The sequence below is a fragment of the Pipistrellus hanaki genome (assembly GCF_964339955.1).
Source record: "Pipistrellus hanaki genome assembly, contig: scaffold_23, whole genome shotgun sequence".
Classification (NCBI taxonomy): Eukaryota; Metazoa; Chordata; class Mammalia; order Chiroptera; family Vespertilionidae; genus Pipistrellus; species Pipistrellus hanaki.
The window spans coordinates 2,320,838-2,390,045 of record NW_028182304.1 but is presented as its reverse complement, the minus strand read 5'-3'; positions in this window follow the sequence as shown (position 1 = coordinate 2,390,045).

Below are 69,208 nucleotides of genomic sequence, written 5' to 3'. Positions count from 1 at the left end.
GGCTGTTCTCCTGGCCCCGCCCCCGTGATCCCGTGACCGCCTCCAGCTGCTCACCTGGCCCCGCCCCCTCCTTGACTTGACCTGGCTCAGCTGTGGGCCTGGGCCCGCCTCCTGGTTCCAGAAACCACGCCCCTGGTCCATTCGACCAATAAGCGATCAGCACCAGCCAGCCTGCCCTGCTCCCAAACACAGAGGAATAGCCCCACCACTGGGATGTAAAGGCACATAGCCCTCTGCTCACAGGGTGCCTCCCAGGTCCCCAAGCGTGGGCAGACCAGCCAGCCATCCCTTCAGGACACCCCGGGGCCTCCATGAGCCTCGGGGCCGGCCCTCTAACCCCCCCGCCCCGGCCCCCATCGCTCCCACCAAAGGGCAGCTCAGAGCAGAGTGTCCTGGGACGCCCAGAGCCCTGCCTATGGGCTTTGAAAACCGGGAGAGAGCTGTGTCAAGTCCGAAAAATCATCACTTTCCACTCTAGGGGCACCTCCCCGGCACCTCCGGAGGTTCTGACTGGTCTGGTGGCCCGGCCCCCGGGGGCCTGCTTTCCGCCCCATTCGCCTGGAACGCCCTGCCCTGAGGACAAGGGTCCCTCTTGCTGGCATCCAGTCTGAAGCTCAGGCAGGTGAGGCTTTTGTGGGCACTTGAGACAATCGTCCAGGTTTCACAGGGCCCCAGGGCCTTAGCCACTGGTGAGGGTTAGGTTGAGGTATAGGCTTAGTTTTAGGTTTAGGGTGAGCCTTTGACAACGGGGAGAGAGCTGTGTCAAAAACGAGAAAATCACTTTGCGCTCCTGGGGCACCTTCACCGGGCCCCAGGGCCTTCCCCACTGGACCTCCTCCAGCTTTTGACACCGGCCCCAACCCACTCTTCCCTTGACCGCTTCCCGCAGGTCAGCTAAGGGGCCGGCCAAGCCGCCGGGCCCCCTCTTTAGGTCCCTGCCGCCGGCAGACCCGCCTGATGCTCACCCGTGTCCCTGCCCGCGACCCTCTCTTCTGCTTACCTAACCACTTCAGGCTGTTCACCTGGCCCTGCCCCCTTGATCCCGTGACCGCCTCCAGCTGCTCACCTGGCCCCGCCCCCGCCTTGACTTGACCTGGCTCAGCTGTGGGCCTGGGCCCGCCTCCTGGTTCCGGAAACCACGCCCCTGGTCCATTCGACCAATGAGCGAGCAGCACCAGCCAGTCTGCCCTGCTCCCAAACACAAAGGAATAGCCCCCACCACTTGGAGGTAAAGGCACATAGCCCTCTGCTCACAGGGTGCCTCCCAGGTCCCCAAGCGTGGGCAGACCAGCCAGCCCTCCCTTCAGGACACCCAGGGGCCTCCATGAGCCTCGGGGCCGGCCCTCTATCCCCCCTGCCCCGGCCCCCATCGCTCCCACCAAAGGGCAGCTCAGAGCAGAGTGTCCCGGGACACGCAGAGCCCTGCCTATGGGCTTTGAAAACCGGGAGAGAGCTGTGTCAAGTCCGAGAAATCATCACTTTCCACTCTAGGGGCACCTCCCCGGCACCTCCGGAGGTTCTGAGTGGTCTGGTGGCCCGGCCCCGGGGGCCTGCTTTCTGCCCCATTCGCCTGGAACGCCCTGCCCTGAGGACAAGGGTCCCTCTTGCTGGCATCCAGTCTGAAGCTCAGGCAGGTGAGGCTTTTGTGGGCACTTGAGACCCTCGTCCAGGTTTCACAGGGCCCCAGGGCCTTAGACACTGGTGAGGGTTAGGTTGAGGGATAGGCTTAGTTTTAGGGTTAGTGTTAGCCTTTGACAACGGGGAGAGAGCTGTGTCAAGTCCGAGAAAATCACTTTGCGCTCCTGGGGCACCTTCACTGGGCCCCAGGGCCTTCCCCACTGTACCACCTCCAGCTTTTGACACCGGCCCCAACCCACTCTTCCCTTGACCGCTTCCCTCAGGTCAGCTAAGGGGCCGTCCAAGCCTCTGGGCCCCCTCTTTAGGTACATGCTGCTGGCAGACCCGCCTGCTGGTCACCCGTGTCCCTGCCCGCGACCCTCTCTAATGCTTACCTCACCACTTCAGGCTGTTCACCTGGCCCCGCCCCCGTGATCCCGTGACCGCCTCCAGCTGCTCACCTGGAACCGCCCCGCCTTGACTTGACCTGGCTCAGCTGTGGGCCTGGGCCCGCCTCCTGGTTCCGGAAACCACGCCCCTGGTCCATTCGACCAATGAGCGAGCAGCACCAGCCAGTCTGCCCTGCTCCCAAACACAGAGGTATAGCCCCCACCACTGGGATGTAAAGGCACATAGCCCTCTGCTCACAGGGTGCCTCCCAGGTCCCCAAGCATGGGCAGACCAGCCAGCCCTCCCTTCAGGACACCCAGGGGCCTCCATGAGCCTCGGGGTCGGCCCTCTAACCCCCCGGCCCCGGCCCCCATCGCTCCCACCAAAGGGCAGCTCAGAGCAGAGTGTCCTGGGACGCCCAGAGGCCTGCCTATGGGCTTTGACAACCAGGAGAGAGCTGTGTCAAGTCCGAGAAATTATCATTTTCCACTCTGGGGGCACCTCCCCGGCCCCTCCGGAGGTTCTGACTGGTCTGGTGGCCCGGCCCCGGGGGCCTGCTTTCCGCCCCATTCCCCTGGAACGCCCTGCCTGAGGACAAGGGTCCCTCTTGCTGGCATCCAGTCTGAAGCTCAGGCAGGTGAGGCTTTTGTGGGTACTTGAGACCCTCGTCCAGGTTTCACAGGGCCCCAGGGCCTTAGCCACTGGTGAGGGTTAGGTTGAGTGATAGGATTAGTTTTAGGGTTAGGTTTAGCCTTTGACAACGGGGAGAGAGCTGTGTCAAGTCCGAGGATATCACTTTGCGCTCCTGGAGCACCTTCACCGGGCCCCAGGGCCTTCACCACTGGACCACCTCCAGCTTTTGACACCGGCCCCAACCCACTCTTCCCTTGACCGCTTCCCACAGGTCAGCTAAGTGGCCGGCCAAGCCGCCGGGCCCCCTCTTTAGGTCCCTGCCGCTGGCAGACCCGCCTGCTGGTCACCCGTGTCCCTGCCCGCGACCCTCTCTCCTGCTTACCTCACCACTTCAGGCTGTTCTCCTGGCCCCGCCCCCGTGATCCCGTGACCGCCTCCAGCTGCTCACCTGGCCCCGCCCCCTCCTTGACTTGACCTGGCTCAGCTGTGGGCCTGGGCCCGCCTCCTGGTTCCAGAAACCACGCCCCTGGTCCATTCGACCAATAAGCGTACAGCACCAGCCAGCCTGCCCTGCTCCCAAACACAGAGGAATAGCCCCACCACTGGGATGTAAAGGCACATAGCCCTCTGCTCACAGGGTGCCTCCCAGGTCCCCAAGCGTGGGCAGACCAGCCAGCCATCCCTTCAGGACACCCCGGGGCCTCCATGAGCCTCGGGGCCGGCCCTCTAACCCCCCCGCCCCGGCCCCCATCGCTCCCACCAAAGGGCAGCTCAGAGCAGAGTGTCCTGGGACGCCCAGAGCCCTGCCTATGGGCTTTGAAAACCGGGAGAGAGCTGTGTCAAGTCCGAAAAATCATCACTTTCCACTCTAGGGGCACCTCCCCGGCACCTCCGGAGGTTCTGACTGGTCTGGTGGCCCGGCCCCCGGGGGCCTGCTTTCCGCCCCATTCGCCTGGAACGCCCTGCCCTGAGGACAAGGGTCCCTCTTGCTGGCATCCAGTCTGAAACTCAGGCAGGTGAGGCTTTTGTGGGCACTTGAGACAATCGTCCAGGTTTCACAGGGCCCCAGGGCCTTAGCCACTGGTGAGGGTTAGGTTGAGGTATAGGCTTAGTTTTAGGTTTAGTTTGAGCCTTTGACAACGGGGAGAGAGCTGTGTCAAGTCCGAGAAAATCACTTTGCGCTCCTGGGGCACCTTCACCGGGCCCCAGGGCCTTCCCCACTGGACCTCCTCCAGCTTTTGACACCGGCCCCAACCCACTCTTCCCTTGACCGCTTCCCGCAGGTCAGCTAAGGGGCCGGCCAAGCCGCCGGGCCCCCTCTTTAGGTCCCTGCCCCCGGCAGACCCGCCTGCTGCTCACCCGTGTCCCTGCCCGCGACCCTCTCTTCTGCTTACCTAACCACTTCAGGCTGTTCACCTGGCCCTACCCCTTGATCCCGTGACCGCCTCCAGCTGCTCACCTGGCCCCGCCCCCGCCTTGACTTGACCTGGCTCAGCTGTGGGCCTGGGCCCGCCTCCTGGTTCCGGAAACCACGCCCCTGGTCCATTCGACCAATGAGCGAGCAGCACCAGCCAGTCTGCCCTGCTCCCAAACACAAAGGAATAGCCCCCACCACTGGGAGGTAAAGGCACATAGCCCTCTGCTCACAGGGTGCCTCCCAGGTCCCCAAGCGTGGGCAGACCAGCCAGCCCTCCCTTCAGGACACCCAGGGGCCTCCATGAGCCTCGGGGCCGGCCCTCTATCCCCCTGCCCCGGCCCCCATCGCTCCCACCAAAGGGCAGCTCAGAGCAGAGTGTCCCGGGACGCCCAGAGCCCTGCCTATGGGCTTTGAAAACCGGGAGAGAGCTGTGTCAAGTCCGAGAAATCATCACTTTCCACTCTAGGGGCACCTCCCCGGCACCTCCGGAGGTTCTGAGTGGTCTGGTGGCCCGGCCCCGGGGGCCTGCTTTCTGCCCCATTCGCCTGGAACGCCCTGCCCTGAGGACAAGGGTCCCTCTTGCTGGCATCCAGTCTGAAGCTCAGGCAGGTGAGGCTTTTGTGGGCACTTGAGACCCTCGTCCAGGTTTCACAGGGCCCCAGGGCCTTAGCCACTGGTGAGGGTTAGGTTGAGGGATAGGCTTAGTTTTAGGGTTAGGGTTAGCCTTTGACAACGGGGAGAGAGCTGTGTCAAGTCCGAGAAAATCACTTTGCGCTCCTGGGGCACCTTCACCGGGCCCCAGGGCCTTCCCCACTGTACCACCTCCAGCTTTTGACACCGGCCCCAACCCACTCTTCCCTTGACCGCTTCCCGCAGGTCAGCTAAGGGGCCGGCCAAGCCGCCGGGCCCCCTCTTTAGGTCCCTGCCCCCGGCAGACCCGCCTGCTGCTCACCCGTGTCCCTGCCCGCGACCCTCTCTTCTGCTTACCTAACCACTTCAGGCTGTTCACCTGGCCCTGCCCCCTTGATCCCGTGACCGCCTCCAGCTGCTCACCTGGCCCCGCCCCCGCCTTGACTTGACCTGGCTCAGCTGTGGGCCTGGGCCCGCCTCCTGGTTCCGGAAACCACGCCCCTGGTCCATTCGACCAATGAGCGAGCAGCACCAGCCAGTCTGCCCTGCTTCCAAACACAGAGGAATAGCCCCCACCACTGGGATGTACAGGCACATAGCCCTCTGCTCACAGGGTGCCTCCCAGGTCCCCAAGCGTGGGCAGACCAGCCAGCCCTCCCTTCAGGACACCCAGGGGCCTCCAGGAGCCTCGGGGCCGGCCCTCTAACCCCCCCGCCCCGGCCCCCATCGCCCCCAACAAAGGGAAGCTCAGAGCAGAGTGTCCTGGGACGCCCAGAGCCCTGCCTATGGGCTTTGACAACCGGGAGAGAGCTGTGTCAAGTCCGAGAAATCATCACTTTCCACTCTGGGGGCACCTCCCCGGCCCCTCCGGAGGTTCTGACTGGTCTGGTGGCCCGGCCCCGGGGTCCTGCTTTCCGCCCCATTCGCCTGGAACGCCCTGCCCTGAGGACAAGGGTTCCTCTTGCTGGCATCCAGTGTGAAGCTCAGGCAGGTGAGGCTTTTGTGGGCACTTCAGACCCAAGTCCAGGTTTCACAGGGCCCCAGGGTCTTAGCCACTGGTGAGGGTTAGGTTGAGTGATAGGATTAGTTTTAGGGTTAGGTTTAGCCTTTGACAACGGGGAGAGAGCTGTGTCAAGTCCGAGGATATCACTTTGCGCTCCTGGAGCACCTTCACCGGGCCCCAGGGCCTTCACCACTGGACCACCTCCAGCTTTTGACACCGGCCCCAACCCACTCTTCCCTTGACCGCTTCCCACAGGTCAGCTAAGTGGCCGGCCAAGCCGCCGGGCCCCCTCTTTAGGTCCCTGCCGCTGGCAGACCCGCCTGCTGGTCACCCGTGTCCCTGCCCGCGACCCTCTCTCCTGCTTACCTCACCACTTCAGGCTGTTCTCCTGGCCCCGCCCCCGTGATCCCGTGACCGCCTCCAGCTGCTCACCTGGCCCCGCCCCCTCCTTAACTTGACCTGGCTCAGCTGTGGGCCTGGGCCCGCCTCCTGGTTCCAGAAACCACGCCCCTGGTCCATTCGACCAATAAGCGTACAGCACCAGCCAGCCTGCCCTGCTCCCAAACACAGAGGAATAGCCCCACCACTGGGATGTAAAGGCACATAGCCCTCTGCTCACAGGGTGCCTCCCAGGTCCCCAAGCGTGGGCAGACCAGCCAGCCATCCCTTCAGGACACCCCGGGGCCTCCATGAGCCTCGGGGCCGGCCCTCTAACCCCCCCGCCCCGGCCCCCATCGCTCCCACCAAAGGGCAGCTCAGAGCAGAGTGTCCTGGGACGCCCAGAGCCCTGCCTATGGGCTTTGAAAACCGGGAGAGAGCTGTGTCAAGTCCGAAAAATCATCACTTTCCACTCTAGGGGCACCTCCCCGGCACCTCCGGAGGTTCTGACTGGTCTGGTGGCCCGGCCCCCGGGGGCCTGCTTTCCGCCCCATTCGCCTGGAACGCCCTGCCCTGAGGACAAGGGTCCCTCTTGCTGGCATCCAGTCTGAAGCTCAGGCAGGTGAGGCTTTTGTGGGCACTTGAGACAATCGTCCAGGTTTCACAGGGCCCCAGGGCCTTAGCCACTGGTGAGGGTTAGGTTGAGGGATAGGCTTAGTTTTAGGTTTAGTTTGAGCCTTTGACAACGGGGAGAGAGCTGTGTCAAGTCCGAGAAAATCAATTTGCGCTCCTGGGGCACCTTCACCGGGCCCCAGGGCCTTCCCCACTGGACCTCCTCCAGCTTTTGACACCGGCCCCAACCCACTCTTCCCTTGACCGCTTCCCGCAGGTCAGCTAAGGGGCCGGCCAAGCCGCCGGGCCCCCTCTTTAGGTCCCTGCCGCCGGCAGACCCGCCTGCTGCTCACCCGTGTCCCTGCCCGCGACCCTCTCTTCTGCTTACCTAACCACTTCAGGCTGTTCACCTGGCCCTACCCCTTGATCCCGTGACCGCCTCCAGCTGCTCACCTGGCCCCGCCCCCGCCTTGACTTGACCTGGCTCAGCTGTGGGCCTGGGCCCGCCTCCTGGTTCCGGAAACCACGCCCCTGGTCCATTCGACCAATGAGCGAGCAGCACCAGCCAGTCTGCCCTGCTCCCAAACACAAAGGAATAGCCCCCACCACTGGGAGGTAAAGGCACATAGCCCTCTGCTCACAGGGTGCCTCCCAGGTCCCCAAGCGTGGGCAGACCAGCCAGCCCTCCCTTCAGGACACCCAGGGGCCTCCAGGAGCCTCGGGGCCGGCCCTCTAACCCCCCCGCCCCGGCTCCCATCGCCCCCAACAAAGGGAAGCTCAGAGCAGAGTGTCCTGGGACGCCCAGAGCCCTGCCTATGGGCTTTGACAACCGGGAGAGAGCTGTGTCAAGTCCGAGAAATCATCACTTTCCACTCTGGGGGCACCTCCCCGGCCCCTCCGGAGGTTCTGACTGGTCTGGTGGCCCGGCCCCGGGGTCCTGCTTTCCGCCCCATTCGCCTGGAACGCCCTGCCCTGAGGACAAGGGTTCCTCTTGCTGGCATCCAGTGTGAAGCTCAGGCAGGTGAGGCTTTTGTGGGCACTTCAGACCCAAGTCCAGGTTTCACAGGGCCCCAGGGTCTTAGCCACTGGTGAGGGTTAGGTTGAGTGATAGGATTAGTTTTAGGGTTAGGTTTAGCCTTTGACAACGGGGAGAGAGCTGTGTCAAGTCCGAGGATATCACTTTGCGCTCCTGGAGCACCTTCACCGGGCCCCAGGGCCTTCACCACTGGACCACCTCCAGCTTTTGACACCGGCCCCAACCCACTCTTCCCTTGACCGCTTCCCACAGGTCAGCTAAGTGGCCGGCCAAGCCGCCGGGCCCCCTCTTTAGGTCCCTGCCGCTGGCAGACCCGCCTGCTGGTCACCCGTGTCCCTGCCCGCGACCCTCTCTCCTGCTTACCTCACCACTTCAGGCTGTTCTCCTGGCCCCGCCCCCGTGATCCCGTGACCGCCTCCAGCTGCTCACCTGGCCCCGCCCCCTCCTTAACTTGACCTGGCTCAGCTGTGGGCCTGGGCCCGCCTCCTGGTTCCAGAAACCACGCCCCTGGTCCATTCGACCAATAAGCGTACAGCACCAGCCAGCCTGCCCTGCTCCCAAACACAGAGGAATAGCCCCACCACTGGGATGTAAAGGCACATAGCCCTCTGCTCACAGGGTGCCTCCCAGGTCCCCAAGCGTGGGCAGACCAGCCAGCCATCCCTTCAGGACACCCCGGGGCCTCCATGAGCCTCGGGGCCGGCCCTCTAACCCCCCCGCCCCGGCCCCCATCGCTCCCACCAAAGGGCAGCTCAGAGCAGAGTGTCCTGGGACGCCCAGAGCCCTGCCTATGGGCTTTGAAAACCGGGAGAGAGCTGTGTCAAGTCCGAAAAATCATCACTTTCCACTCTAGGGGCACCTCCCCGGCACCTCCGGAGGTTCTGACTGGTCTGGTGGCCCGGCCCCCGGGGGCCTGCTTTCCGCCCCATTCGCCTGGAACGCCCTGCCCTGAGGACAAGGGTCCCTCTTGCTGGCATCCAGTCTGAAGCTCAGGCAGGTGAGGCTTTTGTGGGCACTTGAGACAATCGTCCAGGTTTCACAGGGCCCCAGGGCCTTAGCCACTGGTGAGGGTTAGGTTGAGGTATAGGCTTAGTTTTAGGTTTAGTTTGAGCCTTTGACAACGGGGAGAGAGCTGTGTCAAGTCCGAGAAAATCAATTTGCGCTCCTGGGGCACCTTCACCGGGCCCCAGGGCCTTCCCCACTGGACCTCCTCCAGCTTTTGACACCGGCCCCAACCCACTCTTCCCTTGACCGCTTCCCGCAGGTCAGCTAAGGGGCCGGCCAAGCCGCCGGGCCCCCTCTTTAGGTCCCTGCCGCCGGCAGACCCGCCTGCTGCTCACCCGTGTCCCTGCCCGCGACCCTCTCTTCTGCTTACCTAACCACTTCAGGCTGTTCACCTGGCCCTACCCCTTGATCCCGTGACCGCCTCCAGCTGCTCACCTGGCCCCGCCCCCGCCTTGACTTGACCTGGCTCAGCTGTGGGCCTGGGCCCGCCTCCTGGTTCCGGAAACCACGCCCCTGGTCCATTCGACCAATGAGCGAGCAGCACCAGCCAGTCTGCCCTGCTCCCAAACACAAAGGAATAGCCCCCACCACTGGGAGGTAAAGGCACATAGCCCTCTGCTCACAGGGTGCCTCCCAGGTCCCCAAGCGTGGGCAGACCAGCCAGCCCTCCCTTCAGGACACCCAGGGGCCTCCATGAGCCTCGGGGCCGGCCCTCTATCCCCCCTGCCCCGGCCCCCATCGCTCCCACCAAAGGGCAGCTCAGAGCAGAGTGTCCCGGGACGCCCAGAGCCCTGCCTATGGGCTTTGAAAACCGGGAGAGAGCTGTGTCAAGTCCGAGAAATCATCACTTTCCACTCTAGGGGCACCTCCCCGGCACCTCCGGAGGTTCTGAGTGGTCTGGTGGCCCAGCCCCGGGGGCCTGCTTTCCGCCCCATTCGCCTGGAACGCCCTGCCCTGAGGACAAGGGTCCCTCTTGCTGGCATCCAGTCTGAAGCTCAGGCAGGTGAGGCTTTTGTGGGCACTTGAGACCCTCGTCCAGGTTTCACAGGGCCCCAGGGCCTTAGCCACTGGTGAGGGTTAGGTTGAGGGATAGGCTTAGTTTTAGGGTTAGGGTTAGCCTTTGACAACGGGGAGAGAGCTGTGTCAAGTCCGAGAAAATCACTTTGCGCTCCTGGGGCACCTTCACCGGGCCCCAGGGCCTTCCCCACTGTACCACCTCCAGCTTTTGACACCGGCCCCAACCCACTCTTCCCTTGACCGCTTCCCGCAGGTCAGCTAAGGGGCCGGCCAAGCCGCCGGGCCCCCTCTTTAGGTCCATGCCGCCGGCAGACCCGCCTGCTGCTCACCCGTGTCCCTGCCCGCGACCCTCTCTTCTGCTTACCTAACCACTTCAGGCTGTTCACCTGGCCCTGCCCCCTTGATCCCGTGACCGCCTCCAGCTGCTCACCTGGCCCCGCCCCCGCCTTGACTTGACCTGGCTCAGCTGTGGGCCTGGGCCCGCCTCCTGGTTCCGGAAACCACGCCCCTGGTCCATTCGACCAATGAGCGAGCAGCACCAGCCAGTCTGCCCTGCTTCCAAACACAGAGGAATAGCCCCCACCACTGGGATGTACAGGCACATAGCCCTCTGCTCACAGGGTGCCTCCCAGGTCCCCAAGCGTGGGCAGACCAGCCAGCCCTCCCTTCAGGACACCCAGGGGCCTCCAGGAGCCTCGGGGCCGGCCCTCTAACCCCCCCGCCCCGGCCCCCAACGCCCCCAACAAAGGGAAGCTCAGAGCAGAGTGTCCCGGGACGCCCAGAGCCCTGCCTATGGGCTTTGACAACCGGGAGAGAGCTGTGTCAAGTCCGAGAAATCATCACTTTCCACTCTGGGGGCACCTCCCCGGCCCCTCCGGAGGTTCTGACTGGTCTGGTGGCCCGGCCCCGGGGTCCTGCTTTCCGCCCCATTCGCCTGGAACGCCCTGCCCGGAGGACAAGGGTTCCTCTTGCTGGCATCCAGTGTGAAGCTCAGGCAGGTGAGGCTTTTGTGGGCACTTGAGACCCAAGTCCAGGTTTCACAGGGCCCCAGGGCCTTAGCCACTGGTGAGGGTTAGGTTGAGTGATAGGATTAGTTTTAGGGTTAGGTTTAGCCTTTGACAACGGGGAGAGAGCTGTGTCAAGTCCGAGGATATCACTTTGCGCTCCTGGAGCACCTTCCTGGGGCCCCAGGGCCTTCACCACTGGACCTCCTCCAGCTTTTGACACCGGCCCCAACCCACTCTTCCCTTGACCGCTTCCCACAGGTCAGCTAAGTGGCCGGCCAAGCCGCCGGGCCCCCTCTTTAGGTCCCTGCCGCTGGTAGACCCGCCTGCTGGTCACCCGTGTCCCTGCCCGCGACCCTCTCTCCTGCTTACCTCACCACTTCAGGCTGTTCTCCTGGCCCCGCCCCCGTGATCCCGTGACCGCCTCCAGCTGCTCACCTGGCCCCGCCCCCTCCTTGACTTGACCTGGCTCAGCTGTGGGCCTGGGCCCGCCTCCTGGTTCCAGAAACCACGCCCCTGGTCCATTCGACCAATAAGCGATCAGCACCAGCCAGCCTGCCCTGCTCCCAAACACAGAGGAATAGCCCCACCACTGGGATGTAAAGGCACATAGCCCTCTGCTCACAGGGTGCCTCCCAGGTCCCCAAGCGTGGGCAGACCAGCCAGCCATCCCTTCAGGACACCCCGGGGCCTCCATGAGCCTCGGGGCCGGCCCTCTAACCCCCCCGCCCCGGCCCCCATCGCTCCCACCAAAGGGCAGCTCAGAGCAGAGTGTCCTGGGACGCCCAGAGCCCTGCCTATGGGCTTTGAAAACCGGGAGAGAGCTGTGTCAAGTCCGAGAAATCATCACTTTCCACTCTAGGGGCACCTCCCCGGCACCTCCGGAGGTTCTGAGTGGTCTGGTGGCCCGTCCCCGGGGGCCTGCTTTCTGCCCCATTCGCCTGGAACGCCCTGCCCTGAGGACAAGGGTCCCTCTTGCTGGCATCCAGTCTGAAGCTCAGGCAGGTGAGGCTTTTGTGGGCACTTGAGACCCTCGTCCAGGTTTCACAGGGCCCCAGGGCCTTAGCAACTGGTGAGGGTTAGGTTGAGGGATAGGCTTAGTTTTAGGGTTAGTGTTAGCCTTTGACAACGGGGAGAGAGCTGTGTCAAGTCCGAGAAAATCACTTTGCGCTCCTGGGGCACCTTCACTGGGCCCCAGGGCCTTCCCCACTGTACCACCTCCAGCTTTTGACACCGGCCCCAACACACTCTTCCCTTGACCGCTTCCCGCAGGTCAGCTAAGGGGCCGTCCAAGCCGCCGGGCCCCCTCTTTAGGTACATGCTGCCGGCAGACCCGCCTGCTGGTCACCCGTGTCCCTGCCCGCGACCCTCTCTAATGCTTACCTCACCACTTCAGGCTGTTCACCTGGCCCCGCCCCCGTGATCCCGTGACCGCCTCCAGCTGCTCACCTGGAACCGCCCCGCCTTGACTTGACCTGGCTCAGCTGTGGGCCTGGGCCCGCCTCCTGGTTCCGGAAACCACGCCCCTGGTCCATTCGACCAATGAGCGAGCAGCACCAGCCAGTCTGCCCTACTCCCAAACACAGAGGAATAGCCCCACCACTGGGATGTAAAGGCACATAGCCCTCTGCTCACAGGGTGCCTCCCAGGTCCCCAAGCGTGGGCAGACCAGCCAGCCCTCCCTTCAGGACACCCAGGGGCCTCCAAGAGCCTCGGGGCCGGCCCTCTAACCCCCCCGGCCCGGCCCCCATCGCTCCCACCAAAGGGCAGCTCAGAGCAGAGTGTCCTGGGACGCCCAGAGCCCTGCCTATGGGCTTTGACAACCGGGAGAGAGCTGTGTCAAGTCCGAGAAATTATCACTTTCCACTCTTGGGGCACCTCCCCGGCCCCTCCGGAGGTTCTGACTGGTCTAGTGGCCCGGCCGCGGGGGCCTGCTTTCCGCCCCATTCGCCTGGAACGCCCTGCCCTGAGGACAAGGGTCCCTCTTGCTGGAATCCAGTCTGAAGCTCAGGCAGGTGAGGCTTTTGTGGGCACTTGAGACAATCGTCCAGGTTTCACAGGGCCCCAGGGCCTTAGCCACTGGTGAGGGTTAGGTTGAGGGATAGGCTTAGTTTTAGGGTAAGGGATAGCCTTGGACAACGGGGAGAGAGCTGTGTCAAGTCCGAGAAAATCACTTTGCGCTCCTGGGGCACCTTCACCGGGCCCCAGGGCCTTCCCCACTGGACCACCTCCAGCTTTTGACACCAGCACCAACCCACTCTTCCCTTGACCGCTTCCCGCAGGTCAGCTAAGGGGCCGGCCAAGCCGCCGGGCCCCCTCTTTAGGTCCCTGCCCCCGGCAGACCCGCCTGCTGCTCACCCGTGTCCCTGCCCGCGACCCTCTCTTCTGCTTACCTAACCACTTCAGGCTGTTCACCTGGCCCTGCCCCCTTGATCCCGTGACCGCCTCCAGCTGCTCACCTGGCCCCGCCCCCGCCTTGACTTGACCTGGCTCAGCTGTGGGCCTGGGCCCGCCTCCTGGTTCCGGAAACCACGCCCCTGGTCCATTCGACCAATGAGCGAGCAGCACCAGCCAGTCTGCCCTGCTTCCAAACACAGAGGAATAGCCCCCACCACTGGGATGTACAGGCACATAGCCCTCTGCTCACAGGGTGCCTCCCAGGTCCCCAAGCGTGGGCAGACCAGCCAGCCCTCCCTTCAGGACACCCAGGGGCCTCCAGGAGCCTCGGGGCCGGCCCTCTAACCCCCCCGCCCCGGCCCCCATCGCCCCCAACAAAGGGAAGCTCAGAGCAGAGTGTCCTGGGACGCCCAGAGCCCTGCCTATGGGCTTTGACAACCGGGAGAGAGCTGTGTCAAGTCCGAGAAATCATCACTTTCCACTCTGGGGGCACCTCCCCGGCCCCTCCGGAGGTTCTGACTGGTCTGGTGGCCCGGCCCCGGGGTCCTGCTTTCCGCCCCATTCGCCTGGAACGCCCTGCCCTGAGGACAAGGGTTCCTCTTGCTGGCATCCAGTGTGAAGCTCAGGCAGGTGAGGCTTTTGTGGGCACTTCAGACCCAAGTCCAGGTTTCACAGGGCCCCAGGGTCTTAGCCACTGGTGAGGGTTAGGTTGAGTGATAGGATTAGTTTTAGGGTTAGGTTTAGCCTTTGACAACGGGGAGAGAGCTGTGTCAAGTCCGAGGATATCACTTTGCGCTCCTGGAGCACCTTCACCGGGCCCCAGGGCCTTCACCACTGGACCACCTCCAGCTTTTGACACCGGCCCCAACCCACTCTTCCCTTGACCGCTTCCCACAGGTCAGCTAAGTGGCCGGCCAAGCCGCCGGGCCCCCTCTTTAGGTCCCTGCCGCTGGCAGACCCGCCTGCTGGTCACCCGTGTCCCTGCCCGCGACCCTCTCTCCTGCTTACCTCACCACTTCAGGCTGTTCTCCTGGCCCCGCCCCCGTGATCCCGTGACCGCCTCCAGCTGCTCACCTGGCCCCGCCCCCTCCTTAACTTGACCTGGCTCAGCTGTGGGCCTGGGCCCGCCTCCTGGTTCCAGAAACCACGCCCCTGGTCCATTCGACCAATAAGCGTACAGCACCAGCCAGCCTGCCCTGCTCCCAAACACAGAGGAATAGCCCCACCACTGGGATGTAAAGGCACATAGCCCTCTGCTCACAGGGTGCCTCCCAGGTCCCCAAGCGTGGGCAGACCAGCCAGCCATCCCTTCAGGACACCCCGGGGCCTCCATGAGCCTCGGGGCCGGCCCTCTAACCCCCCCGCCCCGGCCCCCATCGCTCCCACCAAAGGGCAGCTCAGAGCAGAGTGTCCTGGGACGCCCAGAGCCCTGCCTATGGGCTTTGAAAACCGGGAGAGAGCTGTGTCAAGTCCGAAAAATCATCACTTTCCACTCTAGGGGCACCTCCCCGGCACCTCCGGAGGTTCTGACTGGTCTGGTGGCCCGGCCCCCGGGGGCCTGCTTTCCGCCCCATTCGCCTGGAACGCCCTGCCCTGAGGACAAGGGTCCCTCTTGCTGGCATCCAGTCTGAAGCTCAGGCAGGTGAGGCTTTTGTGGGCACTTGAGACAATCGTCCAGGTTTCACAGGGCCCCAGGGCCTTAGCCACTGGTGAGGGTTAGGTTGAGGTATAGGCTTAGTTTTAGGTTTAGTTTGAGCCTTTGACAACGGGGAGAGAGCTGTGTCAAGTCCGAGAAAATCAATTTGCGCTCCTGGGGCACCTTCACCGGGCCCCAGGGCCTTCCCCACTGGACCTCCTCCAGCTTTTGACACCGGCCCCAACCCACTCTTCCCTTGACCGCTTCCCGCAGGTCAGCTAAGGGGCCGGCCAAGCCGCCGGGCCCCCTCTTTAGGTCCCTGCCGCCGGCAGACCCGCCTGCTGCTCACCCGTGTCCCTGCCCGCGACCCTCTCTTCTGCTTACCTAACCACTTCAGGCTGTTCACCTGGCCCTACCCCTTGATCCCGTGACCGCCTCCAGCTGCTCACCTGGCCCCGCCCCCGCCTTGACTTGACCTGGCTCAGCTGTGGGCCTGGGCCCGCCTCCTGGTTCCGGAAACCACGCCCCTGGTCCATTCGACCAATGAGCGAGCAGCACCAGCCAGTCTGCCCTGCTCCCAAACACAAAGGAATAGCCCCCACCACTGGGAGGTAAAGGCACATAGCCCTCTGCTCACAGGGTGCCTCCCAGGTCCCCAAGCGTGGGCAGACCAGCCAGCCCTCCCTTCAGGACACCCAGGGGCCTCCAGGAGCCTCGGGGCCGGCCCTCTAACCCCCCCGCCCCGGCTCCCATCGCCCCCAACAAAGGGAAGCTCAGAGCAGAGTGTCCTGGGACGCCCAGAGCCCTGCCTATGGGCTTTGACAACCGGGAGAGAGCTGTGTCAAGTCCGAGAAATCATCACTTTCCACTCTGGGGGCACCTCCCCGGCCCCTCCGGAGGTTCTGACTGGTCTGGTGGCCCGGCCCCGGGGTCCTGCTTTCCGCCCCATTCGCCTGGAACGCCCTGCCCTGAGGACAAGGGTTCCTCTTGCTGGCATCCAGTGTGAAGCTCAGGCAGGTGAGGCTTTTGTGGGCACTTCAGACCCAAGTCCAGGTTTCACAGGGCCCCAGGGTCTTAGCCACTGGTGAGGGTTAGGTTGAGTGATAGGATTAGTTTTAGGGTTAGGTTTAGCCTTTGACAACGGGGAGAGAGCTGTGTCAAGTCCGAGGATATCACTTTGCGCTCCTGGAGCACCTTCACCGGGCCCCAGGGCCTTCACCACTGGACCACCTCCAGCTTTTGACACCGGCCCCAACCCACTCTTCCCTTGACCGCTTCCCACAGGTCAGCTAAGTGGCCGGCCAAGCCGCCGGGCCCCCTCTTTAGGTCCCTGCCGCTGGCAGACCCGCCTGCTGGTCACCCGTGTCCCTGCCCGCGACCCTCTCTCCTGCTTACCTCACCACTTCAGGCTGTTCTCCTGGCCCCGCCCCCGTGATCCCGTGACCGCCTCCAGCTGCTCACCTGGCCCCGCCCCCTCCTTAACTTGACCTGGCTCAGCTGTGGGCCTGGGCCCGCCTCCTGGTTCCAGAAACCACGCCCCTGGTCCATTCGACCAATAAGCGTACAGCACCAGCCAGCCTGCCCTGCTCCCAAACACAGAGGAATAGCCCCACCACTGGGATGTAAAGGCACATAGCCCTCTGCTCACAGGGTGCCTCCCAGGTCCCCAAGCGTGGGCAGACCAGCCAGCCATCCCTTCAGGACACCCCGGGGCCTCCATGAGCCTCGGGGCCGGCCCTCTAACCCCCCCGCCCCGGCCCCCATCGCTCCCACCAAAGGGCAGCTCAGAGCAGAGTGTCCTGGGACGCCCAGAGCCCTGCCTATGGGCTTTGAAAACCGGGAGAGAGCTGTGTCAAGTCCGAAAAATCATCACTTTCCACTCTAGGGGCACCTCCCCGGCACCTCCGGAGGTTCTGACTGGTCTGGTGGCCCGGCCCCCGGGGGCCTGCTTTCCGCCCCATTCGCCTGGAACGCCCTGCCCTGAGGACAAGGGTCCCTCTTGCTGGCATCCAGTCTGAAGCTCAGGCAGGTGAGGCTTTTGTGGGCACTTGAGACAATCGTCCAGGTTTCACAGGGCCCCAGGGCCTTAGCCACTGGTGAGGGTTAGGTTGAGGTATAGGCTTAGTTTTAGGTTTAGTTTGAGCCTTTGACAACGGGGAGAGAGCTGTGTCAAGTCCGAGAAAATCAATTTGCGCTCCTGGGGCACCTTCACCGGGCCCCAGGGCCTTCCCCACTGGACCTCCTCCAGCTTTTGACACCGGCCCCAACCCACTCTTCCCTTGACCGCTTCCCGCAGGTCAGCTAAGGGGCCGGCCAAGCCGCCGGGCCCCCTCTTTAGGTCCCTGCCGCCGGCAGACCCGCCTGCTGCTCACCCGTGTCCCTGCCCGCGACCCTCTCTTCTGCTTACCTAACCACTTCAGGCTGTTCACCTGGCCCTACCCCTTGATCCCGTGACCGCCTCCAGCTGCTCACCTGGCCCCGCCCCCGCCTTGACTTGACCTGGCTCAGCTGTGGGCCTGGGCCCGCCTCCTGGTTCCGGAAACCACGCCCCTGGTCCATTCGACCAATGAGCGAGCAGCACCAGCCAGTCTGCCCTGCTCCCAAACACAAAGGAATAGCCCCCACCACTGGGAGGTAAAGGCACATAGCCCTCTGCTCACAGGGTGCCTCCCAGGTCCCCAAGCGTGGGCAGACCAGCCAGCCCTCCCTTCAGGACACCCAGGGGCCTCCATGAGCCTCGGGGCCGGCCCTCTATCCCCCCTGCCCCGGCCCCCATCGCTCCCACCAAAGGGCAGCTCAGAGCAGAGTGTCCCGGGACGCCCAGAGCCCTGCCTATGGGCTTTGAAAACCGGGAGAGAGCTGTGTCAAGTCCGAGAAATCATCACTTTCCACTCTAGGGGCACCTCCCCGGCACCTCCGGAGGTTCTGAGTGGTCTGGTGGCCCAGCCCCGGGGGCCTGCTTTCCGCCCCATTCGCCTGGAACGCCCTGCCCTGAGGACAAGGGTCCCTCTTGCTGGCATCCAGTCTGAAGCTCAGGCAGGTGAGGCTTTTGTGGGCACTTGAGACCCTCGTCCAGGTTTCACAGGGCCCCAGGGCCTTAGCCACTGGTGAGGGTTAGGTTGAGGGATAGGCTTAGTTTTAGGGTTAGGGTTAGCCTTTGACAACGGGGAGAGAGCTGTGTCAAGTCCGAGAAAATCACTTTGCGCTCCTGGGGCACCTTCACCGGGCCCCAGGGCCTTCCCCACTGTACCACCTCCAGCTTTTGACACCGGCCCCAACCCACTCTTCCCTTGACCGCTTCCCGCAGGTCAGCTAAGGGGCCGGCCAAGCCGCCGGGCCCCCTCTTTAGGTCCATGCCGCCGGCAGACCCGCCTGCTGCTCACCCGTGTCCCTGCCCGCGACCCTCTCTTCTGCTTACCTAACCACTTCAGGCTGTTCACCTGGCCCTGCCCCCTTGATCCCGTGACCGCCTCCAGCTGCTCACCTGGCCCCGCCCCCGCCTTGACTTGACCTGGCTCAGCTGTGGGCCTGGGCCCGCCTCCTGGTTCCGGAAACCACGCCCCTGGTCCATTCGACCAATGAGCGAGCAGCACCAGCCAGTCTGCCCTGCTTCCAAACACAGAGGAATAGCCCCCACCACTGGGATGTACAGGCACATAGCCCTCTGCTCACAGGGTGCCTCCCAGGTCCCCAAGCGTGGGCAGACCAGCCAGCCCTCCCTTCAGGACACCCAGGGGCCTCCAGGAGCCTCGGGGCCGGCCCTCTAACCCCCCCGCCCCGGCCCCCAACGCCCCCAACAAAGGGAAGCTCAGAGCAGAGTGTCCCGGGACGCCCAGAGCCCTGCCTATGGGCTTTGACAACCGGGAGAGAGCTGTGTCAAGTCCGAGAAATCATCACTTTCCACTCTGGGGGCACCTCCCCGGCCCCTCCGGAGGTTCTGACTGGTCTGGTGGCCCGGCCCCGGGGTCCTGCTTTCCGCCCCATTCGCCTGGAACGCCCTGCCCGGAGGACAAGGGTTCCTCTTGCTGGCATCCAGTGTGAAGCTCAGGCAGGTGAGGCTTTTGTGGGCACTTGAGACCCAAGTCCAGGTTTCACAGGGCCCCAGGGCCTTAGCCACTGGTGAGGGTTAGGTTGAGTGATAGGATTAGTTTTAGGGTTAGGTTTAGCCTTTGACAACGGGGAGAGAGCTGTGTCAAGTCCGAGGATATCACTTTGCGCTCCTGGAGCACCTTCCTGGGGCCCCAGGGCCTTCACCACTGGACCTCCTCCAGCTTTTGACACCGGCCCCAACCCACTCTTCCCTTGACCGCTTCCCACAGGTCAGCTAAGTGGCCGGCCAAGCCGCCGGGCCCCCTCTTTAGGTCCCTGCCGCTGGTAGACCCGCCTGCTGGTCACCCGTGTCCCTGCCCGCGACCCTCTCTCCTGCTTACCTCACCACTTCAGGCTGTTCTCCTGGCCCCGCCCCCGTGATCCCGTGACCGCCTCCAGCTGCTCACCTGGCCCCGCCCCCTCCTTGACTTGACCTGGCTCAGCTGTGGGCCTGGGCCCGCCTCCTGGTTCCAGAAACCACGCCCCTGGTCCATTCGACCAATAAGCGATCAGCACCAGCCAGCCTGCCCTGCTCCCAAACACAGAGGAATAGCCCCACCACTGGGATGTAAAGGCACATAGCCCTCTGCTCACAGGGTGCCTCCCAGGTCCCCAAGCGTGGGCAGACCAGCCAGCCATCCCTTCAGGACACCCCGGGGCCTCCATGAGCCTCGGGGCCGGCCCTCTAACCCCCCCGCCCCGGCCCCCATCGCTCCCACCAAAGGGCAGCTCAGAGCAGAGTGTCCTGGGACGCCCAGAGCCCTGCCTATGGGCTTTGAAAACCGGGAGAGAGCTGTGTCAAGTCCGAGAAATCATCACTTTCCACTCTAGGGGCACCTCCCCGGCACCTCCGGAGGTTCTGAGTGGTCTGGTGGCCCGTCCCCGGGGGCCTGCTTTCTGCCCCATTCGCCTGGAACGCCCTGCCCTGAGGACAAGGGTCCCTCTTGCTGGCATCCAGTCTGAAGCTCAGGCAGGTGAGGCTTTTGTGGGCACTTGAGACCCTCGTCCAGGTTTCACAGGGCCCCAGGGCCTTAGCAACTGGTGAGGGTTAGGTTGAGGGATAGGCTTAGTTTTAGGGTTAGTGTTAGCCTTTGACAACGGGGAGAGAGCTGTGTCAAGTCCGAGAAAATCACTTTGCGCTCCTGGGGCACCTTCACTGGGCCCCAGGGCCTTCCCCACTGTACCACCTCCAGCTTTTGACACCGGCCCCAACACACTCTTCCCTTGACCGCTTCCCGCAGGTCAGCTAAGGGGCCGTCCAAGCCGCCGGGCCCCCTCTTTAGGTACATGCTGCCGGCAGACCCGCCTGCTGGTCACCCGTGTCCCTGCCCGCGACCCTCTCTAATGCTTACCTCACCACTTCAGGCTGTTCACCTGGCCCCGCCCCCGTGATCCCGTGACCGCCTCCAGCTGCTCACCTGGAACCGCCCCGCCTTGACTTGACCTGGCTCAGCTGTGGGCCTGGGCCCGCCTCCTGGTTCCGGAAACCACGCCCCTGGTCCATTCGACCAATGAGCGAGCAGCACCAGCCAGTCTGCCCTACTCCCAAACACAGAGGAATAGCCCCACCACTGGGATGTAAAGGCACATAGCCCTCTGCTCACAGGGTGCCTCCCAGGTCCCCAAGCGTGGGCAGACCAGCCAGCCCTCCCTTCAGGACACCCAGGGGCCTCCAAGAGCCTCGGGGCCGGCCCTCTAACCCCCCCGGCCCGGCCCCCATCGCTCCCACCAAAGGGCAGCTCAGAGCAGAGTGTCCTGGGACGCCCAGAGCCCTGCCTATGGGCTTTGACAACCGGGAGAGAGCTGTGTCAAGTCCGAGAAATTATCACTTTCCACTCTTGGGGCACCTCCCCGGCCCCTCCGGAGGTTCTGACTGGTCTAGTGGCCCGGCCGCGGGGGCCTGCTTTCCGCCCCATTCGCCTGGAACGCCCTGCCCTGAGGACAAGGGTCCCTCTTGCTGGAATCCAGTCTGAAGCTCAGGCAGGTGAGGCTTTTGTGGGCACTTGAGACAATCGTCCAGGTTTCACAGGGCCCCAGGGCCTTAGCCACTGGTGAGGGTTAGGTTGAGGGATAGGCTTAGTTTTAGGGTAAGGGATAGCCTTGGACAACGGGGAGAGAGCTGTGTCAAGTCCGAGAAAATCACTTTGCGCTCCTGGGGCACCTTCACCGGGCCCCAGGGCCTTCCCCACTGGACCACCTCCAGCTTTTGACACCAGCACCAACCCACTCTTCCCTTGACCGCTTCCCGCAGGTCAGCTAAGGGGCCGGCCAAGCCGCCGGGCCCCCTCTTTAGGTCCCTGCCGCCGGCAGACCCGCCTGCTGGTCACCCGTGTCCCTGCCCGAGACCCTCTCTCCTGCTTACCTCACAACTTCAGGCTGTTCACCTGGCCCCGCCCCCTTGATCCCGTGACCGTCTCCAGCTGCTCACCTGGCCCCGCCCCCGCCTTGACTTGACCTGGCTCAGCTGTGGGCCTTGGCCCGCCTCCTGGTTCCGGAAACCACGCCCCTGGTCCATTCGACCAATGAGCGAGCAGCACCAGCCAGTCTGCCCTGCTCCCAAACACAGAGGAATAGCCCCCACCACTGGGATGTAAAGGCACATATCCCTTGGCTCACAGGGTGCCTCCCAGGTCCCCAAGCGTGGGCAGACCAGCCAGCCCTCCCTTCAGGATACGCAGGGGCCTCCATGAGCCTCGGGGCCGGCCCTCTAACCCCCCCGCCCCGGCCCACATCACTCCCACCAAAGGGCAGCTCAGAGCCGAATGTCCTGGGACGCCCAGAGCCCTGCCTATGGGCTTTGACAACCGGGAGAGAGCTGTGTCAAGTCCGAGAAATTATCACTTTCCACTCTGGGTGCACCTCCCCGGCCCCTCCGGAGTTCTGACTGGTCTGGTGGAACGGCCCCGGGGGCCTGCTTTCCGCCCCATTCGCCTCGAACGCCCTGCCCTGAGGACAAGGGTCCCTCTTGCTGGCATCCAGTCTGAAGCTCAGGCAGGTGAGGCTTTTGTGGGCACTTGAGACCCTCATCCAGGTTTCACAGGGCCCCAGGGCCTTAGCCACTGGTGAGGGTTAGGTTGAGGGATAGGCTTAGTTTTAGGGTTAGGGTTAGCCTTTGACAACGGGGAGAGAGCTGTATCAAGTCCGAGAAAATCACTTTGCACTCCTGGGGCACCTTCACCGGGCCCCAGGGCCTTCCCCACTGGACCACCTCCAGCTTTTGACACCGTCCCCAACCCACTCTTCCCTTGACCGCTTCCCGCAGGTCAGCTAAGGTGCCGGCCAAGCCGCCGGGCCCCCTCTTGAGGTCCCTGCCGCCAGCAGACCTGCCTGCTGGTCACCCGTGTCCCTGCCCGCGACCCTCTCTCCTGCTTACCTCACCACTTCAGGCTGTTCACCTGGCCCCGCCCCCTTGATCCAGTGACCGCCTCCAGCTGCTCACCTGGCCCCGCCCCCGCCTTGACTTGACCTGGCTCAGCTGTGGGCCTGGGCCCGCCTCCTGGTTCCGGAAACCACGCCCCTGGTCCATTCGACCAATGAGCGAGCAGCACCAGCCAGTCTGCCCTACTCCCAAACACAGAGGAATAGCCCCACCACTGGGATGTAAAGGCACATAGCCCTCTGCTCACAGGGTGCCTCCCAGGTCCCCAAGCGTGGGCAGACCAGCCAGCCCTCCCTTCAGGACACCCAGGGGCCTCCAAGAGCCTCGGGGCCGGCCCTCTAACCCCCCCGGCCCGGCCCCCATCGCTCCCACCAAAGGGCAGCTCAGAGCAGAGTGTCCTGGGACGCCCAGAGCCCTGCCTATGGGCTTTGACAACCGGGAGAGAGCTGTGTCAAGTCCGAGAAATTATCACTTTCCACTCTTGGGGCACCTCCCCGGCCCCTCCGGAGGTTCTGACTGGTCTAGTGGCCCGGCCGCGGGGGCCTGCTTTCCGCCCCATTCGCCTGGAACGCCCTGCCCTGAGGACAAGGGTCCCTCTTGCTGGAATCCAGTCTGAAGCTCAGGCAGGTGAGGCTTTTGTGGGCACTTGAGACAATCGTCCAGGTTTCACAGGGCCCCAGGGCCTTAGCCACTGGTGAGGGTTAGGTTGAGGGATAGGCTTAGTTTTAGGGTAAGGGATAGCCTTGGACAACGGGGAGAGAGCTGTGTCAAGTCCGAGAAAATCACTTTGCGCTCCTGGGGCACCTTCACCGGGCCCCAGGGCCTTCCCCACTGGACCACCTCCAGCTTTTGACACCAGCACCAACCCACTCTTCCCTTGACCGCTTCCCGCAGGTCAGCTAAGGGGCCGGCCAAGCCGCCGGGCCCCCTCTTTAGGTCCCTGCCGCCGGCAGACCCGCCTGCTGGTCACCCGTGTCCCTGCCCGAGACCCTCTCTCCTGCTTACCTCACAACTTCAGGCTGTTCACCTGGCCCCGCCCCCTTGATCCCGTGACCCTCTCCAGCTGCTCACCTGGCCCCGCCCCCGCCTTGACTTGACCTGGCTCAGCTGTGGGCCTTGGCCCGCCTCCTGGTTCCGGAAACCACGCCCCTGGTCCATTCGACCAATGAGCGAGCAGCACCAGCCAGTCTGCCCTGCTCCCAAACACAGAGGAATAGCCCCCACCACTGGGATGTAAAGGCACATATCCCTTGGCTCACAGGGTGCCTCCCAGGTCCCCAAGCGTGGGCAGACCAGCCAGCCCTCCCTTCAGGATACGCAGGGGCCTCCATGAGCCTCGGGGCCGGCCCTCTAACCCCCCCGCCCCGGCCCACATCACTCCCACCAAAGGGCAGCTCAGAGCCGAATGTCCTGGGACGCCCAGAGCCCTGCCTATGGGCTTTGACAACCGGGAGAGAGCTGTGTCAAGTCCGAGAAATTATCACTTTCCACTCTGGGTGCACCTCCCCGGCCCCTCCGGAGGTTCTGACTGGTCTGGTGGAACGGCCCCGGGGGCCTGCTTTCCGCCCCATTCGCCTCGAACGCCCTGCCCTGAGGACAAGGGTCCCTCTTGCTGGCATCCAGTCTGAAGCTCAGGCAGGTGAGGCTTTTGTGGGCACTTGAGACCCTCATCCAGGTTTCACAGGGCCCCAGGGCCTTAGCCACTGGTGAGGGTTAGGTTGAGGGATAGGCTTAGTTTTAGGGTTAGGGTTAGCCTTTGACAACGGGGAGAGAGCTGTATCAAGTCCGAGAAAATCACTTTGCACTCCTGGGGCACCTTCACCGGGCCCCAGGGCCTTCCCCACTGGACCACCTCCAGCTTTTGACACCGTCCCCAACCCACTCTTCCCTTGACCGCTTCCCGCAGGTCAGCTAAGGTGCCGGCCAAGCCGCCGGGCCCCCTCTTGAGGTCCCTGCCGCCAGCAGACCTGCCTGCTGGTCACCCGTGTCCCTGCCCGCGACCCTCTCTCCTGCTTACCTCACCACTTCAGGCTGTTCACCTGGCCCCGCCCCCTTGATCCAGTGACCGCCTCCAGCTGCTCACCTGGCCCCGCCCCCGCCTTGACTTGACCTGGCTCAGCTGTGGGCCTGGGCCCGCCTCCTGGTTCCGGAAACCACGCCCCTGGTCCATTCGACCAATGAGCGAGCAGCACCAGCCAGTCTGCCCTGCTCCCAAACACAGAGGAATAGCCCCCACCACTGGGATGTAAAGGCACATAGCCCTCTGCTCACAGGGTGCCTCCCAGGTCCCCAAGCATGGGCAGACCAGCCAGCCCTCCCTTCAGGACACCCAGGGTCCTCCATGAGCCTCGGGGCCGGCCCTCTAACCCCCCCGCCCCGGCCCACATCGCTCCCACCAAAGGGCAGCTCAGAGCCGAGTGTCCTGGGACGCCCAGAGCCCTGCCTATGGGCTTTGACAACCGGGAGAGAGCTGTGTCAAGTCCGAGAAATTATCACTTTCCACTCTGGGGGCACCTCCCCGGCCCATCCGGAGGTTCTGACTGGTCTGGTGGAACGGCCCCGGGGGCCTGCTTTCCGCCCCATTCGCCTGGAACGCCCTGCCCTGAGGACAAGGGTCCCTCTTGCTGGCATCCAGTCTGAAGCTCAGGCAGGTGAGGCTTTTGTGGGCACTTGAGACCCTCGTCCAGGTTTCACAGGTCCCCCGGGCCTTAGCCACTGGTGAGGGTTAGGTTGAGGGATAGGCTTAGTTTTAGGGTTAGGGTTAGCCTTTGACAACGGGGAGAGAGCTGTGTCAAGTCCGAGAAAATCACTTTGTGCTCCTGGGGCACCTTCACCGGGCCACAGGGCCTTCCCCACTGGACCACCTCCAGCTTTTGACACCGGCCCCAACCCACTCTTCCCTTGACCGCTTCCCGCAGGTCAGCTAAGGGGCCGGCCAAGCCGCCGGGCCCCCTCTTTAGGTCCCTGCCGCCGGCAGACCCGCCTGCTGGTCACCCGTGTCCCTGCCCGCGACCCTCTTTCCTGCTTACCTCACCACTTCAGGCTGTTCACCTGGCCCCGCCCCCGTGATCCCGTGACCGCCTCCAGCTGCTCACGTGGCCCCGCCCTCTCCTTGACTTTACAGGCTCAGCTGTGGGCCTGGGCCCTCCTCTTGGTTCCGGAAACCACGCCCCTGGTCCATTCGACCAATGAGCGAGCAGCACCAGCCAGTCTGCCCTGCTCCCAAACACAGAGGAATAGCCCCCACCACTGACTGGGATGTAAAGGCACATAGCCCTCTGCTCACAGTGTGCCTCCCAGGTCCCCAAGCGTGGGCAGAACAGCCAGCCCTCCCTTCAGGACACCCAGGGTCCTCCACGAGCCTCGGGGCCGGCCCTCTAACCCCCCCGCCCCAGCCCCCATCGCTCCCACCAAAGGGCAGCTCAGAGCAGATTGTCCTGGGACGCCCAGAGCCCTGCCTATGGGCTTTGACAACTGGGAGAGAGCTGTGTCAAGTCCGAGAAATCATCACTTTCCACTCTGGCGGCACCTCCCCGGCCCCTCCGGAGGTTCTGACTAGTCTGGTGGCCCGGCCCCGGGGGCCTGCTTTCCGCTCCATTCGCCTGGAACGCCCTGCCCTGAGGACAAGGGTCCCTCTTGCTGGCATCCAGTCTGAAGCTCAGGCAGGTGAGGCTTTTGTGGGCACTTGAGACCCTCGTCCAGGTTTCACAGGGCCCCAGGGCCTTAGCCACTCGTGCGGGTTAGGTTTAGGGATAGGCTTAGTTTTAGGGTTAGGGTTAGCCTTTGACAACGGGGAGAGAGCTGTATCAAGTCTGAGAAAATCACTTTGCGCTCCTGGGGCACCTTCACCGGGCCCCAGGGCCTTCCCCACTGGACCACCTCCAGCTTTTGACACCGGCCCCAACCCACTCTTCCCTTGACCGCTTCCCGCAGGTCAGCTAAGGGGCCGGCCAAGCCGCCGGGCCCCCTCTTGAGGTCCCTGCCGCCAGCAGACCTGCCTGCTGGTCACCCGTGTCCCTGCCCACGACCCTCTCTCCTGCTTACCTCACCACTTCAGGCTGTTCACCTGGCCCCGCCCCCTTGATCCAGTGACCGCCTCCAGCTGCTCACCTGGCCCCGCCCCCGCCTTGACTTGACCTGGCTCAGCTGTGGGCCTGGGCCCGCCTCCTGGTTCCGGAAACCACGCCCCTGGTCCATTCGACCAATGAGCGAGCAGCACCAGCCAGTCTGCCCTGCTCCCAAACACAGAGGAATAGCCCCCACCACTGGGATGTAAAGGCACATAGCCCTCTGCTCACAGGGTGCCTCCCAGGTCCCCAAGCATGGGCAGACCAGCCAGCCCTCCCTTCAGGACACCCAGGGTCCTCCATGAGCCTCGGGGCCGGCCCTCTAACCCCCCCGCCCCGGCCCACATCGCTCCCACCAAAGGGCAGCTCAGAGCCGAGTGTCCTGGGACGCCCAGAGCCCTGCCTATGGGCTTTGACAACCGGGAGAGAGCTGTGTCAAGTCCGAGAAATTATCACTTTCCACTCTGGGGGCACCTCCCCGGCCCATCCGGAGGTTCTGACTGGTCTGGTGGAACGGCCCCGGGGGCCTGCTTTCCGCCCCATTCGCCTGGAACGCCCTGCCCTGAGGACAAGGGTCCCTCTTGCTGGCATCCAGTCTGAAGCTCAGGCAGGTGAGGCTTTTGTGGGCACTTGAGACCCTCGTCCAGGTTTCACAGGTCCCCCGGGCCTTAGCCACTGGTGAGGGTTAGGTTGAGGGATAGGCTTAGTTTTAGGGTTAGGGTTAGCCTTTGACAACGGGGAGAGAGCTGTGTCAAGTCCGAGAAAATCACTTTGTGCTCCTGGGGCACCTTCACCGGGCCACAGGGCCTTCCCCACTGGACCACCTCCAGCTTTTGACACCGGCCCCAACCCACTCTTCCCTTGACCGCTTCCCGCAGGTCAGCTAAGGGGCCGGCCAAGCCGCCGGGCCCCCTCTTTAGGTCCCTGCCGCCGGCAGACCCGCCTGCTGGTCACCCGTGTCCCTGCCCGCGACCCTCTTTCCTGCTTACCTCACCACTTCAGGCTGTTCACCTGGCCCCGCCCCCGTGATCCCGTGACCGCCTCCAGCTGCTCACGTGGCCCCGCCCTCTCCTTGACTTTACAGGCTCAGCTGTGGGCCTGGGCCCTCCTCTTGGTTCCGGAAACCACGCCCCTGGTCCATTCGACCAATGAGCGAGCAGCACCAGCCAGTCTGCCCTGCTCCCAAACACAGAGGAATAGCCCCCACCACTGACTGGGATGTAAAGGCACATAGCCCTCTGCTCACAGTGTGCCTCCCAGGTCCCCAAGCGTGGGCAGAACAGCCAGCCCTCCCTTCAGGACACCCAGGGTCCTCCACGAGCCTCGGGGCCGGCCCTCTAACCCCCCCGCCCCAGCCCCCATCGCTCCCACCAAAGGGCAGCTCAGAGCAGATTGTCCTGGGACGCCCAGAGCCCTGCCTATGGGCTTTGACAACTGGGAGAGAGCTGTGTCAAGTCCGAGAAATCATCACTTTCCACTCTGGCGGCACCTCCCCGGCCCCTCCGGAGGTTCTGACTAGTCTGGTGGCCCGGCCCCGGGGGCCTGCTTTCCGCTCCATTCGCCTGGAACGCCCTGCCCTGAGGACAAGGGTCCCTCTTGCTGGCATCCAGTCTGAAGCTCAGGCAGGTGAGGCTTTTGTGGGCACTTGAGACCCTCGTCCAGGTTTCACAGGGCCCCAGGGCCTTAGCCACTCGTGCGGGTTAGGTTTAGGGATAGGCTTAGTTTTAGGGTTAGGGTTAGCCTTTGACAACGGGGAGAGAGCTGTATCAAGTCTGAGAAAATCACTTTGCGCTCCTGGGGCACCTTCACCGGGCCCCAGGGCCTTCCCCACTGGACCACCTCCAGCTTTTGACACCGGCCCCAACCCACTCTTCCCTTGACCGCTTCCCGCAGGTCAGCTAAGGGGCCGGCCAAGCCGCCGGGCCCCCTCTTGAGGTCCCTGCCGCCAGCAGACCTGCCTGCTGGTCACCCGTGTCCCTGCCCACGACCCTCTCTCCTGCTTACCTCACCACTTCAGGCTGTTCACCTGGCCCCGCCCCCTTGATCCAGTGACCGCCTCCAGCTGCTCACCTGGCCCCGCCCCCGCCTTGACTTGACCTGGCTCAGCTGTGGGCCTGGGCCCGCCTCCTGGTTCCGGAAACCACGCCCCTGGTCCATTCGACCAATGAGCGAGCAGCACCAGCCAGTCTGCCCTGCTCCCAAACACAGAGGAATAGCCCCCACCACTGGGATGTAAAGGCACATAGCCCTCTGCTCACAGGGTGCCTCCCAGGTCCCCAAGCATGGGCAGACCAGCCAGCCCTCCCTTCAGGACACCCAGGGTCCTCCATGAGCCTCGGGGCCGGCCCTCTAACCCCCCCGCCCCGGCCCACATCGCTCCCACCAAAGGGCAGCTCAGAGCCGAGTGTCCTGGGACGCCCAGAGCCCTGCCTATGGGCTTTGACAACCGGGAGAGAGCTGTGTCAAGTCCGAGAAATTATCACTTTCCACTCTGGGGGCACCTCCCCGGCCCATCCGGAGGTTCTGACTGGTCTGGTGGAACGGCCCCGGGGGCCTGCTTTCCGCCCCATTCGCCTGGAACGCCCTGCCCTGAGGACAAGGGTCCCTCTTGCTGGCATCCAGTCTGAAGCTCAGGCAGGTGAGGCTTTTGTGGGCACTTGAGACCCTCGTCCAGGTTTCACAGGTCCCCCGGGCCTTAGCCACTGGTGAGGGTTAGGTTGAGGGATAGGCTTAGTTTTAGGGTTAGGGTTAGCCTTTGACAACGGGGAGAGAGCTGTGTCAAGTCCGAGAAAATCACTTTGTGCTCCTGGGGCACCTTCACCGGGCCACAGGGCCTTCCCCACTGGACCACCTCCAGCTTTTGACACCGGCCCCAACCCACTCTTCCCTTGACCGCTTCCCGCAGGTCAGCTAAGGGGCCGGCCAAGCCGCCGGGCCCCCTCTTTAGGTCCCTGCCGCCGGCAGACCCGCCTGCTGGTCACCCGTGTCCCTGCCCGCGACCCTCTTTCCTGCTTACCTCACCACTTCAGGCTGTTCACCTGGCCCCGCCCCCGTGATCCCGTGACCGCCTCCAGCTGCTCACGTGGCCCCGCCCTCTCCTTGACTTTACAGGCTCAGCTGTGGGCCTGGGCCCTCCTCCTGGTTCCGGAAACCACGCCCCTGGTCCATTCGACCAATGAGCGAGCAGCACCAGCCAGTCTGCCCTGCTCCCAAACACAGAGGAATAGCCCCCACCACTGACTGGGATGTAAAGGCACATAGCCCTCTGCTCACAGTGTGCCTCCCAGGTCCCCAAGCGTGGGCAGAACAGCCAGCCCTCCCTTCAGGACACCCAGGGTCCTCCACGAGCCTCGGGGCCGGCCCTCTAACCCCCCCGCCCCGGCCCCCATCGCTCCCACCAAAGGGCAGCTCAGAGCAGATTGTCCTGGGACGCCCAGAGCCCTGCCTATGGGCTTTGACAACTGGGAGAGAGCTGTGTCAAGTCCGAGAAATCATCACTTTCCACTCTGGCGGCACCTCCTCGGCCCCTCCGGAGGTTCTGACTGGTCTGGTGGCCCGGCCCCGGGGGCCTGCTTTCCGCTCCATTCGCCTGGAACGCCCTGCCCTGAGGACAAGGGTCCCTCTTGCTGGCATCCAGTCTGAAGCTCAGGCAGGTGAGGCTTTTGTGGGCACTTGAGACCCTCGTCCAGGTTTCACAGGGCCCCAGGGCCTTAGCCACTCGTGAGGGTTAGGTTTAGGGATAGGCTTAGTTTTAGGGTTAGGGTTAGCCTTTGACAACGGGGAGAGAGCTGTATCAAGTCTGAGAAAATCACTTTGCGCTCCTGGGGCACCTTCACCGGGCCCCAGGGCCTTCCCCACTGGACCACCTCCAGCTTTTGACACCGGCCCCAACCCACTCTTCCCTTGACCGCTTCCCGCAGGTCAGCTAAGGGGCCGGCCAAGCCGCCGGGCCCCCTCTTGAGGTCCCTGCCGCCAGCAGACCTGCCTGCTGGTCACCCGTGTCCCTGCCCACGACCCTCTCTCCTGCTTACCTCACCACTTCAGGCTGTTCACCTGGCCCCGCCCCCTTGATCCAGTGACCGCCTCCAGCTGCTCACCTGGCCCCGCCCCCGCCTTGACTTGACCTGGCTCAGCTGTGGGCCTGGGCCCGCCTCCTGGTTCCGGAAACCACGCCCCTGGTCCATTCGACCAATGAGCGAGCAGCACCAGCCAGTCTGCCCTGCTCCCAAACACAGAGGAATAGCCCCCACCACTGGGATGTAAAGGCACATAGCCCTCTGCTCACAGGGTGCCTCCCAGGTCCCCAAGCATGGGCAGACCAGCCAGCCCTCCCTTCAGGACACCCAGGGTCCTCCATGAGCCTCGGGGCCGGCCCTCTAACCCCCCCGCCCCGGCCCACATCGCTCCCACCAAAGGGCAGCTCAGAGCCGAGTGTCCTGGGACGCCCAGAGCCCTGCCTATGGGCTTTGACAACCGGGAGAGAGCTGTGTCAAGTCCGAGAAATTATCACTTTCCACTCTGGGGGCACCTCCCCGGCCCATCCGGAGGTTCTGACTGGTCTGGTGGAACGGCCCCGGGGGCCTGCTTTCCGCCCCATTCGCCTGGAACGCCCTGCCCTGAGGACAAGGGTCCCTCTTGCTGGCATCCAGTCTGAAGCTCAGGCAGGTGAGGCTTTTGTGGGCACTTGAGACCCTCGTCCAGGTTTCACAGGTCCCCCGGGCCTTAGCCACTGGTGAGGGTTAGGTTGAGGGATAGGCTTAGTTTTAGGGTTAGGGTTAGCCTTTGACAACGGGGAGAGAGCTGTGTCAAGTCCGAGAAAATCACTTTGTGCTCCTGGGGCACCTTCACCGGGCCACAGGGCCTTCCCCACTGGACCACCTCCAGCTTTTGACACCGGCCCCAACCCACTCTTCCCTTGACCGCTTCCCGCAGGTCAGCTAAGGGGCCGGCCAAGCCGCCGGGCCCCCTCTTTAGGTCCCTGCCGCCGGCAGACCCGCCTGCTGGTCACCCGTGTCCCTGCCCGCGACCCTCTTTCCTGCTTACCTCACCACTTCAGGCTGTTCACCTGGCCCCGCCCCCGTGATCCCGTGACCGCCTCCAGCTGCTCACGTGGCCCCGCCCTCTCCTTGACTTTACAGGCTCAGCTGTGGGCCTGGGCCCTCCTCCTGGTTCCGGAAACCACGCCCCTGGTCCATTCGACCAATGAGCGAGCAGCACCAGCCAGTCTGCCCTGCTCCCAAACACAGAGGAATAGCCCCCACCACTGACTGGGATGTAAAGGCACATAGCCCTCTGCTCACAGTGTGCCTCCCAGGTCCCCAAGCGTGGGCAGAACAGCCAGCCCTCCCTTCAGGACACCCAGGGTCCTCCACGAGCCTCGGGGCCGGCCCTCTAACCCCCCCGCCCCGGCCCCCATCGCTCCCACCAAAGGGCAGCTCAGAGCAGATTGTCCTGGGACGCCCAGAGCCCTGCCTATGGGCTTTGACAACTGGGAGAGAGCTGTGTCAAGTCCGAGAAATCATCACTTTCCACTCTGGCGGCACCTCCTCGGCCCCTCCGGAGGTTCTGACTGGTCTGGTGGCCCGGCCCCGGGGGCCTGCTTTCCGCTCCATTCGCCTGGAACGCCCTGCCCTGAGGACAAGGGTCCCTCTTGCTGGCATCCAGTCTGAAGCTCAGGCAGGTGAGGCTTTTGTGGGCACTTGAGACCCTCGTCCAGGTTTCACAGGGCCCCAGGGCCTTAGCCACTCGTGAGGGTTAGGTTTAGGGATAGGCTTAGTTTTAGGGTTAGGGTTAGCCTTTGACAACGGGGAGAGAGCTGTATCAAGTCCGAGAAAATCACTTTGCGCTCCTGGGGCACCTTCACCGGGCCCCAGGGCCTTCCCCACTGGACCACCTCCAGCTTTTGACACCGGCCCCAACCCACTCTTCCCTTGACCGCTTCCCGCAGGTCAGCTAAGGGGCCGGCCAAGCCGCCGGGCCCCCTCTTGAGGTCCCTGCCGCCAGCAGACCCACCTGCTGGTCACCCGTGTCCCTGCCCACGACCCTCTCTCCTGCTTACCTCACCACTTCAGGCTGTTCACCTGGCCCCGCCCCCTTGATCCAGTGACCGCCTCCAGCTGCTCACCTGGCCCCGCCCCCGCCTTGACTTGACCTGGCTCAGCTGTGGGCCTGGGCCCGCCTCCTGGTTCCGGAAACCACGCCCCTGGTCCATTCGACCAATGAGCGAGCAGCACCAGCCAGTCTGCCCTGCTCCCAAACACAGAGGAATAGCCCCCACCACTGGGATGTAAAGGCACATAGCCCTCTGCTCACAGGGTGCCTCCCAGGTCCCCAAGCATGGGCAGACCAGCCAGCCCTCCCTTCAGGACACCCAGGGTCCTCCATGAGCCTCGGGGCCGGCCCTCTAACCCCCCCGCCCCGGCCCACATCGCTCCCACCAAAGGGCAGCTCAGAGCCGAGTGTCCTGGGACGCCCAGAGCCCTGCCTATGGGCTTTGACAACCGGGAGAGAGCTGTGTCAAGTCCGAGAAATTATCACTTTCCACTCTGGGGGCACCTCCCCGGCCCATCCGGAGGTTCTGACTGGTCTGGTGGAACGGCCCCGGGGGCCTGCTTTCCGCCCCATTCGCCTGGAACGCCCTGCCCTGAGGACAAGGGTCCCTCTTGCTGGCATCCAGTCTGAAGCTCAGGCAGGTGAGGCTTTTGTGGGCACTTGAGACCCTCGTCCAGGTTTCACAGGTCCCCCGGGCCTTAGCCACTGGTGAGGGTTAGGTTGAGGGATAGGCTTAGTTTTAGGGTTAGGGTTAGCCTTTGACAACGGGGAGAGAGCTGTGTCAAGTCCGAGAAAATCACTTTGTGCTCCTGGGGCACCTTCACCGGGCCACAGGGCCTTCCCCACTGGACCACCTCCAGCTTTTGACACCGGCCCCAACCCACTCTTCCCTTGACCGCTTCCCGCAGGTCAGCTAAGGGGCCGGCCAAGCCGCCGGGCCCCCTCTTTAGGTCCCTGCCGCCGGCAGACCCGCCTGCTGGTCACCCGTGTCCCTGCCCGCGACCCTCTTTCCTGCTTACCTCACCACTTCAGGCTGTTCACCTGGCCCCGCCCCCGTGATCCCGTGACCGCCTCCAGCTGCTCACGTGGCCCCGCCCTCTCCTTGACTTTACAGGCTCAGCTGTGGGCCTGGGCCCTCCTCCTGGTTCCGGAAACCACGCCCCTGGTCCATTCGACCAATGAGCGAGCAGCACCAGCCAGTCTGCCCTGCTCCCAAACACAGAGGAATAGCCCCCACCACTGACTGGGATGTAAAGGCACATAGCCCTCTGCTCACAGTGTGCCTCCCAGGTCCCCAAGCGTGGGCAGAACAGCCAGCCCTCCCTTCAGGACACCCAGGGTCCTCCACGAGCCTCGGGGCCGGCCCTCTAACCCCCCCGCCCCGGCCCCCATCGCTCCCACCAAAGGGCAGCTCAGAGCAGATTGTCCTGGGACGCCCAGAGCCCTGCCTATGGGCTTTGACAACTGGGAGAGAGCTGTGTCAAGTCCGAGAAATCATCACTTTCCACTCTGGCGGCACCTCCCCGGCCCCTCCGGAGGTTCTGACTGGTCTGGTGGCCCGGCCCCAGGGGCCTGCTTTCCGCTCCATTCGCCTGGAACGCCCTGCCCTGAGGACAAGGGTCCCTCTTGCTGGCATCCAGTCTGAAGCTCAGGCAGGTGAGGCTTTTGTGGGCACTTGAGACCCTCGTCCAGGTTTCACAGGGCCCCAGGGCCTTAGCCACTCGTGAGGGTTAGGTTTAGGGATAGGCTTAGTTTTAGGGTTAGGGTTAGCCTTTGACAACGGGGAGAGAGCTGTATCAAGTCCGAGAAAATCACTTTGCGCTCCTGGGGCACCTTCACCGGGCCCCAGGGCCTTCCCCACTGGACCACCTCCAGCTTTTGACACCGGCCCCAACCCACTCTTCCCTTGACCGCTTCCCGCAGGTCAGCTAAGGGGCCGGCCAAGCCGCCGGGCCCCCTCTTGAGGTCCCTGCCGCCAGCAGACCCACCTGCTGGTCACCCGTGTCCCTGCCCACGACCCTCTCTCCTGCTTACCTCACCACTTCAGGCTGTTCACCTGGCCCCGCCCCCTTGATCCAGTGACCGCCTCCAGCTGCTCACCTGGCCCCGCCCCCGCCTTGACTTGACCTGGCTCAGCTGTGGGCCTGGGCCCGCCTCCTGGTTCCGGAAACCACGCCCCTGGTCCATTCGACCAATGAGCGAGCAGCACCAGCCAGTCTGCCCTGCTCCCAAACACAGAGGAATAGCCCCCACCACTGGGATGTAAAGGCACATAGCCCTCTGCTCACAGGGTGCCTCCCAGGTCCCCAAGCATGGGCAGACCAGCCAGCCCTCCCTTCAGGACACCCAGGGTCCTCCATGAGCCTCGGGGCCGGCCCTCTAACCCCCCCGCCCCGGCCCACATCGCTCCCACCAAAGGGCAGCTCAGAGCCGAGTGTCCTGGGACGCCCAGAGCCCTGCCTATGGGCTTTGACAACCGGGAGAGAGCTGTGTCAAGTCCGAGAAATTATCACTTTCCACTCTGGGGGCACCTCCCCGGCCCATCCGGAGGTTCTGACTGGTCTGGTGGAACGGCCCAGGGGGCCTGCTTTCCGCCCCATTCGCCTGGAACGCCCTGCCCTGAGGACAAGGGTCCCTCTTGCTGGCATCCAGTCTGAAGCTCAGGCAGGTGAGGCTTTTGTGGGCACTTGAGACCCTCGTCCAGGTTTCACAGGTCCCCCGGGCCTTAGCCACTGGTGAGGGTTAGGTTGAGGGATAGGCTTAGTTTTAGGGTTAGGGTTAGCCTTTGACAACGGGGAGAGAGCTGTGTCAAGTCCGAGAAAATCACTTTGTGCTCCTGGGGCACCTTCACCGGGCCACAGGGCCTTCCCCACTGGACCACCTCCAGCTTTTGACACCGGCCCCAACCCACTCTTCCCTTGAACGCTTCCCGCAGGTCAGCTAAGGGGCCGGCCAAGCCGCCGGGCCCCCTCTTTAGGTCCCTGCCGCCAGCAGACCCGCCTGCTGGTCACCCGTGTCCCTGCCCAAGACTCTTTCCTGCTTACCTCACCACTTCAGGCTGTTCACCTGGCCCCGCCCCCGTGATCCCGTGACCGCCTCCAGCTGCTCAAGTGGCCCCGCCCTCTCCTTGACTTTACAGGCTCAGCTGTGGGCCTGGGCCCGCCTCCTGGTTCCGGAAACCACGCCCCTGGTCCATTCGACCAATGAGCGAGCAGCACCAGCCAGTCTGCCCTGCTCCCAAACACAGAGGAATAGCCCCCACCACTGGGATGTAAAGACACATAGCCCTCTGCTCACAGGGTGCCTCCCAGGTCCCCAAGCGTGGGCAGACCAGCCAGCCCTCCCTTCAGGACACCCAGGGGCCTCCATGAGCCTCGGGGACGGCCCTCTAACCCCCCCGCCCCGGCCCCCATCGCTCCCACCAAAGGGCAGCTCAGAGCAGAGTGTCCTGGGACGCCCAGAGCCCTGCCTATGGGCTTTGACAACCGGGAGAGAGCTGTGTCAAGTCCGAGAAATTATCACTTTCCACTCTGGGGGCACCTCCCCGGCCCCTCCGGAGGTTCTGACTGGTCTGGTGGCCCGGCCCCGGGGGCCGGCTTTCCGCCCCATTCGCCTGGAACGCCCTGCCCTGAGGACAAGGGTCCCTCTTGCTGGCATCCAGTCTGAAGCTCAGGCAGGTGAGGCTTTTGTGGGCACTTGAGACCCTCGTCCAGGTTTCACCGGGCCCCAGGGCCTTCCCCACTGGACCACCTCTAGCTTTTGACACCGGTCCCAACCCACTCTTCCCTTGACCCCTTCCCGCAGGTCAGCTAAGGGGCCGGCAAAGCCGCCGGGCCCCCTCTTTAGGTCCCTGCCGCCGGCAGACCCGCCTGCTGGTCACCCGTGTCCCTGCCCGCGACCCTCTCTCCTGCTTACCTCACCACTTCAGGCTGTTCACCTGGCCCCGCCCGCGTGATCCCGTGACCGCCTCCAGCTGCTCACCTGGCCCCGCCCCCGCCTTGACTTTAAATGGCTCAGCTGTGGGCCTGGGCCCGCCTCCTGGTTCCGGAAACCACGCCCCTGGTCCATTCGACCAATGAGCGAGCAGCACCAGCCAGTCGGCCCTGCTCCCAAACACAAAGGAATAGCCCCCACCACTGGGATGTAAAGGCACATAGCCCTCTGCTCACAGGGTGCCTCCCAGGTCCCCAAGCGTGTGCAGACCATCCAGCCCTCCCTTCAGGACACCCAGGGGCCTCCAGGAGCCTCGGGGCCGGCCCTCTAACCCCCCCGCCCCGGCCCCCATCGCTCCCCCGAAAGGGCAGCTCAGAGCAGAGTGTCCTGGGACGCCCAGAGCCCTGCCTATGGGCTTTGACAACCGGGAGAGAGCTGTGTCAAGTCCGAGAAATTATCACTTTCCACTCTGGGGGCACCTCCCCGGCCCTCCGGAGGTTCTGACTGGTCTGGTGGCCCGGCCCCGGGGGCCGGCTTTCCGCCCCATTCGCCTGGAACGCCCTGTCCTAAGGACAAGGGTCCCTCTTGCTGGCATCCAGTTTGAAGCTCAGGCAGGTGAGGCTTTTGTGGGCACTTGAGACCCTCGTCCAGGTTTCACAGGGCCCCAGGGCCTTAGCCACTGGTGAGGGTTAGGTTGAGGGATAGTTTTAGTTTTAGGGTTAGGGTTAGCCTTTGAAAACGGGGAGAGAGCTGTGTCAAGTCCGAGAAAATCACTTTGCGCTCCTGGGGCACCTTCACCGGGCCCCAGGGCCTTCCCCACTGGACCACCTCCAGCTTTTGACACCGGCCCCAACCCACTCTTCCCTTGACCGCTTCCCGCAGGTCAGCTAAGGGGCCGGCCAAGCCGCCGGGCCCCCTCTTGAGGTCCCTGCCGCCAGCAGACCCGCCTGCTGGTCACCCGTGTCCCTGCCCGCGACCCTCTCTCCTGCTTACCTCACCACTTCAGGCTGTTCACCTGGCCCCGCCCCCTTGATCCAGTGACCGCCTCCACCTGCTCACCTGGCCCCGCCCCCGCCTTGACTTGACCTGGCTCAGCTGTGGGCCTGGGCCCGCCTCCTGGTTCCGGAAACCACGCCCCTGGTCCATTCGACCAATGAGCGAGCAGCACCAGCCAGTCTGCCCTGCTCCCAAACACAGAGGAATAGCCCCCACCACTGGGATGTAAAGGCACATAGCCCTCTGCTCACAGGGTGCCTCCCAGGTCCCCAAGCGTGGGCAGACCAGCCAGCCCTCCCTTCAGGACACCCAGGGGCCTCCAGGAGCCTCGGGGCCGGCCCTCTAACCCCCCCGCCCCGGCCCCCATCGCCCCCAACAAAGGGCAGCTCAGAGCAGAGTGTCCTGGGACGCCCAGAGCCCTGCCTATGGGCTTTGACAACCGGGAGAGAGCTGTGTCAAGTCCGAGAAATCATCACTTTCCACTCTGGGGGCAACTCCCCGGCCCCTCCGGAGGTTCTGACTGGTCTGGTGGCCCGGCCCCGGGGGCCTGCTTTCCGCCCCATTCGCCTGGAACGCCCTGCCCTGAGGACAAGGGTTCCTCTTGCTGGCATCCAGTTTGAAGCTCAGGCAGGTGAGGCTTTTGTGGGCACTTGAGACCCTCGTCCAGGTTTCACAGGGCCCCAGGGCCTTAGCCACTGGTGAGGGTTAGGTTGAGGGATAGGCTTAGTTTTAGGGTTAGGGTTAGCCTTTGACAACGGGGAGAGAGCTGTATCAAGTCCGAGAAAATCACTTGGCGCTCCTGGGGCACCTTCACCGGGCCCCAGGGCCTTCCCCACTGGACCACCTCCAGCTTTTGACACCGGCCACAACCCACTCTTCCCTTGACCGCTTCCCGCAGGTCAGCTAAGGGGCCGGCCAAGCCGCCGGGCCCCCTCTTTAGGTCCCTGCCGCCGGCAGACCCGCCTGCTGGTCACCTGTGTCCCTGCCCGCGACCCTCTCTCCTGCTTACCTCACCACTTCAGGCTGTTCACCTGGCCCCGCCCCCTTGATCCAGTAACCGCCTCCAGCTGCTCACCTGGCCCCGCCCCCGCCTTGACTTGACCTGGCTCAGCTGTGGGCCTGGGCCCGCCTCCTGGTTCCGGAAACCACGCCCCTGGTCCATTCGACCAATGAGCGAGCAGCACCAGCCAGTCTGCCCTGCTCCCAAACACAGAGGAATAGCCCCCAGCACTGGGATGTAAAGGCACATAGCCCTCTGCTCACAGGGTGCCTCCCAGGTCCCCAAGCGTGGGCAGACCAGCCAGCCCTCCCTTCAGGACACCCAGGGGCCTCCAGGAGCCTCGGGGCCGGCCCTCTAACCCCCCCGCCCCGGCCCCCATCGCCCCCAACAAAGGGCAGCTCAGAGCAGAGTGTCCTGGGACGCCCAGAGCCCTGCCTATGGGCTTTGACAACCGGGAGAGAGCTGTGTCACGTCCGAGAAATCATCACTTTCCACTCTGGGGGCACCTCCCCGGCCCCTCCGGAGGTTCTGACTGGTCTGGTGGCCCGGCCCCGGGGGCCTGCTTTCCGCCCCATTCGCCTGGAACGCCCTGCCCTGAGGACAAGGGTTCCTCTTGCTGGCATCCAGTTTGAAGCTCAGGCAGGTGAGGCTTTTGTGGGCACTTGAGACCCTCGTCCAGGTTTCACAGGGCCCCAGGGCCTTAGCCACTGGTGAGGGTTAGGTTGAGGGATAGGCTTAGTTTTAGGGTTAGGGTTAGCCTTTGACAACGGGGAGAGAGCTGTATCAAGTCCGAGAAAATCACTTGGCGCTCCTGGGGCACCTTCACCGGGCCCCAGGGCCTTCCCCACTGGACCACCTCCAGCTTTTGACACCGGCCCCAACCCACTCTTCCCTTGACCGCTTCCCGCAGGTCAGCTAAGGGGCCGGCCAAGCCGCTGGGCCCCCTCTTTAGGTCCCTGCCGCCGGCAGACCCGCCTGCTGGTCACCTGTGTCCCTGCCCGCGACCCTCTCTCCTGCTTACCTCACCACTTCAGGCTGTTCACCTGGCCCCGCCCCCTTGATCCAGTGACCGCCTCCAGCTGCTCACCTGGCCCCGCCCCCGCCTTGACTTGACCTGGCTCAGCTGTGGGCCTGGGCCCGCCTCCTGGTTCCGGAAACCACGCCCCTGGTCCATTCGACCAATGAGCGAGCAGCACCAGCCAGTCTGCCCTGCTCCCAAACACAGAGGAATAGCCCCCACCACTGGGATGTAAAGGCACATAGCCCTCTGCTCACAGGTTGCCTCCCAGGTCCCCAAGCGTGTGCAGACCAGCCAGCCCTCCCTTCAGGACACCCAGGAGCCTCCAGGAGCCTCGGGTCCTGCCCTCTAACCCCCCCGCCCCGGCCCCCATCGCTCCCACCAAAGGGCAGCTCAGAGCCGAGTGTCCTGGGACGCCCAGAGCCCTGCCTATGGGCTTTTACAACCGGGAGAGAGCTGTGTCAAGTCCGAGAAATTATCACTTTCCACTCTGGGGGCACCTCCCCGGCCCTCCGGAGGTTCTGACTGGTCTGGTGGCCCGGCCCCGGGGGCCGGCTTTCTGCCCCATTCGCCTGGAACGCCCTGCCCTGAGGACAAGGGTCCCTCTTGCTGGAATCCAGTCTGAAGCTCAGGCAGGTGAGGCTTTTGTGGGCACTTGAGACCCTCGTCCAGGTTTCACAGGGCCCCAGGGCCTTAGCCACTGGTGAGGGTTAGGTTGAGGGATAGTTTTAGTTTTAGGGTTAGGGTTAGCCTTTGAAAACGGGGAGAGAGCTGTGTCAAGTCCGAGAAAATCATTTTGCGCTCCTGGGGCACCTTCACCGGGCCCCAGGGCCTTCCCCACTGGACCACCTCCAGCTTTTGACACCGGCCCCAACCCACTCTTCCCTTGACCGCTTCCCGCAGGTCAGCTAAGGGGCCGGCCAAGCCACTGGGCCCCCTCTTTAGGTCCCTGCCGCCGGCAGACCCGCCTGCTGGTCACCCGTGTCCCTGCCCGCGACCCTCTCTCCTGCTTACCTCACCACTTCAGGCTGTTCAACTGGCCCCGCCCCCTTGATCCCGTGACTGCCTCCAGCTGCTCACCTGGCCCCGCCCCCGCCTTGACTTTACAGGCTCAGCTGTGGGCCTGGGCCCGCCTCCTGGTTCCGGAAACCACGCCCCTGGTCCATTCGACCAATGAGCGAGCAGCACCAGCCAGTCTGCCCTGCTCCCAAACACAGAGGAATAGCCCCCACCACTGGGATGTAAAGACACATAGCCCTCTGCTCACAGGGTGCCTCCCAGGTCCCCAAGCGTGCGCAGACCAGCCAGCCCTCCCTTCAGGACACCCAGGGGCCTCCATGAGCCTCGTGGACGGCCCTCTAACCCCCCCGCCCCGGCCCCCATCGCTCCCACCAAAGGGCAGCTCAGAGCAGAGTGTCCTGGGACGCCCAGAGCCCTGCCTATGGGCTTTGACAACCGGGAGAGAGCTGTGTCAAGTCCGAGAAATTATCACTTTCCACTCTGGGGGCACCTCCCCGGCCCCTCCAGAGGTTCTGACTGGTCTGGTGGCCCGGCCCCGGGGGCCGGCTTTCCGCCCCATTCGCCTGGAACGCCCTGCCCTGAGGACAAGGGTCCCTCTTGCTGGCATCCAGTCTGAAGCTCAGGCAGGTGAGGCTTTTGTGGGCACTTGAGACCCTCGTCCAGGTTTCACAGGGCCCCAAGGCCTTAGCCACTGGTGAGGGTTAGGTTGAGGGATAGGCTTAGTTTTAGGGTTAGGGTTAGCCTTTCACAACGTGGAAAGAGCGGTGTCAAGTCCGAGGAAATCATTTTGCGCTCCTGGGGCACATTCACCGGGCCCCAGGGCCTTCCCCACTGGACCACCTCCAGCTTTTGACACCGGCCCCAACCCACTCTTCCCTTGACCCCTTCCCGCAGGTCAGCTAAGGGGCCGGCCAAGCCGCCGGACCCCCTCTTTAGGTCCCTGCCGCCGGCAGACCCGCCTGCTGGTCACCCGTGTCCCTGCCCACGACCCTCTCTCCTGCTTACCTCACCACTTCAGGCTGTTCACCTGGCCCCGCCCCCTTGATCCCGTGACCGCCTCCAGCTGCTCACCTGGCCCCGCCCCCGCCTTGCCTTGACCTGGCTCATCTGTGGGCCTGGGCCCGCCTCCTGGTTCCGGAAACCACGCCCCTGGTCCATTCGACCAATGAGCGAGCAGCACCAGCCAGTCTGACCTGCTCCCAAACACAGAGGAATAGCCCCCACCACTGGGATGTAAAGGCACATAGCCCTCTGCTCACAGGGTGCCTCCCAGGTCCCCAAGCGTGGGCAGACCAGCCAGCCCTCCCTTCAGGACACCCAGGGGCCTCCATGAGCCTCGGGGTCGGCCCTCTAACCCCCCGGCCCCGGCCCCCATCGCTCCCACCAAAGGGCAGCTCAGAGCAGAGTGTCCTGGGACGCCCAGAGCCCTGCCTATGGGCTTTGACAACCGGGAGAGAGCTGTGTCAAGTCCGAGAAATTATCACTTTCCACTCTGGGGGCACCTCCCCGGCCCCTCCGGAGGTTCTGACTCTTCTGGTGGAACGGCCCCGGGGGCCTGCTTTCTACCCCCTTCGAATGGAACGCCCAGCCCTGAGGACAAGGGTCCCTCTTGCTGGCATCCAGTCTGAAGCTCAGGCAGGTGAGGCTTTTGTGGGCACTTGAGACCCTCGTCCAGGTTTCACAGGGCCCCAGGGCCTTAGCCACTGGTGAGGGTTAGGTTGAGGGATAGGCTTAGTTTTAGGGTTACGGTGAGCCTTTGACAACGGGGAGAGAGCTGTGTCAAGTCCGAGAAAATCACTTTGCGCTCCTGGGGCACCTTCACCGGGCCCCAGGGCCTTCCCCACTGGACCACCTCCAGCTTTTGACACCGGCCCCAACCCACTCTTCCCTTGACCGCTTCCCGCAGGTCAGCTAAGGGGCCGCCCAAGCCGCCGGACCCCTCTTTAGGTCCCTGCCGCCTGCAGACCCGCCTGCTGGTCACCCATGTCCCTGCCCGCGACCCTCTCTCCTGCTTACCTAACCACTTCAGGCTGTTCACCTGGCCCCGCCCCCTTGATCCAGTGACCGCCTCCAGCTGCTCACCTGGCCCCGCCCCCGCCTTGACTTGACCTGGCTCAGCTGTGGGCCTGGGCCCGCCTCCTGGTTCCGGAAACCACGCCCCTGGTCCATTCGACCAATGAGCGAGCAGCACCAGCCAGTCGGCCCTGCTCCCAAACACAAAGGAATAGCCCCCACCACTGGGATGTAAAGACACATAGCCCTCTGCTCACAGGTTGACTCCCAGGTCCCCAAGCGTGGGCAGACCAGCCAGCCCTCCCTTCAGGACACCTAGGGTCCTCCATGAGCCTCGGGGCCGGCCCTCTAACCCCCCCGCCCCGGCCCACATCGCTCCCACCAAAGGGCAGCTCAGAGCCGAGTGTCCTGGGACGCCCAGAGCCCTGCCTATGGGCTTTGACAACCGGGAGAGAGCTGTGTCAAGTCCGAGAAATTATCACTTTCCACTCTGGGGGCACCTCCCCGGCCCTCCGGAGGTTCTGACTGGTCTGGTGGCCCGGCCCCGGGGGCCGGCTTTCCGCCCCATTCGCCTGGAACGCCCTGTCCTAAGGACAAGGGTCCCTCTTGCTGGCATCCAGTTTGAAGCTCAGGCAGGTGAGGCTTTTGTGGGCACTTGAGACCCTCGTCCAGGTTTCACAGGGCCCCAGGGCCTTAGCCACTGGTGAGGGTTAGGTTGAGGGATAGTTTTAGTTTTAGGGTTAGGGTTAGCCTTTGACAACGGGGAGAGAGCTGTATCAAGTCCGAGAAAATCACTTTGCGCTCCTGGGGCACCTTCACCGGGCCCCAGGGCCTTCCCCACTGGACCACCTCCAGCTTTTGACACCGGCCACAACCCACTCTTCCCTTGACCGCTTCCCGCAGGTCAGCTAAGGGGCCGGCCAAGCCGCCGGGCCCCCTCTTTAGGTCCCTGCCGCCGGCAGACCCGCCTGCTGGTCACCTGTGTCCCTGCCCGCGACCCTCTCTCCTGCTTACCTCACCACTTCAGGCTGTTCACCTGGCCCCGCCCCCTTGATCCAGTAACCGCCTCCAGCTGCTCACCTGGCCCCGCCCCCGCCTTGACTTGACCTGGCTCAGCTGTGGGCCTGGGCCCGCCTCCTGGTTCCGGAAACCACGCCCCTGGTCCATTCGACCAATGAGCGAGCAGCACCAGCCAGTCTGCCCTGCTCCCAAACACAGAGGAATAGCCCCCAGCACTGGGATGTAAAGGCACATAGCCCTCTGCTCACAGGGTGCCTCCCAGGTCCCCAAGCGTGGGCAGACCAGCCAGCCCTCCCTTCAGGACACCCAGGGGCCTCCAGGAGCCTCGGGGCCGGCCCTCTAACCCCCCCGCCCCGGCCCCCATCGCCCCCAACAAAGGGCAGCTCAGAGCAGAGTGTCCTGGGACGCCCAGAGCCCTGCCTATGGGCTTTGACAACCGGGAGAGAGCTGTGTCACGTCCGAGAAATCATCACTTTCCACTCTGGGGGCACCTCCCCGGCCCCTCCGGAGGTTCTGACTGGTCTGGTGGCCCGGCCCCGGGGGCCTGCTTTCCGCCCCATTCGCCTGGAACGCCCTGCCCTGAGGACAAGGGTTCCTCTTGCTGGCATCCAGTTTGAAGCTCAGGCAGGTGAGGCTTTTGTGGGCACTTGAGACCCTCGTCCAGGTTTCACAGGGCCCCAGGGCCTTAGCCACTGGTGAGGGTTAGGTTGAGGGATAGGCTTAGTTTTAGGGTTAGGGTTAGCCTTTGACAACGGGGAGAGAGCTGTATCAAGTCCGAGAAAATCACTTGGCGCTCCTGGGGCACCTTCACCGGGCCCCAGGGCCTTCCCCACTGGACCACCTCCAGCTTTTGACACCGGCCCCAACCCACTCTTCCCTTGACCGCTTCCCGCAGGTCAGCTAAGGGGCCGGCCAAGCCGCTGGGCCCCCTCTTTAGGTCCCTGCCGCCGGCAGACCCGCCTGCTGGTCACCTGTGTCCCTGCCCGCGACCCTCTCTCCTGCTTACCTCACCACTTCAGGCTGTTCACCTGGCCCCGCCCCCTTGATCCAGTGACCGCCTCCAGCTGCTCACCTGGCCCCGCCCCCGCCTTGACTTGACCTGGCTCAGCTGTGGGCCTGGGCCCGCCTCCTGGTTCCGGAAACCACGCCCCTGGTCCATTCGACCAATGAGCGAGCAGCACCAGCCAGTCTGCCCTGCTCCCAAACACAGAGGAATAGCCCCCACCACTGGGATGTAAAGACACATAGCCCTCTGCTCACAGGGTGCCTCCCAGGTCCCCAAGCGTGCGCAGACCAGCCAGCCCTCCCTTCAGGACACCCAGGGGCCTCCATGAGCCTCGTGGACGGCCCTCTAACCCCCCCGCCCCGGCCCCCATCGCTCCCACCAAAGGGCAGCTCAGAGCAGAGTGTCCTGGGACGCCCAGAGCCCTGCCTATGGGCTTTGACAACCGGGAGAGAGCTGTGTCAAGTCCGAGAAATTATCACTTTCCACTCTGGGGGCACCTCCCCGGCCCCTCCAGAGGTTCTGACTGGTCTGGTGGCCCGGCCCCGGGGGCCGGCTTTCCGCCCCATTCGCCTGGAACGCCCTGCCCTGAGGACAAGGGTCCCTCTTGCTGGCATCCAGTCTGAAGCTCAGGCAGGTGAGGCTTTTGTGGGCACTTGAGACCCTCGTCCAGGTTTCACAGGGCCCCAAGGCCTTAGCCACTGGTGAGGGTTAGGTTGAGGGATAGGCTTAGTTTTAGGGTTAGGGTTAGCCTTTCACAACGTGGAAAGAGCGGTGTCAAGTCCGAGGAAATCATTTTGCGCTCCTGGGGCACATTCACCGGGCCCCAGGGCCTTCCCCACTGGACCACCTCCAGCTTTTGACACCGGCCCCAACCCACTCTTCCCTTGACCCCTTCCCGCAGGTCAGCTAAGGGGCCGGCCAAGCCGCCGGACCCCCTCTTTAGGTCCCTGCCGCCGGCAGACCCGCCTGCTGGTCACCCGTGTCCCTGCCCACGACCCTCTCTCCTGCTTACCTCACCACTTCAGGCTGTTCACCTGGCCCCGCCCCCTTGATCCCGTGACCGCCTCCAGCTGCTCACCTGGCCCCGCCCCCGCCTTGCCTTGACCTGGCTCATCTGTGGGCCTGGGCCCGCCTCCTGGTTCCGGAAACCACGCCCCTGGTCCATTCGACCAATGAGCGAGCAGCACCAGCCAGTCTGACCTGCTCCCAAACACAGAGGAATAGCCCCCACCACTGGGATGTAAAGGCACATAGCCCTCTGCTCACAGGGTGCCTCCCAGGTCCCCAAGCGTGGGCAGACCAGCCAGCCCTCCCTTCAGGACACCCAGGGGCCTCCATGAGCCTCGGGGTCGGCCCTCTAACCCCCCGGCCCCGGCCCCCATCGCTCCCACCAAAGGGCAGCTCAGAGCAGAGTGTCCTGGGACGCCCAGAGCCCTGCCTATGGGCTTTGACAACCGGGAGAGAGCTGTGTCAAGTCCGAGAAATTATCACTTTCCACTCTGGGGGCACCTCCCCGGCCCCTCCGGAGGTTCTGACTCTTCTGGTGGAACGGCCCCGGGGGCCTGCTTTCTACCCCCTTCGAATGGAACGCCCAGCCCTGAGGACAAGGGTCCCTCTTGCTGGCATCCAGTCTGAAGCTCAGGCAGGTGAGGCTTTTGTGGGCACTTGAGACCCTCGTCCAGGTTTCACAGGGCCCCAGGGCCTTAGCCACTGGTGAGGGTTAGGTTGAGGGATAGGCTTAGTTTTAGGGTTACGGTGAGCCTTTGACAACGGGGAGAGAGCTGTGTCAAGTCCGAGAAAATCACTTTGCGCTCCTGGGGCACCTTCACCGGGCCCCAGGGCCTTCCCCACTGGACCACCTCCAGCTTTTGACACCGGCCCCAACCCACTCTTCCCTTGACCGCTTCCCGCAGGTCAGCTAAGGGGCCGCCCAAGCCGCCGGACCCCTCTTTAGGTCCCTGCCGCCTGCAGACCCGCCTGCTGGTCACCCATGTCCCTGCCCGCGACCCTCTCTCCTGCTTACCTAACCACTTCAGGCTGTTCACCTGGCCCCGCCCCCTTGATCCAGTGACCGCCTCCAGCTGCTCACCTGGCCCCGCCCCCGCCTTGACTTGACCTGGCTCAGCTGTGGGCCTGGGCCCGCCTCCTGGTTCCGGAAACCACGCCCCTGGTCCATTCGACCAATGAGCGAGCAGCACCAGCCAGTCGGCCCTGCTCCCAAACACAAAGGAATAGCCCCCACCACTGGGATGTAAAGACACATAGCCCTCTGCTCACAGGTTGACTCCCAGGTCCCCAAGCGTGGGCAGACCAGCCAGCCCTCCCTTCAGGACACCTAGGGTCCTCCATGAGCCTCGGGGCCGGCCCTCTAACCCCCCCGCCCCGGCCCACATCGCTCCCACCAAAGGGCAGCTCAGAGCCGAGTGTCCTGGGACGCCCAGAGCCCTGCCTATGGGCTTTGACAACCGGGAGAGAGCTGTGTCAAGTCCGAGAAATTATCACTTTCCACTCTGGGGGCACCTCCCCGGCCCTCCGGAGGTTCTGACTGGTCTGGTGGCCCGGCCCCGGGGGCCGGCTTTCCGCCCCATTCGCCTGGAACGCCCTGTCCTAAGGACAAGGGTCCCTCTTGCTGGCATCCAGTTTGAAGCTCAGGCAGGTGAGGCTTTTGTGGGCACTTGAGACCCTCGTCCAGGTTTCACAGGGCCCCAGGGCCTTAGCCACTGGTGAGGGTTAGGTTGAGGGATAGTTTTAGTTTTAGGGTTAGGGTTAGCCTTTGACAACGGGGAGAGAGCTGTATCAAGTCCGAGAAAATCACTTTGCGCTCCTGGGGCACCTTCACCGGGCCCCAGGGCCTTCCCCACTGGACCACCTCCAGCTTTTGACACCGGCCACAACCCACTCTTCCCTTGACCGCTTCCCGCAGGTCAGCTAAGGGGCCGGCCAAGCCGCCGGGCCCCCTCTTTAGGTCCCTGCCGCCGGCAGACCCGCCTGCTGGTCACCTGTGTCCCTGCCCGCGACCCTCTCTCCTGCTTACCTCACCACTTCAGGCTGTTCACCTGGCCCCGCCCCCTTGATCCAGTAACCGCCTCCAGCTGCTCACCTGGCCCCGCCCCCGCCTTGACTTGACCTGGCTCAGCTGTGGGCCTGGGCCCGCCTCCTGGTTCCGGAAACCACGCCCCTGGTCCATTCGACCAATGAGCGAGCAGCACCAGCCAGTCTGCCCTGCTCCCAAACACAGAGGAATAGCCCCCAGCACTGGGATGTAAAGGCACATAGCCCTCTGCTCACAGGGTGCCTCCCAGGTCCCCAAGCGTGGGCAGACCAGCCAGCCCTCCCTTCAGGACACCCAGGGGCCTCCAGGAGCCTCGGGGCCGGCCCTCTAACCCCCCCGCCCCGGCCCCCATCGCCCCCAACAAAGGGCAGCTCAGAGCAGAGTGTCCTGGGACGCCCAGAGCCCTGCCTATGGGCTTTGACAACCGGGAGAGAGCTGTGTCACGTCCGAGAAATCATCACTTTCCACTCTGGGGGCACCTCCCCGGCCCCTCCGGAGGTTCTGACTGGTCTGGTGGCCCGGCCCCGGGGGCCTGCTTTCCGCCCCATTCGCCTGGAACGCCCTGCCCTGAGGACAAGGGTTCCTCTTGCTGGCATCCAGTTTGAAGCTCAGGCAGGTGAGGCTTTTGTGGGCACTTGAGACCCTCGTCCAGGTTTCACAGGGCCCCAGGGCCTTAGCCACTGGTGAGGGTTAGGTTGAGGGATAGGCTTAGTTTTAGGGTTAGGGTTAGCCTTTGACAACGGGGAGAGAGCTGTATCAAGTCCGAGAAAATCACTTGGCGCTCCTGGGGCACCTTCACCGGGCCCCAGGGCCTTCCCCACTGGACCACCTCCAGCTTTTGACACCGGCCCCAACCCACTCTTCCCTTGACCGCTTCCCGCAGGTCAGCTAAGGGGCCGGCCAAGCCGCTGGGCCCCCTCTTTAGGTCCCTGCCGCCGGCAGACCCGCCTGCTGGTCACCTGTGTCCCTGCCCGCGACCCTCTCTCCTGCTTACCTCACCACTTCAGGCTGTTCACCTGGCCCCGCCCCCTTGATCCAGTGACCGCCTCCAGCTGCTCACCTGGCCCCGCCCCCGCCTTGACTTGACCTGGCTCAGCTGTGGGCCTGGGCCCGCCTCCTGGTTCCGGAAACCACGCCCCTGGTCCATTCGACCAATGAGCGAGCAGCACCAGCCAGTCTGCCCTGCTCCCAAACACAGAGGAATAGCCCCCACCACTGGGATGTAAAGGCACATAGCCCTCTGCTCACAGGTTGCCTCCCAGGTCCCCAAGCGTGTGCAGACCAGCCAGCCCTCCCTTCAGGACACCCAGGAGCCTCCAGGAGCCTCGGGGCCGGCCCTCTAACCCCCCCGCCCCGGCCCCCATCGCTCCCACCAAAGGGCAGCTCAGAGCCGAGTGTCCTGGGACGCCCAGAGCCCTGCCTATGGGCTTTTACAACCGGGAGAGAGCTGTGTCAAGTCCGAGAAATTATCACTTTCCACTCTGGGGGCACCTCCCCGGCCCTCCGGAGGTTCTGACTGGTCTGGTGGCCCGGCCCCGGGGGCCGGCTTTCTGCCCCATTCGCCTGGAACGCCCTGCCCTGAGGACAAGGGTCCCTCTTGCTGGAATCCAGTCTGAAGCTCAGGCAGGTGAGGCTTTTGTGGGCACTTGAGACCCTCGTCCAGGTTTCACAGGGCCCCAGGGCCTTAGCCACTGGTGAGGGTTAGGTTGAGGGATAGTTTTAGTTTTAGGGTTAGGGTTAGGCTTTGAAAACGGGGAGAGAGCTGTGTCAAGTCCGAGAAAATCATTTTGCGCTCCTGGGGCACCTTCACCGGGCCCCAGGGCCTTCCCCACTGGACCACCTCCAGCTTTTGACACCGGCCCCAACCCACTCTTCCCTTGACCGCTTCCCGCAGGTCAGCTAAGGGGCCGGCCAAGCCACTGGGCCCCCTCTTTAGGTCCCTGCCGCCGGCAGACCCGCCTGCTGGTCACCCGTGTCCCTGCCCGCGACCCTCTCTCCTGCTTACCTCACCACTTCAGGCTGTTCAACTGGCCCCGCCCCCTTGATCCCGTGACTGCCTCCAGCTGCTCACCTGGCCCCGCCCCCGCCTTGACTTTACAGGCTCAGCTGTGGGCCTGGGCCCGCCTCCTGGTTCCGGAAACCACGCCCCTGGTCCATTCGACCAATGAGCGAGCAGCACCAGCCAGTCTGCCCTGCTCCCAAACACAGAGGAATAGCCCCCACCACTGGGATGTAAAGACACATAGCCCTCTGCTCACAGGGTGCCTCCCAGGTCCCCAAGCGTGCGCAGACCAGCCAGCCCTCCCTTCAGGACACCCAGGGGCCTCCATGAGCCTCGTGGACGGCCCTCTAACCCCCCCGCCCCGGCCCCCATCGCTCCCACCAAAGGGCAGCTCAGAGCAGAGTGTCCTGGGACGCCCAGAGCCCTGCCTATGGGCTTTGACAACCGGGAGAGAGCTGTGTCAAGTCCGAGAAATTATCACTTTCCACTCTGGGGGCACCTCCCCGGCCCCTCCGGAGGTTCTGACTCTTCTGGTGGAACGGCCCCGGGGGCCTGCTTTCTACCCCCTTCGAATGGAACGCCCAGCCCTGAGGACAAGGGTCCCTCTTGCTGGCATCCAGTCTGAAGCTCAGGCAGGTGAGGCTTTTGTGGGCACTTGAGACCCTCGTCCAGGTTTCACAGGGCCCCAGGGCCTTAGCCACTGGTGAGGGTTAGGTTGAGGGATAGGCTTAGTTTTAGGGTTACGGTGAGCCTTTGACAACGGGGAGAGAGCTGTGTCAAGTCCGAGAAAATCACTTTGCGCTCCTGGGGCACCTTCACCGGGCCCCAGGGCCTTCCCCACTGGACCACCTCCAGCTTTTGACACCGGCCCCAACCCACTCTTCCCTTGACCGCTTCCCGCAGGTCAGCTAAGGGGCCGGCCAAGCCGCCGGGCCCCCTCTTTAGGTCCCTGCCGCCGGCAGTCCCGCCTGCTGGTCACCCGTGTCCCTGCCCGCGACCCTCTCTCCTGCTTACCTCACCACTTCAGGCTGTTCACCTGGCCCCGCCCCCTTGATCCAGTGACCGCCTCCAGCTGCTCACCTGGCCCCGCCCCCGCCTTGACTTGACCTGGCTCAGCTGTGGGCCTGGGCCCGCCTTCTGGTTCCGGAAACCACGCCCCTGGTCCATTCGACCAATGAGCGAGCAGCACCAGCCAGTCTGCCCTGCTCCCAAACACAGAGGAATAGCCCCCACCACTGGGATGTAAAGGCACATAGCCCTCTGCTCACAGGGTGCCTCCCAGGTCCCCAAGCGTGGGCAGACCAGCCAGCCATCCCTTCAGGACACCCAGGGTCCTCCATGAGCCTCGGGGCCGGCCCTCTAACCCCCCCGCCCCGGCCCCCATCGCTCCCACCAAAGGGCAGCTGAGAGGAGAGTGTCCTGGGACGCCCAGAGCCCTGCCTATGGGCTTTGACAACCGGGAGAGAGCTGTGTCAAGTCCGAGAAATTATCACTTTCCACTCTGTGGGCACCTCCCCGGCCCCTCCGGAGGTTCTGACTGGTCTGGTGGCCCGGCCCCGGGGGCCTGCTTTCCGCCCCATTCGCCTGGAACGCCCTGCCCTGAGGACAAGGGTCCCTCTTGCTGGAATCCAGTCTGAAGCTCAGGCAGGTGAGGCTTTTGTGGGCACTTGAGACCCTCGTCCAGGTTTCACAGGGCCCCAGGGCCTTAGCCACTGGTGAGGGTTAGGTTGAGGGATAGTTTTAGTTTTAGGGTTAGGGTTAGCCTTTGAAAACGGGGAGAGAGCTGTGTCAAGTCCGAGAAAATCATTTTGCGCTCCTGGGGCACCTTCACCGGGCCCCAGGGCCTTCCCCACTGGACCACCTCCAGCTTTTGACACCGGCCCCAACCCACTCTTCCCTTGACCGCTTCCCGCAGGTCAGCTAAGGGGCCGGCCAAGCCACTGGGCCCCCTCTTTAGGTCCCTGCCGCCGGCAGACCCGCCTGCTGGTCACCCGTGTCCCTGCCCGCGACCCTCTCTCCTGCTTACCTCACCACTTCAGGCTGTTCAACTGGCCCCGCCCCCTTGATCCCGTGACTGCCTCCAGCTGCTCACCTGGCCCCGCCCCCGCCTTGACTTTACAGGCTCAGCTGTGGGCCTGGGCCCGCCTCCTGGTTCCGGAAACCACGCCCCTGGTCCATTCGACCAATGAGCGAGCAGCACCAGCCAGTCTGCCCTGCTCCCAAACACAGAGGAATAGCCCCCACCACTGGGATGTAAAGACACATAGCCCTCTGCTCACAGGGTGCCTCCCAGGTCCCCAAGCGTGCGCAGACCAGCCAGCCCTCCCTTCAGGACACCCAGGGGCCTCCATGAGCCTCGTGGACGGCCCTCTAACCCCCCCGCCCCGGCCCCCATAGCTCCCACCAAAGGGCAGCTCAGAGCAGAGTGTCCTGGGACGCCCAGAGCCCTGCCTATGGGCTTTGACAACCGGGAGAGAGCTGTGTCAAGTCCGAGAAATTATCACTTTCCACTCTGGGGGCACCTCCCCGGCCCCTCCAGAGGTTCTGACTGGTCTGGTGGCCCGGCCCCGGGGGCCGGCTTTCCGCCCCATTCGCCTGGAACGCCCTGCCCTGAGGACAAGGGTCCCTCTTGCTGGCATCCAGTCTGAAGCTCAGGCAGGTGAGGCTTTTGTGGGCACTTGAGACCCTCGTCCAGGTTTCACAGGGCCCCAAGGCCTTAGCCACTGGTGAGGGTTAGGTTGAGGGATAGGCTTAGTTTTAGGGTTAGGGTTAGCCTTTCACAACGTGGAAAGAGCGGTGTCAAGTCCGAGGAAATCATTTTGCGCTCCTGGGGCACATTCACCGGGCCCCAGGGCCTTCCCCACTGGACCACCTCCAGCTTTTGACACCGGCCCCAACCCACTCTTCCCTTGACCCCTTCCCGCAGGTCAGCTAAGGGGCCGGCCAAGCCGCCGGACCCCCTCTTTAGGTCCCTGCCGCCGGCAGACCCGCCTGCTGGTCACCCGTGTCCCTGCCCACGACCCTCTCTCCTGCTTACCTCACCACTTCAGGCTGTTCACCTGGCCCCGCCCCCTTGATCCCGTGACCGCCTCCAGCTGCTCACCTGGCCCCGCCCCCGCCTTGCCTTGACCTGGCTCATCTGTGGGCCTGGGCCCGCCTCCTGGTTCCGGAAACCACGCCCCTGGTCCATTCGACCAATGAGCGAGCAGCACCAGCCAGTCTGACCTGCTCCCAAACACAGAGGAATAGCCCCCACCACTGGGATGTAAAGGCACATAGCCCTCTGCTCACAGGGTGCCTCCCAGGTCCCCAAGCGTGGGCAGACCAGCCAGCCCTCCCTTCAGGACACCCAGGGGCCTCCATGAGCCTCGGGGTCGGCCCTCTAACCCCCCGGCCCCGGCCCCCATCGCTCCCACCAAAGGGCAGCTCAGAGCAGAGTGTCCTGGGACGCCCAGAGCCCTGCCTATGGGCTTTGACAACCGGGAGAGAGCTGTGTCAAGTCCGAGAAATTATCACTTTCCACTCTGGGGGCACCTCCCCGGCCCCTCCGGAGGTTCTGACTCTTCTGGTGGAACGGCCCCGGGGGCCTGCTTTCTACCCCCTTCGAATGGAACGCCCAGCCCTGAGGACAAGGGTCCCTCTTGCTGGCATCCAGTCTGAAGCTCAGGCAGGTGAGGCTTTTGTGGGCACTTGAGACCCTCGTCCAGGTTTCACAGGGCCCCAGGGCCTTAGCCACTGGTGAGGGTTAGGTTGAGGGATAGGCTTAGTTTTAGGGTTACGGTGAGCCTTTGACAACGGGGAGAGAGCTGTGTCAAGTCCGAGAAAATCACTTTGCGCTCCTGGGGCACCTTCACCGGGCCCCAGGGCCTTCCCCACTGGACCACCTCCAGCTTTTGACACCGGCCCCAACCCACTCTTCCCTTGACCGCTTCCCGCAGGTCAGCTAAGGGGCCGCCCAAGCCGCCGGACCCCTCTTTAGGTCCCTGCCGCCTGCAGACCCGCCTGCTGGTCACCCATGTCCCTGCCCGCGACCCTCTCTCCTGCTTACCTAACCACTTCAGGCTGTTCACCTGGCCCCGCCCCCTTGATCCAGTGACCGCCTCCAGCTGCTCACCTGGCCCCGCCCCCGCCTTGACTTGACCTGGCTCAGCTGTGGGCCTGGGCCCGCCTCCTGGTTCCGGAAACCACGCCCCTGGTCCATTCGACCAATGAGCGAGCAGCACCAGCCAGTCGGCCCTTCTCCCAAACACAAAGGAATAGCCCCCACCACTGGGATGTAAAGACACATAGCCCTCTGCTCACAGGTTGACTCCCAGGTCCCCAAGCGTGGGCAGACCAGCCAGCCCTCCCTTCAGGACACCTAGGGTCCTCCATGAGCCTCGGGGCCGGCCCTCTAACCCCCCCGCCCCGGCCCACATCGCTCCCACCAAAGGGCAGCTCAGAGCCGAGTGTCCTGGGACGCCCAGAGCCCTGCCTATGGGCTTTGACAACCGGGAGAGAGCTGTGTCAAGTCCGAGAAATTATCACTTTCCACTCTGGGGGCACCTCCCCGGCCCTCCGGAGGTTCTGACTGGTCTGGTGGCCCGGCCCCGGGGGCCGGCTTTCCGCCCCATTCGCCTGGAACGCCCTGTCCTAAGGACAAGGGTCCCTCTTGCTGGCATCCAGTTTGAAGCTCAGGCAGGTGAGGCTTTTGTGGGCACTTGAGACCCTCGTCCAGGTTTCACAGGGCCCCAGGGCCTTAGCCACTGGTGAGGGTTAGGTTGAGGGATAGTTTTAGTTTTAGGGTTAGGGTTAGCCTTTGACAACGGGGAGAGAGCTGTATCAAGTCCGAGAAAATCACTTTGCGCTCCTGGGGCACCTTCACCGGGCCCCAGGGCCTTCCCCACTGGACCACCTCCAGCTTTTGACACCGGCCACAACCCACTCTTCCCTTGACCGCTTCCCGCAGGTCAGCTAAGGGGCCGGCCAAGCCGCCGGGCCCCCTCTTTAGGTCCCTGCCGCCGGCAGACCCGCCTGCTGGTCACCTGTGTCCCTGCCCGCGACCCTCTCTCCTGCTTACCTCACCACTTCAGGCTGTTCACCTGGCCCCGCCCCCTTGATCCAGTAACCGCCTCCAGCTGCTCACCTGGCCCCGCCCCCGCCTTGACTTGACCTGGCTCAGCTGTGGGCCTGGGCCCGCCTCCTGGTTCCGGAAACCACGCCCCTGGTCCATTCGACCAATGAGCGAGCAGCACCAGCCAGTCTGCCCTGCTCCCAAACACAGAGGAATAGCCCCCAGCACTGGGATGTAAAGGCACATAGCCCTCTGCTCACAGGGTGCCTCCCAGGTCCCCAAGCGTGGGCAGACCAGCCAGCCCTCCCTTCAGGACACCCAGGGGCCTCCAGGAGCCTCGGGGCCGGCCCTCTAACCCCCTCGCCCCGGCCCCCATCGCCCCCAACAAAGGGCAGCTCAGAGCAGAGTGTCCTGGGACGCCCAGAGCCCTGCCTATGGGCTTTGACAACCGGGAGAGAGCTGTGTCACGTCCGAGAAATCATCACTTTCCACTCTGGGGGCACCTCCCCGGCCCCTCCGGAGGTTCTGACTGGTCTGGTGGCCCGGCCCCGGGGGCCTGCTTTCCGCCCCATTCGCCTGGAACGCCCTGCCCTGAGGACAAGGGTTCCTCTTGCTGGCATCCAGTTTGAAGCTCAGGCAGGTGAGGCTTTTGTGGGCACTTGAGACCCTCGTCCAGGTTTCACAGGGCCCCAGGGCCTTAGCCACTGGTGAGGGTTAGGTTGAGGGATAGGCTTAGTTTTAGGGTTAGGGTTAGCCTTTGACAACGGGGAGAGAGCTGTATCAAGTCCGAGAAAATCACTTGGCGCTCCTGGGGCACCTTCACCGGGCCCCAGGGCCTTCCCCACTGGACCACCTCCAGCTTTTGACACCGGCCCCAACCCACTCTTCCCTTGACCGCTTCCCGCAGGTCAGCTAAGGGGCCGGCCAAGCCGCTGGGCCCCCTCTTTAGGTCCCTGCCGCCGGCAGACCCGCCTGCTGGTCACCTGTGTCCCTGCCCGCGACCCTCTCTCCTGCTTACCTCACCACTTCAGGCTGTTCACCTGGCCCCGCCCCCTTGATCCAGTGACCGCCTCCAGCTGCTCACCTGGCCCCGCCCCCGCCTTGACTTGACCTGGCTCAGCTGTGGGCCTGGGCCCGCCTCCTGGTTCCGGAAACCACGCCCCTGGTCCATTCGACCAATGAGCGAGCAGCACCAGCCAGTCTGCCCTGCTCCCAAACACAGAGGAATAGCCCCCACCACTGGGATGTAAAGGCACATAGCCCTCTGCTCACAGGTTGCCTCCCAGGTCCCCAAGCGTGTGCAGACCAGCCAGCCCTCCCTTCAGGACACCCAGGAGCCTCCAGGAGCCTCGGGGCCGGCCCTCTAACCCCCCCGCCCCGGCCCCCATCGCTCCCACCAAAGGGCAGCTCAGAGCCGAGTGTCCTGGGACGCCCAGAGCCCTGCCTATGGGCTTTTACAACCGGGAGAGAGCTGTGTCAAGTCCGAGAAATTATCACTTTCCACTCTGGGGGCACCTCCCCGGCCCTCCGGAGGTTCTGACTGGTCTGGTGGCCCGGCCCCGGGGGCCGGCTTTCTGCCCCATTCGCCTGGAACGCCCTGCCCTGAGGACAAGGGTCCCTCTTGCTGGAATCCAGTCTGAAGCTCAGGCAGGTGAGGCTTTTGTGGGCACTTGAGACCCTCGTCCAGGTTTCACAGGGCCCCAGGGCCTTAGCCACTGGTGAGGGTTAGGTTGAGGGATAGTTTTAGTTTTAGGGTTAGGGTTAGGCTTTGAAAACGGGGAGAGAGCTGTGTCAAGTCCGAGAAAATCATTTTGCGCTCCTGGGGCACCTTCACCGGGCCCCAGGGCCTTCCCCACTGGACCACCTCCAGCTTTTGACACCGGCCCCAACCCACTCTTCCCTTGACCGCTTCCCGCAGGTCAGCTAAGGGGCCGGCCAAGCCACTGGGCCCCCTCTTTAGGTCCCTGCCGCCGGCAGACCCGCCTGCTGGTCACCCGTGTCCCTGCCCGCGACCCTCTCTCCTGCTTACCTCACCACTTCAGGCTGTTCAACTGGCCCCGCCCCCTTGATCCCGTGACTGCCTCCAGCTGCTCACCTGGCCCCGCCCCCGCCTTGACTTTACAGGCTCAGCTGTGGGCCTGGGCCCGCCTCCTGGTTCCGGAAACCACGCCCCTGGTCCATTCGACCAATGAGCGAGCAGCACCAGCCAGTCTGCCCTGCTCCCAAACACAGAGGAATAGCCCCCACCACTGGGATGTAAAGACACATAGCCCTCTGCTCACAGGGTGCCTCCCAGGTCCCCAAGCGTGCGCAGACCAGCCAGCCCTCCCTTCAGGACACCCAGGGGCCTCCATGAGCCTCGTGGACGGCCCTCTAACCCCCCCGCCCCGGCCCCCATCGCTCCCACCAAAGGGCAGCTCAGAGCAGAGTGTCCTGGGACGCCCAGAGCCCTGCCTATGGGCTTTGACAACCGGGAGAGAGCTGTGTCAAGTCCGAGAAATTATCACTTTCCACTCTGGGGGCACCTCCCCGGCCCCTCCGGAGGTTCTGACTCTTCTGGTGGAACGGCCCCGGGGGCCTGCTTTCTACCCCCTTCGAATGGAACGCCCAGCCCTGAGGACAAGGGTCCCTCTTGCTGGCATCCAGTCTGAAGCTCAGGCAGGTGAGGCTTTTGTGGGCACTTGAGACCCTCGTCCAGGTTTCACAGGGCCCCAGGGCCTTAGCCACTGGTGAGGGTTAGGTTGAGGGATAGGCTTAGTTTTAGGGTTACGGTGAGCCTTTGACAACGGGGAGAGAGCTGTGTCAAGTCCGAGAAAATCACTTTGCGCTCCTGGGGCACCTTCACCGGGCCCCAGGGCCTTCCCCACTGGACCACCTCCAGCTTTTGACACCGGCCCCAACCCACTCTTCCCTTGACCGCTTCCCGCAGGTCAGCTAAGGGGCCGGCCAAGCCGCCGGGCCCCCTCTTTAGGTCCCTGCCGCCGGCAGTCCCGCCTGCTGGTCACCCGTGTCCCTGCCCGCGACCCTCTCTCCTGCTTACCTCACCACTTCAGGCTGTTCACCTGGCCCCGCCCCCTTGATCCAGTGACCGCCTCCAGCTGCTCACCTGGCCCCGCCCCCGCCTTGACTTGACCTGGCTCAGCTGTGGGCCTGGGCCCGCCTTCTGGTTCCGGAAACCACGCCCCTGGTCCATTCGACCAATGAGCGAGCAGCACCAGCCAGTCTGCCCTGCTCCCAAACACAGAGGAATAGCCCCCACCACTGGGATGTAAAGGCACATAGCCCTCTGCTCACAGGGTGCCTCCCAGGTCCCCAAGCGTGGGCAGACCAGCCAGCCATCCCTTCAGGACACCCAGGGTCCTCCATGAGCCTCGGGGCCGGCCCTCTAACCCCCCCGCCCCGGCCCCCATCGCTCCCACCAAAGGGCAGCTGAGAGGAGAGTGTCCTGGGACGCCCAGAGCCCTGCCTATGGGCTTTGACAACCGGGAGAGAGCTGTGTCAAGTCCGAGAAATTATCACTTTCCACTCTGTGGGCACCTCCCCGGCCCCTCCGGAGGTTCTGACTGGTCTGGTGGCCCGGCCCCGGGGGCCTGCTTTCCGCCCCATTCGCCTGGAACGCCCTGCCCTGAGGACAAGGGTCCCTCTTGCTGGCATCCAGTCTGAATCTCAGGCAGGTGAGGCTTTTGTGGGCACTTGAGACCCTCGTCCAGGTTTCACAGGGCCCCAGGGCCTGAGCCACTGGTGAGGGTTAGGTTGAGGTATAGGCTTAGTTTTAGGTTTAGGGTGAGCCTTTGACAACGGGGAGAGAGCTGCGTCAAGTCCGAGAAAATCACTTTGCGCTCCTGGGGCACCTTCACCGGGCCCCAGGGCCTTCCCCACTGGACCTCCTCCAGCTTTTGACACCGGCCCCAACCCACTCTTCCCTTGACCGCTTCCCGCAGGTCAGCTAAGGGGCCGCCCAAGCCGCCGGGCCCCCTCTTTAGGTCCCTGCCGCCTGCAGACCCGCCTGCTGGTCACCCATGTCCCTGCCCGCGACCCTCTCTCCTGCTTACCTAACCACTTCAGGCTGTTCACCTGGCCCCGCCCCCTTGATCCAGTGACCGCCTCCAGCTGCTCACCTGGCCCCGCCCCCGCCTTGACTTGACCTGGCTCAGCTGTGGGCCTGGGCCCGCCTCCTGGTTCCGGAAACCACGCCCCTGGTCCATTCGACCAATGAGCGAGCAGCACCAGCCAGTCGGCCCTGCTCCCAAACACAAAGGAATAGCCCCCACCACTGGGATGTAAAGACACATAGCCCTCTGCTCACAGGTTGACTCCCAGGTCCCCAAGCGTGGGCAGACCAGCCAGCCCTCCCTTCAGGACACCCAGGGTCCTCCATGAGCCTCGGGGCCGGCCCTCTAACCCCCCCGCCCCGGCCCACATCGCTCCCACCAAAGGGCAGCTCAGAGCCGAGTGTCCTGGGACGCCCAGAGCCCTGCCTATGGGCTTTGACAACCGGGAGAGAGCTGTGTCAAGTCCGAGAAATTATCACTTTCCACTCTGGGGGCACCTCCCCGGCCCCTCCGGAGGTTCTGACTGGTCTGGTGGAACAGCCCCGGGAGCCTGCTTTCCGCCCCATTCGCCTGGAACGCCCTGCCCTGAGGACAAGGGTCCCTCTTGCTGGCATCCAGTCTGAAGCTCAGGCAGGTGAGGCTTTTGTGGGCACTTGAGACCCTCGTCCAGGTTTCACAGGGCCCCAGGGCCTTAGCCACTGGTGAGGGTTAGGTTGAGGGATAGGCTTAGTTTTAGGGTTACGGTGAGCCTTTGACAACCGGGAGAGAGCTGTGTCAAGTCCGAGAAAATCACTTTGCGCTCCTGGGGCACCTTCACCGGGCCCCAGGGCCTTCCCCACTGGACCACCTCCAGCTTTTGACACTGGCCCCAACCCACTCTTCCCTTGACCGCTTCCCGCAGGTCAGCTAAGGGGCCGGCCAAGCCGCCGGGCCCCCTCTTTAGGTCCCTGCCGCCGGAAGACCCGCCTGCTGGTCACCCGTGTCCCTGCCCACGACCCTCTCTCCTGCTTACCTCACCACTTCAGGCTGTTCACCTGGCCCTGCCCCCTTGATCCCGTGACCGCCTCCAGCTGCTCACCTGGCCCCGCCCCCGCCTTGCCTTGACCTGGCTCATCTGTGGGCCTGGGCCCGCCTCCTGGTTCCGGAAACCACGCCCCTGGTCCATTCGACCAATGAGCGAGCAGCACCAGCCAGTCTGACCTGCTCCCAAACACAGAGGAATAGCCCCACCACTGGGATGTAAAGGCACATAGCCCTCTGCTCACAGGGTGCCTCCCAGGTCCCCAAGCGTGGGCAGACCAGCCAGCCCTCCCTTCAGGACACCCAGGGGCCTCCATGAGCCTCGGGGTCGGCCCTCTAACCCCCCGGCCCCGGCCCCCATCGCTCCCACCAAAGGGCAGCTCAGAGCAGAGTGTCCTGGGACGCCCAGAGCCCTGCCTATGGGCTTTGACAACCGGGAGAGAGCTGTGTCAAGTCCGAGAAATTATCATTTTCCACTCTGGAGGCACCTCCCCGGCCCCTCCGGAGGTTCTGACTGGTCTGGTGGCCCGGCCCCGGGGGCCTGCTTTCCGCCCCATTCCCCTGGAACGCCCTGCCCTGAGGACAAGGGTCCCTCTTGCTGGCATCCAGTCTGAAGCTCAGGCAGGTGAGGCATTTGTGGGTACTTGAGACCCTCGTCCAGGTTTCACAGTGCCCCAGGGCCTTAGCCACTGGTGAGGGTTAGGTTGAGTGATAGGATTAGTTTTAGGGTTAGGTTTAGCCTTTGACAACGGGGAGAGAGCTGTGTCAAGTCCGAGGAAATCACTTTGCGCTCCTGGAGCACCTTCACCGGGCCCCAGGGCCTTCACCACTGGACCACCTCCAGCTTTTGACACCGGCCCCAACCCACTCTTCCCTTGACCGCTTCCCACAGGTCAGCTAAGTGGCCGGCTAAGCCGCCGGGCCCCCTCTTTAGGTCCCTGCCGCTGGCAGACCCGCCTGCTGGTCACCCGTGTCCCTGCCCGCGACCCTTTCTCCTGCTTACCTCACCACTTCAGGCTGTTCACCTGGCCCCGCCCCCGTGATCCCGTGACGGCCTCCAGCTGCTCACCTGGCCCCGCCCCCGCCTTGACTTGACCTGGCTCAGCTGTGGGCCTGGGCCCTCCTCCTGGTTCCAGAAACCACGCCCCTGGTCCATTCGACCAATAAGCGATCAGCACCAGCCAGCCTGCCCTGCTCCCAAACACAGAGGAATAGCCCCACCACTGGGATGTAAAGGCACATAGCCCTCTGCTCACAGGGTGCCTCCCAGGTCCCCAAGCGTGGGCAGACCAGCCAGCCATCCCTTCAGGACACCCAGGGGCCTCCATGAGCCTCGGGGCCGGCCCTCTAACCCCCCCGCCCCGGCCCCCATCGCTCCCACCAAAGGGCAGCTCAGAGCAGAGTGTCCTGGGACGCCCAGAGCCCTGCCTATGGGCTTTGAAAACCGGGAGAGAGCTGTGTCAAGTCCGAGAAATTATCACTTTCCACTCTGGGGGCACCTCCCCGGCCCCTCCGGAGGTTCTGACTCTTCTGGTGGAACGGCCCCGGGGGCCTGCTTTCTACCCCCTTCGAATGGAACGCCCAGCCCTGAGGACAAGGGTCCCTCTTGCTGGCATCCAGTCTGAAGCTCAGGCAGGTGAGGCTTTTGTGGGCACTTGAGACCCTCGTCCAGGTTTCACAGGGCCCCAGGGCCTTAGCCACTGGTGAGGGTTAGGTTGAGGGATAGGCTTAGTTTTAGGGTTACGGTGAGCCTTTGACAACGGGGAGAGAGCTGTGTCAAGTCCGAGAAAATCACTTTGCGCTCCTGGGGCACCTTCACCGGGCCCCAGGGCCTTCCCCACTGGACCACCTCCAGCTTTTGACACCGGCCCCAACCCACTCTTCCCTTGACCGCTTCCCGCAGGTCAGCTAATGGGCCGGCCAAGCCGCCGGGCCCCCTCTTTAGGTCCCTGCCGCCGGCAGACCCGCCTGCTGGTCACCCGTGTCCCTGCCCGCGACCCTCTCTCCTGCTTACCTCACCACTTCAGGCTGTTCACCTGGCCCCGCCCCCTTGATCCAGTGACCGCCTCCAGCTGCTCACCTGGCCCCGCCCCCGCCTTGACTTGACCTGGCTCAGCTGTGGGCCTGGGCCCGCCTCCTGGTTCAGGAAACCACGCCCCTGGTCCATTCGACCAATGAGCGAGCAGCACCAGCCAGTCTGCCCTGCTCCCAAACACAGAGGAATAGCCCCCACCACTGGGATGTAAAGGCACATAGCCCTCTGCTCACAGGGTGCCTCCCAGGTCCCCAAGCGTGGGCAGACCAGCCAGCCATCCCTTCAGGACACCCAGGGTCCTCCATGAGCCTCAGGGCCGGCCCTCTAACCCCCCCGCCCCGGCCCCCATCGCTCCCACCAAAGGGCAGCTGAGAGGAGAGTGTCCTGGGACGCCCAGAGCCCTGCCTATGGGATTTGACAACCGGGAGAGAGCTGTGTCAAGTCCGAGAAATTAACACTTTCCACTCTGTGGGCACCTCCCCGGCCCCTCCGGAGGTTCTGACTGGTCTGGTGGCCCGGCCCCGGGGGCCTGCTTTCCGCCCCATTCGCCTGGAACGCCCTGCCCTGAGGACAAGGGTCCCTCTTGCTGGCATCCAGTTTGAATCTCAGGCAGGTGAGGCTTTTGTGGGCACTTGAGACCCTCGTCCAGGTTTCACAGGGCCCCAGGGCCTGAGCCACTGGTGAGGGTTATGTTGAGGTATAGGCTTAGTTTTAGGTTTAGGGTGAGCCTTTGACAACGGGGAGAGAGCTGCGTCAAGTCCGAGAAAATCACTTTGCGCTCCTGGGGCACCTTCAACGGGCCCCAGGGCCTTCCCCACTGGACCTCCTCCAGCTTTTGACACCGGCCCCAACCCACTCTTCCCTTGACCGCTTCCCGCAGGTCAGCTAAGGGGCCGCCCAAGCCGCCGGGCCCCCTCTTTAGGTCCCTGCCGCCGGCAGACCCGCCTGCTGGTCACCCATGTCCCTGCCCGCGACCCTCTCTCCTGCTTACCTAACCACTTCAGGCTGTTCACCTGGCCCCGCCCCCTTGATCCAGTGACCGCCTCCAGCTGCTCACCTGGCCCCGCCCCCGCCTTGACTTGACCTGGCTCAGCTGTGGGCCTGGGCCCGCCTCCTGGTTCCGGAAACCACGCCCCTGGTCCATTCGACCAATGAGCGAGCAGCACCAGCCAGTATGCCCTGCTCCCAAACACAAAGGAATAGCCCCCACCACTGGGATGTAAAGGCACATAGCCCTCTGCTCACAGGGTGCCTCCCAGGTCCCCAAGCGTGTGCAGACCATCCAGCCCTCCCTTCAGGACACCCAGGGGCCTCCAGGAGCCTCGGGGCCGGCCCTCTAACCCCCCCGCCCCGGCCCCCATCGCTCCCACCAAAGGGCAGCTCAGAGCAGAGTGTCCTGGGACGCCCAGAGCCCTGCCTATGGGCTTTGACAACCGGGAGAGAGCTGTGTCAAGTCCGAGAAATTATCACTTTCCACTCTGGGGGCACCTCCCCGGCCCTCCGGAGGTTCTGACTGGTCTGGTGGCCCGGCCCCGGGGGCCGGCTTTCCGCCCCATTCGCCTGGAACGCCCTGCCCTGAGGACAAGGGTCCCTCTTGCTGGCATCCAGTCTGAAGCTCAGGCAGGTGAGGCTTTTGTGGGCACTTGAGACCCTCGTCCAGGTTTCACAGGGCCCCAGGGCCTTAGCCACTGGTGAGGGTTAGGTTGAGGGATAGGCTTAGTTTTAGGGTTAGGGTTAGCCTTTGACAACGGGGAGAGAGCTGTGTCAAGTCCGAGAAAATCACTTTGCGCTCCTGGGGCACCTTCACAGGGCCACAGGGCCTTCCCCACTGGACCACCTCCAGCTTTTGACACCGGCCCCAACCTACTCTTCCCTTGACCGCTTCCCGCAGGTCAGCTAAGGGGCCGGCCAAGCCGCCGGGCCCCCTCTTTAGGTCCCTGCCGCCGGCACACCCGCCTGCTGGTCACCCGTGTCCCTGCCCGCGACCCTCTCTCCTGCTTACCTCACCGCTTCAGGCTGTTCACCTGGCCCCGCCCCCTTGATCCAGTGACCGCCTCCAGCTGCTCACCTGGCCCCGACCCCGCCTTGACTTGACCTGGCTCATCTGTGGGCCTAGGCCCGCCTCCTCGTTCCGGAAACCACGCCCCTGGTCCATTCGACCAATGAGCGAGCAGCACCAGCTAGTCTGCCCTGCTCCCAAACACAGAGTAATAGCCCCCACCACTGGGATGTAAAGACACATAGCCCTCTGCTCACAGGGTGCCTCCCAGGTCCCCAAGCGTGCGCAGACAGGCCAGCCCTCCCTTCAGGACACCCAGGGGCCTCCATGAGCCTCGGGGACGGCCCTCTAACCCCCCCGCCCCGGCCCCCATCGCTCCCACCAAAGGGCAGCTCAGAGCAGAGTGTCCTGGGACGCCCAGAGCCCTGCCTATGGGGTTTGACAACCGGGAGAGAGCTGTGTCAAGTCCGAGAAATTATCACTTTCCACTCTGGGGGCACCTCCCCGGCCCCTCCGGAGGTTCTGACTGGTCTGGTGGAACAGCCCCAGGGGCCGGCTTTCCGCACCATTCGCCTGGAACGCCCTGCCCTGAGGACAAGGGTCCCTCTTGCTGGCATCCAGTCTGAAGCTCAGGCAGGTGAGGCTTTTGTGGGCACTTGAGACCCTCGTCCAGATTTCACAGGGCCCCAAGGCCTTAGCCACTGGTGAGGGTTAGGTTGAGGGATAGGCTTAGTTTTAGGGTTAGGGTTAGCCTTTGACAACGGGGAGAGAGCGGTGTCAAGTCCGAGAAAATCATTTTGCCCTCCTGGGGCACCTTCACCGGGCCCCAGGGCCTTCCCCACTGGACCACCTCCAGCTTTTGACACCGGCCCCAACCCACTCTTCCCTTGACCGCTTCCCGCAGGTCAGCTAAGGGGCCGGCCAAGCCGCCGGGCCCCCTCTTTAGGTCCCTGCCGCCGGCAGACCCGCCTGCTGGTCACCTGTGTCCCTGCCCGCGACCCTCTCTCCTGCTTACCTCACCACTTCAGGCTGTTCACCTGGCCCCGCCCCCTTGATCCAGTAACCGCCTCCAGCTGCTCACCTGGCCCCGCCCCCGCCTTGACTTGACCTGGCTCAGCTGTGGGCCTGGGCCCGCCTCCTGGTTCCGGAAACCACGCCCCTGGTCCATTCGACCAATGAGCGAGCAGCACCAGCCAGTCTGCCCTGCTCCCAAACACAGAGGAATAGCCCCCAGCACTGGGATGTAAAGGCACATAGCCCTCTGCTCACAGGGTGCCTCCCAGGTCCCCAAGCGTGGGCAGACCAGCCAGCCCTCCCTTCAGGACACCCAGGGGCCTCCAGGAGCCTCGGGGCCGGCCCTCTAACCCCCCCGCCCCGGCCCCCATCGCCCCCAACAAAGGGCAGCTCAGAGCAGAGTGTCCTGGGACGCCCAGAGCCCTGCCTATGGGCTTTGACAACCGGGAGAGAGCTGTGTCACGTCCGAGAAATCATCACTTTCCACTCTGGGGGCACCTCCCCGGCCCCTCCGGAGGTTCTGACTGGTCTGGTGGCCCGGCCCCGGGGGCCTGCTTTCCGTCCCATTCGCCTGGAACGCCCTGCCCTGAGGACAAGGGTTCCTCTTGCTGGCATCCAGTTTGAAGCTCAGGCAGGTGAGGCTTTTGTGGGCACTTGAGACCCTCGTCCAGGTTTCACAGGGCCCCAGGGCCTTAGCCACTGGTGAGGGTTAGGTTGAGGGATAGGCTTAGTTTTAGGGTTAGGGTTAGCCTTTGACAACGGGGAGAGAGCTGTATCAAGTCCGAGAAAATCACTTGGCGCTCCTGGGGCACCTTCACCGGGCCCCAGGGCCTTCCCCACTGGACCACCTCCAGCTTTTGACACCGGCCCCAACCCACTCTTCCCTTGACCGCTTCCCGCAGGTCAGCTAAGGGGCCGGCCAAGCCGCTGGGCCCCCTCTTTAGGTCCCTGCCGCCGGCAGACCCGCCTGCTGGTCACCTGTGTCCCTGCCCGCGACCCTCTCTCCTGCTTACCTCACCACTTCAGGCTGTTCACCTGGCCCCGCCCCCTTGATCCAGTGACCGCCTCCAGCTGCTCACCTGGCCCCGCCCCCGCCTTGACTTGACCTGGCTCAGCTGTGGGCCTGGGCCCGCCTCCTGGTTCCGGAAACCACGCCCCTGGTCCATTCGACCAATGAGCGAGCAGCACCAGCCAGTCTGCCCTGCTCCCAAACACAGAGGAATAGCCCCCACCACTGGGATGTAAAGGCACATAGCCCTCTGCTCACAGGTTGCCTCCCAGGTCCCCAAGCGTGTGCAGACCAGCCAGCCCTCCCTTCAGGACACCCAGGAGCCTCCAGGAGCCTCGGGGCCGGCCCTCTAACCCCCCCGCCCCGGCCCCCATCGCTCCCACCAAAGGGCAGCTCAGAGCCGAGTGTCCTGGGACGCCCAGAGCCCTGCCTATGGGCTTTTACAACCGGGAGAGAGCTGTGTCAAGTCCGAGAAATTATCACTTTCCACTCTGGGGGCACCTCCCCGGCCCTCCGGAGGTTCTGACTGGTCTGGTGGCCCGGCCCCGGGGGCCGGCTTTCTGCCCCATTCGCCTGGAACGCCCTGCCCTGAGGACAAGGGTCCCTCTTGCTGGAATCCAGTCTGAAGCTCAGGCAGGTGAGGCTTTTGTGGGCACTTGAGACCCTCGTCCAGGTTTCACAGGGCCCCAGGGCCTTAGCCACTGGTGAGGGTTAGGTTGAGGGATAGTTTTAGTTTTAGGGTTAGGGTTAGGCTTTGAAAACGGGGAGAGAGCTGTGTCAAGTCCGAGAAAATCATTTTGCGCTCCTGGGGCACCTTCACCGGGCCCCAGGGCCTTCCCCACTGGACCACCTCCAGCTTTTGACACCGGCCCCAACCCACTCTTCCCTTGACCGCTTCCCGCAGGTCAGCTAAGGGGCCGGCCAAGCCACTGGGCCCCCTCTTTAGGTCCCTGCCGCCGGCAGACCCGCCTGCTGGTCACCCGTGTCCCTGCCCGCGACCCTCTCTCCTGCTTACCTCACCACTTCAGGCTGTTCAACTGGCCCCGCCCCCTTGATCCCGTGACTGCCTCCAGCTGCTCACCTGGCCCCGCCCCCGCCTTGACTTTACAGGCTCAGCTGTGGGCCTGGGCCCGCCTCCTGGTTCCGGAAACCACGCCCCTGGTCCATTCGACCAATGAGCGAGCAGCACCAGCCAGTCTGCCCTGCTCCCAAACACAGAGGAATAGCCCCCACCACTGGGATGTAAAGACACATAGCCCTCTGCTCACAGGGTGCCTCCCAGGTCCCCAAGCGTGCGCAGACCAGCCAGCCCTCCCTTCAGGACACCCAGGGGCCTCCATGAGCCTCGTGGACGGCCCTCTAACCCCCCCGCCCCGGCCCCCATCGCTCCCACCAAAGGGCAGCTCAGAGCAGAGTGTCCTGGGACGCCCAGAGCCCTGCCTATGGGCTTTGACAACCGGGAGAGAGCTGTGTCAAGTCCGAGAAATTATCACTTTCCACTCTGGGGGCACCTCCCCGGCCCCTCCGGAGGTTCTGACTCTTCTGGTGGAACGGCCCCGGGGGCCTGCTTTCTACCCCCTTCGAATGGAACGCCCAGCCCTGAGGACAAGGGTCCCTCTTGCTGGCATCCAGTCTGAAGCTCAGGCAGGTGAGGCTTTTGTGGGCACTTGAGACCCTCGTCCAGGTTTCACAGGGCCCCAGGGCCTTAGCCACTGGTGAGGGTTAGGTTGAGGGATAGGCTTAGTTTTAGGGTTACGGTGAGCCTTTGACAACGGGGAGAGAGCTGTGTCAAGTCCGAGAAAATCACTTTGCGCTCCTGGGGCACCTTCACCGGGCCCCAGGGCCTTCCCCACTGGACCACCTCCAGCTTTTGACACCGGCCCCAACCCACTCTTCCCTTGACCGCTTCCCGCAGGTCAGCTAAGGGGCCGGCCAAGCCGCCGGGCCCCCTCTTTAGGTCCCTGCCGCCGGCAGTCCCGCCTGCTGGTCACCCGTGTCCCTGCCCGCGACCCTCTCTCCTGCTTACCTCACCACTTCAGGCTGTTCACCTGGCCCCGCCCCCTTGATCCAGTGACCGCCTCCAGCTGCTCACCTGGCCCCGCCCCCGCCTTGACTTGACCTGGCTCAGCTGTGGGCCTGGGCCCGCCTTCTGGTTCCGGAAACCACGCCCCTGGTCCATTCGACCAATGAGCGAGCAGCACCAGCCAGTCTGCCCTGCTCCCAAACACAGAGGAATAGCCCCCACCACTGGGATGTAAAGGCACATAGCCCTCTGCTCACAGGGTGCCTCCCAGGTCCCCAAGCGTGGGCAGACCAGCCAGCCATCCCTTCAGGACACCCAGGGTCCTCCATGAGCCTCGGGGCCGGCCCTCTAACCCCCCCGCCCCGGCCCCCATCGCTCCCACCAAAGGGCAGCTGAGAGGAGAGTGTCCTGGGACGCCCAGAGCCCTGCCTATGGGCTTTGACAACCGGGAGAGAGCTGTGTCAAGTCCGAGAAATTATCACTTTCCACTCTGTGGGCACCTCCCCGGCCCCTCCGGAGGTTCTGACTGGTCTGGTGGCCCGGCCCCGGGGGCCTGCTTTCCGCCCCATTCGCCTGGAACGCCCTGCCCTGAGGACAAGGGTCCCTCTTGCTGGCATCCAGTCTGAATCTCAGGCAGGTGAGGCTTTTGTGGGCACTTGAGACCCTCGTCCAGGTTTCACAGGGCCCCAGGGCCTGAGCCACTGGTGAGGGTTAGGTTGAGGTATAGGCTTAGTTTTAGGTTTAGGGTGAGCCTTTGACAACGGGGAGAGAGCTGCGTCAAGTCCGAGAAAATCACTTTGCGCTCCTGGGGCACCTTCACCGGGCCCCAGGGCCTTCCCCACTGGACCTCCTCCAGCTTTTGACACCGGCCCCAACCCACTCTTCCCTTGACCGCTTCCCGCAGGTCAGCTAAGGGGCCGCCCAAGCCGCCGGGCCCCCTCTTTAGGTCCCTGCCGCCTGCAGACCCGCCTGCTGGTCACCCATGTCCCTGCCCGCGACCCTCTCTCCTGCTTACCTAACCACTTCAGGCTGTTCACCTGGCCCCGCCCCCTTGATCCAGTGACCGCCTCCAGCTGCTCACCTGGCCCCGCCCCCGCCTTGACTTGACCTGGCTCAGCTGTGGGCCTGGGCCCGCCTCCTGGTTCCGGAAACCACGCCCCTGGTCCATTCGACCAATGAGCGAGCAGCACCAGCCAGTCGGCCCTGCTCCCAAACACAAAGGAATAGCCCCCACCACTGGGATGTAAAGACACATAGCCCTCTGCTCACAGGTTGACTCCCAGGTCCCCAAGCGTGGGCAGACCAGCCAGCCCTCCCTTCAGGACACCCAGGGTCCTCCATGAGCCTCGGGGCCGGCCCTCTAACCCCCCCGCCCCGGCCCACATCGCTCCCACCAAAGGGCAGCTCAGAGCCGAGTGTCCTGGGACGCCCAGAGCCCTGCCTATGGGCTTTGACAACCGGGAGAGAGCTGTGTCAAGTCCGAGAAATTATCACTTTCCACTCTGGGGGCACCTCCCCGGCCCCTCCGGAGGTTCTGACTGGTCTGGTGGAACAGCCCCGGGAGCCTGCTTTCCGCCCCATT